At 46.3% G+C, this 72089-nt stretch overlaps 1 protein-coding gene and 1 pseudogene across 6 annotated transcripts; one reads left to right on the top strand and one right to left on the bottom strand.

Moving 5' to 3' along the window:
- Positions 1–20471: 20471 nt before the first annotated feature.
- On the bottom strand, positions 20472–34035 carry LOC136484123 (receptor like protein kinase S.2-like). Of its 6 annotated transcripts, none has more exons than XM_066481308.1 (13): positions 33888–34035; positions 32922–33127; positions 32559–32817; positions 31879–32116; positions 31665–31785; positions 30785–30985; positions 24217–24269; positions 23458–23614; positions 23102–23351; positions 22687–22894; positions 22189–22312; positions 20965–21151; positions 20472–20863 (listed from the first exon to the last, which is right to left on the bottom strand). In XM_066481308.1, exons 2-12 carry the CDS (start codon positions 33075–33077, stop codon positions 20969–20971), a joined length of 1950 nt encoding a protein of 649 aa, XP_066337405.1. In that variant the 5' UTR covers positions 33078–33127; positions 33888–34035; the 3' UTR covers positions 20472–20863; positions 20965–20968. The 6 variants fall into 6 exon arrangements, with proteins under 6 accessions (XP_066337405.1, XP_066337408.1, XP_066337409.1 ...); XM_066481311.1 differs by having other exon boundaries at positions 20965–21140; XM_066481312.1 differs by having other exon boundaries at positions 31879–31948.
- Positions 34036–40924: 6889 nt separating this feature from the next.
- LOC136480594 (UDP-glycosyltransferase 73C6-like) lies at positions 40925–53345 on the top strand (annotated as a pseudogene).
- Positions 53346–72089: the final 18744 nt, after the last annotated feature.

Genomic DNA, 72089 nt, shown 5'->3' with positions numbered 1-72089 from the left:
CTACACCACCAGAGTTGTGAGTCCCTATATCTTCCACAGTTGCTCTAGTTACTGGCACAACCGAGATGCTCCCATCATCTGTTGCATCATCAGGGCCAGCTCTTATAGTGATACCTGCTGAGTCACAGGCAGCGCCAGTCCTAGAGCAAACCCAGACCGCTTCAGCTTCACTTCCAGTGATAGAGGGTCAGACCGCTCAGAGCTCAGGGTCCGAGGATGATGCTACATAGTTTTAGATCGCTCACTGCACCTTAGCGCCCGCCTCATCTACTCCTGCCCCGCCAACCGACCCTTAGGTTTTGGTGCTTGATGCCAAAGGGGGAGAGTGATTGAGTATGTTAGATATTGGGGGAGCGTTATATCTAGGAGGAGCTTATGATTTATTACTTTTGGCTTTTTTTGTGTGATACATTACTATGCATTCATGGTTACTTTCATGCATTGAACTACATATGTGTGATTGTGATACCTATGTGATATGTGACATGTGTGCTCTCTACTTTGATCTTCCGCGTTTCACTCCGATTCAAATGAGTTTTGTTTCTTGTACTCATGCTTATTTCATATCTATTGAGTAAACCATGTTGGCTTGGGTCATATAAGCTTGTCTAACTCCTTTGCTCTTATTGTCAAAAGCTTATATGAACCAAGCATGTTGAAAACCTCACTTATCTCTCTTACATACTTGAGGTTGTATTATCATCAATCACCAAAAAGGGGGAGATTGAAAGCATCTAGGCCGCTAGTTAGGTTTTGGTGATTAATGACAATACAGGATTACTATGACTAACATGTGTTTTGCAGAGGCAATTTAAGTTAGGTCATGCTAATGGCAATTGATTGGGCAATCATGGTTGTCATGGCCCTATCATGGAAATCATTTCAGTTTTCAAAGGATGGACAACAAGGTTAAGGATGGACTAGTTCTAAGTGTCGTTTGGTGTTGAAGAGACACTTAGAGTAGTTTAGGACTTTGTTTTTCCTTTGGCCATACTATTAAGGGGGGTATGGACTAGTAGCATGACCTAGGTGAGTCTACTGGGTTAGGTGTGGTGCACACTTGTCAAATCTTGCACTAGATAGCTCTGAAGTAGCCCTAAGATCAATTAGAGCAAACTTAATTCACATATGATTTCGAGTTGGAAGTGAATGGAGGGTCAAATGTTGATCGGACGCTGATTTGGTTGTGACCGGATGCTAGCGGCAGAGTCCGGTCAGTTCATTTGATCAAGCTAAAGTTGACTGGTTGCGATCGGGCGCTGAGTGAAAAGTGACTGGACGCTGGGTGCCCGAGTCTAGTCAACTCTAGAGAGGTTCCAGAGAGGGAGATTCCTGATCGGACGTGTCCGGTCAGTGATGACCGGACACTGGTCAGGATCCGATTACTGACTGGACGCTAAACAGTGAAGTGACCGGATGCTAGGTGCCAGAGTTTGGTCAACATCAGTAAGGATCCAGAGAGTAGTTTTCATGACCGAACATGTCTAGTCAATGCTGACCGGACGCAGGTCAGAGTCCGGTCACAACTTAATGGCTCTATGGTGGGGACAACTGACCAGAGCGTCCGGTCACCTTGACCGGAGCATCCGGTCACCCCGCAGAGTGCTGACTCAACCACATAACGGTTCGTTTTGAATGAGGGGATATAAATACTTCCTCTATTCATCTAAGGGAGTTCTCTTGCCCATTTCAATAGCTAAGAAACACCCTTGAGAGTGCAAAGGAGAGCAAGAGCCTAGTGAGGTGATTGAGATTTGAGAATCCAAGATTAAGGCCTCATTACTGCAAGGAGAGTAGCAAGTGTTCATCCACCCTTCTCATTAGGCTTGTTGTGGTCAAGTAAGAGTTCGTGCTTGTTACTCTTGGTGATTGCCATCACCTAGATGGCTTGGTGGTGATTGGGAGTTTGGTGATCATCTGGCGGAGCTTGTGGATGACCCAACTCAAGTTGTGAGCAGTTGTGGGTGATTCACCGTAACGAAGTGTCGAAGAATCAGCCCGTTGAGAGCACTTGATCCTTGCGTGGATCAAGGGGGAGCTACACCCTTGCGCAGGTGCTCCAACGAGGACTAGTGGGGAGTGGCGACTCTCCCTTACCTCGGCAAAACATTCTTGCATTCCTTTCCCTCACTTTACTTTAAGCATTTACATTTGAGCAATTCATTTCTTGTCTTTACATTCCAGAATTGCCATGCTAGAGTAGGATTGGAACTTAGGTTGCAAAACTTTTGTGAGGTAGAACAATAGTAACACATTCTAGGCACAAGGGGTGAAGTGGGCTAAGTGTAGGGTTTAATTATTGCAAAGAATTTTAGAATTAGCCTAATTCACCCCCCCTCTTAGGCATCTTGATCCTTTCAGGGTCAACCCGCGTACCCTTGGCTGGAGGTCTTGCGGCCCCCACCATCGGCCTCTCCTCCGCTGCTACTCGGGGACTCCTTCCCCTCCTTCCAATTGCACCTCCATGCCCATGCTGCGCGGTGGCGCCTGTGTGCTCGGAGGAGGAGCTACTGGAGCCCATCATCATGCGACCACTCGGACACCGCCACACTCTGCTTCCGAGTGGTCTGATCGCTGCCAAGTGAGATGTCGCCCGGCTTGTGCAGAGCTGCACCCACTGGTTTCCTCTTCTTGTGGGCCGACTCATCTCTTGCCACCCTCTTCTCCTGGACCTTCTCCAACACCCGGGGGAACTCTCCTTCTGACCAGCACCTATGCCTCTTGATTCGGATGAGGTGCTGACAGCGTTTTCCTCCGACTGAGTGCTAGGCTTGGCATCTACCACCTTTGGCCAGTCGCTCCTCGGCACACCCGAGAAGTACGCCGCCCGCTCCTACAAATGGATCTTTCAATCAGTGAATCAGTTTACTGCTCGGTGCCGACACAGGATAAAAAACACCAGGACCAATAGTCGGGATCTCTACCTAAGGAGGTGGGTTCGTGCAGTTGAAGGCTCTTGGCTGCCCTAGCATGCTGAACGGCGCATTTGGAGTGAATAGCTCTGCGGCCCGCTCTAGCGCAACCTCCCTCGTTAGCCTCTCCGTCCTCACCCGGGTGCCATCAGTGTCCCCCTTGAAGTCAAAGCCCACGTGGGCCCTCTCCTTACAGGGCTGGGTGTGGCACGTTATGAAGCTCACCACCACTACCATGCCATTCATCTTCAAGCCCTTTATTAACTCTAGGAGCTCCTTCACCTGATCCATGTCAGCGCTGGTCAGTTTCTCCGACCAGCTCCTCTGGTTCTCCGGAACCTGGTCGACGTCGCATCTGATGGCTGGGTGACTCTGCTTCATGTAGAACTACCTGGCGTTCCACCCCTTCAGCGAGGTGTTCAGCGGTACAGTAATATACTCGCCCGCCATCCTGTCGTGGAGCTACAGATACACGTCGCTGACCACCATGGGACCGCCCCTGCCCTTCTTCTTTAGCCAAAACAGGTGTTAGAAGAGGTTGAAGTGGGGAAGAATGCTGAGATACGCCTTGCAAAAATGGATAAAAATAGAGTTGTACAAGATGGTGTTGGGATGCAGATTGCATAGGCTCACTCCCCAGTACTCCAGCAGATCATGCAAGAAAGGATGAACAGGAATTTCTAATCCACGCCAGAAATAATCTTCAAATACTATGACTTCGTTAGTATGCGGCATTGGATAGGGCTCACCGTCGGCAAGACGCCATTCAGCGGTGACTCGCACAGGGAGAACGCCTGCCGCCACCATCTCATTGAGCTCCATCTCCCCCATCAGGGATGGTACCCACTGCTTGTCATGGATCGTCCCGACAGCCGCCTTCTTTGGATTACCGCCTCCCCTCTTCGGTGCCATCTCTCAGATCTGGATTGGTATTGGCGGCGGAAGTGTGTGTGAATACGGATGGGAGCGCAAAGGTTGAGGAGGAAGATGAAGTGGCAAAGTGGCAAAGGTGGGAGCGCAGAGTGCAGCGGCATAGTTATAAAGAAATCATACCCACTTTTTGCATTCAAGGGTTTTTGAGAAACCGCACCACAATCTGCGCCTTTCCGAATTCCCCAAAGCGGTGTGGTGGGCCGCTATTTGGGCTTCCATGCGACTGCAGCCCATGTCGCTCATTTTTCTCCGCAACTTGGAACTACACACCGAATACTGGCCGACTTCTCGCAATACCATTAAGGCTTAGTAATTACTATTGTACAACCATTACTCTGGTTTTTTCTCCATGACTTGATTTCTCCGATATTTCCACTTGTGGCTTGGGGACTACGTCATCACTATGACTTGGTTCCTCACCACACTGGGGACTTTCTTCTGGTTACTATTGTTTCTGACCCTGGCACCATATGACACGTCACCTACTATTAGGCTCGAGGACTAAGTGGGCACACTTCACCTTGCGGTAAGTGTGTTTGCTTTGATCTGGAAGACTCTACGCCTCCTAAAGTTGAAGAAGACTATCTCCCTTTCTTGTGGTCGGACTCTAAGTGGGCACACTTGGTCCACTGTGAGGAAATTTTTTATTTCAAACCTGAGCTCCTTACATCCTTCTGGCAAGCCTTACTTGGGAAAGCTCATGCTCGGTCGGATAGTTAAGCTAGTCGGCTACAGTCCACAACTGCTTGGCGACTTATTATGGTGATTGGACCATGAGTCTGACTGCTCAGCTTTGTTCACACCTACTCGAACAAGCTCAAGATGGCATTGCATGGTGGATACAAGGCGCTCGGGGACTAGCTATGGGGGGTAGGAGCCTAGATACCCACGACAGACTACATGGGTCACGCTCCTAGGGGCGATCCAGCCCACGAGACAAAGACCTACGGTGCATGGCACTGCTCAGCGTGCATCCCAAGACATCAAGGGCGATATCCTGAAGATACTACGAGATCTGTTAGGATACGTTCGATCCCATGGTTCCTATAATCTGTTATTACTTTCCGGCTATCTCCTAGATCTAACCGACTTATAACTCTATCCCCCAGACTATATAAGGCGGGCAGGGCCCCCCTCAAAACACATGAAACATCATATGAAGCCAATACAATCCAACAGACCATAGGAGTAGGGTATTACATCCAGCTGATGGCCCAAACCTATCTAACTCTTGTGTCTCTATTGCCTTCTTGTTCTTGATTACGCGCACCTCAGCCAACAAATCTACCTTTGTGGGATACTCCTCGGAGGACTGCCAATGATATTCTATCGACAAGTACTCACTGGTTTTGCATTATGCATATTGAAACGACGAATAACCTTTTCAATATAACCTCGCTGACTGAGGTATAATTTGCTAGATTTTCTATCTCTAACAATTTCCATACCAAGAATTTTCTTAGCTGCACCTAGGTCCTTCATCCCAAATTTTTTACTCAATTGTGCCTTTCATTTAGCTATTTCTATTTTTTCTTTAGCAGCAATCAACATATCATGAGCCTTTCATTTAGCCATCTGTTATCCATCTGGGATTTTTATCCAGATAATGAAAATATACAAGCGTAAGTACATGTCATACTCAACAAGTGTAACATGGGGTTCATGAGGCTCAAAAGGCTTGACACAGGTTTAACAACATTCAGCTTTTAATGGCCACAATTTTAGCATAAGAGTAGCAGCAAGTTGTTTCAACCCCAAAGTAAAACACATGATAAATGTAAACATGAATATTGAATTGCATAAACAGATAATTCTTAGTGATCATCTATTCCATAAGGGTTCCAAGGCCACTCGTGACCGTGAGCACGGCTGATATACTAGTTTTACACTCTGCAGAGGTTGTACACTTTCACTATGAGTCATGATACCCATATGCCCGGGTTTATAACTCCCAAAACACTTCCAAGGTGAGTAGGCAGGGTTCACTATGAAGCCTTTCAAAGGTTCGTCTAACAAGTTAGGGCCGCTAGGTTTCTATGCCCTACAAATGTAGGGCTCCCCTTCCGATAGGCACATTGACGCGCAGCCTATACACTGACGGACAGAGGCCACACTATATCCAACCCAAAACACACCCGTCTTGCGCCATAAAGGTAACCGCTAACAAGCTAGAAAAGGTCCTGATACTGAGCTAAAGCTAGAGCCATGTAGCCCTCACAGCTGTACTGTAAGTCTCGGATGATCACTTACAGATAAGTCCATAGGGAGAGGAATCTGAAGCATTTAGAAAGTAGCTAAACACTCCAGTCCCCTATTTCCAAGTTGCTAAAAAGTCATATTTTAATGTTTATTGCATATACCATTAGTCAAGTTACAAGATCATGGTTTAATTGAGAACTAGCAAAGCTACCCAATGCATAGCCCATAGGTGACAAGGTATAAGTTCAATTCTAGGGAATCCCTATCAAGGTGACACATGAAACATGAATTAAATGTATTAAAGTTGATAGGAAACAAGGATAATCCCATGCTATACTTGCCTTGAACAAAATGCTCCTACTGATCCTACTCATCAAAGTAATACTCCTGGTCACCCACGAATTGCTCACCGTCTATACTCGATAATCACAGCAACATACAAGCATCCAGAAGCAATCATGCATAGCAAACAAAAGCTATAGATTATAATAGTACACCAACAGCATAAAATCAAGATGAAAAGTTTGTAAAACAAATCTACGTCTCACTACGAACACATAGACGCGAAGATCACAAAAAGTTATGAATTAAACAAGATTTCCTTTACTAAAATAATAGATTAAATCTAACCTAAAATTTTAAAAGTTGAAACAATAGTTAACAGTAGTATGAACATGTAGATTATGGAATTACGAACCTAATGCAAGTTGAACGGATCAAATCGGAGTTAAAACAAAGATTTTATGGCCTACAGAAGATAGTGGCAGTCTTGTAAATAGATGAAACTTGATTTTAGGATTTAAAATAACTAAAATCTGATTTTAAACCGAAATAAGGACTGCGGCCACAATTTTAAGAAAAGACAGGGTCTCTTTAACAAAAGTTCAGCGACGGCGGGTTAAGATTCGATTAATTGTAAGGGCCTTTTTGCAAATTTCACAGCAAAGGGGTATCTTCTAATCTGGCCCTTGATCTCAAATTGAACGGCTCAAAATAGATCTGGAAGAGATGTGAGACACCGGTGAGGTCGGCGGCGAGCTCCACGGCGGTGCCATGGCTGGAGATAGGCAGCGCTCTGTGATTACAGTATATAGACCAAGAAATAGCAAACCAAGAACACCAGAAGCTAGAGGAGAGCAAGGCGAACTCATCTAGGTAGCTTACCAAGGCACGGAGCGGACGAGAGCAGCGCGGTGCTCGACAAGGTGGCGGAGATGGTGGCGGTGCTAGGGTTAGTGAGGCTCGGTGCGATGCGAGGGCAGTTGTGCCTCCGAAGCTCGAGATAGGCGCGGCATGATGCGAGCATCCAATTTTTATAGTCAGAAGCGGTTTGGAGCACAACACAAGGAGTGGTGAGAGCGGCACGGATTCCCGGCGGTGGTAGTGTCCGACCCGGTCACGCACGAGGAGGAAGACAGCGCTGCTGACATGTAGGGCTAGGTCGTCAGTGAGAGGAGAGAGGGAACGGCGCAGGCGCGACACGGCGGGGAACTGGGCCGCAGCTAGGCCTCGAGGGATGGGAGAGCAGGCCGCACGAAAAGAGATGAGGAGCAGGGCGGCTGACCAACAGGCCGAGGAGAGCAGGCCGACCTGGCTACGGCAGGCCGAAATCAAGGCAGGGAAAATGAAATCCTTTTCTATTTTCCAAACTAATTTCCAAACAACTTTTGAATGCAAATTCAAATCAATTTGAAATCTGATTTCAAACCACACAATACAAAAATAATATGCAGCAGCATGAATGCATAAACATGTAGGTAAACCTTATATTTGATTTTAATTTGATAAAATTTATTATTTTTCTATGCTATATGCGCACACTAATGCATAAATAAATCCAATTCACATATTTTCAAAATGTTGCAAATTTTAGGGTGTTACAATTACCTTCAATCTCTTCTGCAACACTCATAGCATAAGCGACATTGCATTCTTTAATCAACCTTTTAACTGGTTTGGGCTGCCTTCTAGCCCTATCAACAGCAATAGAACGTTGTGGAGACAGCACAACTGGAGAAGAATGCTCAACAACAGATGAATTATCAACAATTGGAGAAATTTCAGCAATAGGTGCATCTTGGACAGTAGCATTATCAACATTTGGTGCATCAATTAAGTGCTCCACCTGCACACTTATTTTCTTTCCCTCAACAGGAGCATCAATAGATAGGTTGTCATAAAACATAGTAGATTCATTAAAGATAACATTTCTACTAAGTACAACCTTCCAAGTCTGGGGTTTCCACAATTTATAACCTTTAACACTAGGTTGATAACCAAGAAATATGCATTTAACAGCTCTAGGCTCCAATTTACCATTATCAACATGAGCATAGGTAGTACAACCAAAAACTCTCAATTGTGAATAATCAGCTGGAGAACTAGACCATACCTCAATTGGAGTTTTCTTACCAAGAGTAATGCAGGGTGAACAATTAATAAGATAGCAAGCAATGGAGCAGCTTCAGCCCAAACACGCCTATCCAAACCCGAATTAGACAACATGCAACGGGCCCTAGAGATGATAGTTCTGTTCCAACGCTCAGCTACACCATTCTGTTGAGGCGTATAAGGAATAGTGTAGTGCCTAACAATGCCTTGAGACTTGCAATATGCTTTAAATTCATTAGAACAGAATTCCATCCCATTATCAGTGCGAAGCTTTTTAACCTTCCACTCTTGAAATGCTAAAAATGCTTCTGATTTATCTTTCAAGAAATAAGGCCATACCTTACGAGAATAATCATCAATGATTGTCAACATATAACGAGAACCACCAATAGAAGGCTTGTGAGATGGTCCCCATAAATCAGAATGCACATAATCAAGAATACCTTTACTTTTATGAGTAGAGGTATTAAACGAAAGCCTCTTGTGTTTGCCAAACACACAATGCTCACAAAACTTCAACTTACTGATGCTATGTTCATCAAGAAGCCCTCTCTTGCACAATTCATGCAATGCTTGTTCACTCATATGTCCAAGACACATGTGCCAAAGATTAGTAGCATCAGAATTAGATAATGAATTGGAAATTACAACAGCATCACATGTAATTGTAGTACCACGAAGACGGTACAAGTTTGGAGATTTCAATTCACTTTTCATAACAACAAGAGAACCATTTGACACCTTTAAGACTCCATCTCCACCGGAGTACTTGTACCCTTTACTATGAAGAGTACGAAATAAGATTCTTGCTCATATCTAGAATATGCCTCACGTCAATCAAAGTTCTAACAATGCCATCATGCATCTTAATTTGAACGGATCCAATGCCAACAATATCACGTGGACTGTCATCACCCAATCTAACAGAACCTCCACCTTGGAGATAATCATAGGTGACAAACCAATGTCTATTAATGCATATATGAAAAGAAGCAGCGGAATCAAGAATCCATTCATCATCACTATTTGCACATCCAGCAAAAGCAACAAGCTTATCACCAGTAGAATTATCTGCCTTAGAAGCAGCAACAGAAGCATTACCTTCATCATTGGATTTATCTTTCTCTCTATATGTGTCAGTTCTCTTCTCTTTATTCTTTAACTTATAACACTCGGTTATAAAGTGATTATGTTTCTTGCAATACTTGCATAATTTATCTCCCTTGCTTTGAGATTTTGATCGGCCTTTATAACCATTAGAACTTTTGCCTCTATTGCCATTGTTTGATTTATTTTCTGTCCTCCCACGAACAGACAATGCTTCTCCATTAGAAGCAGATACTTCACAAGACACCATCTCTTTCATCTTTTCCTTGGCGTGCAAAGCCTCATAAACTTCATCAAGCGTTAGAGTATCATGACTATATAACAATGTATCTCTGAAGTTTGCAAAAGAACTAGGCAAAGAGCACAAAAGAATGAGACCCAAATCCTCATCATCATAATCTACCTCCATAGCTTGTAGATCAGAAACGATCTCCTCGAAGACTGTAAGATGGTTAAGCACAGAACCACCCTCTTGCAACTTGTGCGTATATAACTTCATCTTCAAATGCATCTTGCTTGTCAAATCCTTAGACATGCAAATTGACTCTAACTTGAGCCCTAGCGCAGCTGCAGTTTTCCCATGCAAACAATCTTGCAAAATATTATTTGAAAGATGAAGTTGAATTTGAGTCAAGGCCTTACGATCTTTTCTCTTCTCCTCGTCGGTCCAAGATTTGGAATCCTTGTTACCGAATTTATCAAGAGCATCATCGACTTCAGCCTGCGTAAGAATAGCCCGCATCTTGACTTGCCATAGAGCGAACCTTGTGTCGTGATCCAGTTAAGGAATATCATACTTCTTCGATATGGTGAAGAAAATAACAGCAATAACCAGAAGAAAAATAATCTGCAGAAATTTAGGTGTAACCCTAGCAAAAAACCTGCAGCCTGGTACAATATCTGTGTGCGTTCAGCAATAAACTGAAGAAAGAGATCTCCTTGTAGCTTTCACCGTGTGCACTTAGCAAAATTCCACCAAAACCCACAGCACCCAACGGCAATAGGACTGCTTGTCTCCTGCCTCAGTCCCCGTGCGCAGCAAATTCACCCCTCTCGCGGAAGATAGGCCACACGATGTGATGATCTCCACGACCCGCATGCGGAGCAACACGCCAGGAATGGGACGGCAGCACCAGATTGAACTTATCAGCTATGGTACAGTATTTTTCTCTCACAACAAATCAGCTATCCAAATCAGCACAAGCGGCTTATATACCAGCCGAACAAACCCTGATTTTCTTCGGCTGCAAACGCCATAGACGGTGCTGCAGTTTTTTATACGGAGTAGATCAGATGAACAGGCCGACTCCAAAACGAACTCAGCCATGGCAAAATCGATTCTGACTCTGCACGGGCGGCGGCGCGATGAATTCGTCGAATAGCAGGGAAGCACGCCGGCTTGCAGATGGATCCGATGACCGTGGCGACAGCGTGGTGAACAGCAAATAAAACCCTAATTTTTTTCTCAATCTCGTGTCTGGCTCCGATACCACTTGTTAGCAAATAATGCAAATCAAGATCGAACAAGAGACATAGTGTGGGGGGTACGACCCCGGATACCCACGACAGACTATATGGGCTACGCCGCCAAGGGTGGTCCAACCCACAAGACGAAGGCTTACGGTACACGGTACTGCTCGGCATGTACCGCAAGACATCAACGGCGATATCCTAAAGATGCTACGAGATCTGTTAGGATATGCTCGATCCCGTAATTCCTGTAACATGTTATTACTTACCGGTTATCTCCTAGATCTAACCGACTTGTAACCCTACCTCCGGCTATATAAGGCGGGTAGGGGACCCCTCAAAACACACACAAAATCATATGATAGCCAATACAAACCAACAGACCATAGGAGTAGGGTATTATGTCGTGTAGATGGCCCGAACCTGTCTAACTCTTGTGTCTCTATTGCCTTCTTATTTTTAATTACGTGCGCCTCTGCCGATCAATCTACCTTTGTGGGATACCCCTCAGAGGACTGTCGACAATATTCTATCAACAGTTGGCACGCTAGGTAGAGGTGTGCGTGCTATTTCCATGACGAACAAGATGGTACACTTTTCAAGCTCTTCGTCCTCTCTAGAGCCTGGCCAGATCTTTACAGTCGGATCGATCTCATGGGTCATCAATGCTGACAGAGACGGAGAGATCTTCAAGCCGGTGCAGATCGATTCTACGCCGACCACACCAACGCCTGCAACAGCAGATCCGATCTCAGAACCGCCTCCGAGGTCGTCTTCACCAACAACTCGCCACCTACTACCCCGCTACTCGAGGAAGTAGGTCGGCAACGACGATCTGATCACATCCATCGATCGGGTCGGCCAGAAGCTCGTTGACTGCCTCTCCTTCACGGAATTGGCTTTGACCACTCCGGTTTAGCGCCGACCACCTTCTGGTGCTGATCTATTGGAAGCCGATCAGGAAACTCCAGGGGATACGGCCACCATCCGTCAGGATGCCCTAAGGGACAAATTCGGCGACCAGTAATATAAGGACGACATCGCCCGGACTACTCGCTCCGATCGCTTGCTGCATCGCAATGATGATCGTCGCGAACAACGGCACTATGATGACCGCGACCGCCGCCATGATGACAGGCCGAAAAGCTCGAGGGCTGGGCAATTTCATCGACGCCGACTAGATAACGTCATACGCCGCCAACCAGCCGTTCTGACAAAAGATAAGTACCCTTCCCATATACGTATTTAATACAATTTTCTCCTCGGTGCTTCTCCAATTATTATTTTTGGTCATTCTCCATGTTTACTATCTTTAAGATACTCCATTTAATTTCTATGTATACCATCTTAAAGATGACATGCAAACTACTTCTAAGGTAAATCTTCGAACAGTCATGTTGACGTTCGGATGTTTTTAGAGATGGCCATGTCTCCAACTTCTCCCTACACGTGCACGAGCATCTGCCCTCTACGTTATGGGTGGCCGATAGTGGCTCCTTGGCAACACTTTGTTCTTCCTACACGCACACGGGCTCCGCGCTCCGCGTTATGGTTAACAGGCTAGCTAGGGGTGGAGACTCAGCTATGCACTAACTGGTCGGACGGTTTATATTAAATATAAACACATATTCAGAATAACACTAAGTGTTCACACTAACTGATCGCCTAGCTACATACGCTATTTCATCACCGTTGCTGATTCTTCTTCGGAGTTCATATATTTTATTTTTACATCATGCACTACCCATTCTACACATTTGTTTCGCAGGGGCGTGGTTTGGTCAATGAGCTTATGCTCAGGGACTAGACAAGATGATCATCGTCCGGATGGTCAGACCACCTATCGGATAGACTTCATCGCCAACCAACTGGTCGGACTGCTTGGCACTCACACCTGCTTGGCATTCACTTCATCGCCGACCAGTTGGTTCGACTACTCATCGCATGGGCTTCATCGTCAACAACGCTTGGGGCTCGTCAGCTACGCTGGGGACTCCTCGGTGTTTGGATTCTTCTTGCAAGCGTCGCCAGCTAAGCTGGGGACTCCCTTAGTGGTCGGATCTTGCTACGTCTCATCGGTGTGCTATTAAGTTGCTCCATATTGTTCGGATCAGGATGCAGATCTTGGGCAGCACGTCCGGGGTCTTGTGAAGTACAAGGTGGATGACGTTGGTAAGCTTTTATTACAAATTCTTTGACCCTGCTACGAGATCATCTTTAAAATCTTCTAACTGGCTCGGGGACTAAGTGGACACACTTCACCTCACAGTGAATGTGCGTTTTTCATTTCAGGGCTCAGCCCGTGGACTGGTTGCCTATTCGGTTGGTCTTCTGTCTTTCTTTTACTTTCTGGACTCTGGCACCACATGACCACATCACCTACTGTTAGGCTTGGGGACTAAGTGGGCACACTTCACCTTGCGATGAGTGTTTTTTCTTTAATCTGTTCATTGGAAGACTCTGTGCCTCCCGAAGTTGAAGAAGATTATCTCCCTTTCTCGTGGTCGCACTCTAAGTGGGCACACTTGGTTTACAGTGAGGAAATTTTCGATTTTGAACTTGAGGTCCTTACATCCTTCTGGCAAGCCTTACTTGGATAAGCCCCGGCTCGGCCGGACAGTTAAGCTGGTCGGTTACAGTCCACAACTGCTCCGCGACTCATTAGGGTGGTCGGACTATGAGTCCGACTACTTGGCTTTGTTTACACCTGCTCGGATAAGCTCAAGACGGCATTGCACATCAGATACAAGGTGCTCGGGGACTAGCTGTGGGGGGTACGACCTCGGATACCCACGACATACTACATGGGCTGCGCCACCAGGGCTGGTCCAGCCCACAAGACGAAGACTTACGGTGCACGGTACTACTCGGCGTATACCGCAAGACATAAAGGACGATATCCTGAAGATGCTACGAGATCTGTTAGGATATGCTCGATCCCGTGATTCCTGTAACCTGTTATTACTTACCGGTTATTTTCTACATCTAACCGACTTGTAACCCTACCCCCTAGCTATATAAGGCGGGTAGGGGACCCCTCAAAACACACGCAATATCATACGATAGCCAATACAAACCAACAGACTACAGGAGTAGGGTATTACGTCATGCAGACGACCCGAACATGTCTAACTCTTGTGTCTCTGTTGCCTTCTTGTTCTTCATTACGCGCACATTTGCCGATCAATCTACCTTTGTGGGATACCCCTCGGAGGACTGCCGACGATATTCTGTCGACACATAGATTTTTACGTGGAAAACCCTTGCGGGAAAAAACCACGGGCGCCAACCGGCGATCTTCGCTATATGAGGAGTTTACAAAACGCAGGGAATACAATGAGTGGTCAACTCTTCCCGTGCGGCTTACAAGATATATTTATAGGACGGACTGACTGCAGTCAAATACGGAAACAAATCCGCTAAATATATGACCCAAACCACGGGCCCTCCGGGCATCCCCGCAAGACTCGCGTGAAAATTCGGATCATATTCCAACATTGGTGCTGGATTATTCCCATGCCTTGTATTCTTCCTGTTCGGGGGATCTATAGGGCCTAAGCAAGGAGCTATGCCGAGGCTGGAAATCCTTAACTTTGAGTTCTATGTACAGGCGGCTAGACAAATCACCCGCAATGGTGATGGTCCTGAGTTGGGCCTGGGGAACCTGTCATCACTCCAGGATGTCAAAATTTATTTGCGTTCTAGAGGCGCTAGCAAGGAAGAGGTAAAGGAATTGGAGGCTGCGCTGAGGGATGCAGTTGAAATCCATCCCAATCTTCCGAAGCATCAGATATGCGGATGAAAAATCCAGGTCTGCTATATCTCTGGCTGTTTGTTATTTCTTGCTTCTCTGCCATTCCCCTTTCATCTGACCTTAATTTCGCCTTCTTCTTAATTTCAGATGAATGCGGACTGGACTAGAATACAGATGTCTATATTTGCCGATCGCCAAATATGACCAAAATCTTGTTTTTCAAAAAAAAAATACATCTGAAATTCATGCAAACTGGTCAACTTTTTATATGTCTGCAAGAAAAGATGAAGATATGCTGGGTACAACTTTTGCATCTTGCTTCTCTGCTTTCGTTGAACTCTCTCCTATGTTTCTGCAATCATCAACATTGACTGGAGAATAGATATTTGGTTATATCCAATCATCACCATTGCAGGATGACTCCGAAGTGACCCTATGAGTAGATGAATCCTGCTTAGCGTCAAGGTCGATGGACCTTTTCGGCTCCATGGATGGCCTTTTGTTTTTTTTTCTATTAACTTTTACTGTTAAGCTTTAGTTCATGGAGTTGGTAAGCATTTGTATAATGATTTGGACTTATGCCTCTTCTTTGAAATGGCCTGAAGTCAGATTTTATCCGTTATCAAAAAAATGAGTACATGAATTATGTGTATAAAATCATTCTACCTTTTCATTTTCTCAGTGCAGATGTTATTTACTGATGTGCCCATGTAAATTTTCTCAAGAACAACGGGTCAAGAAAACTGTACGGCTTTGTGATTTTGACTCTGGGTTAGGGTCTACCTTTAATTTTCAGAATATAGCCTTCAAAAAATTGGTGAAATCTCACACGTGGCACCTGCGGCTGGTACACTATTACAAAATCAATAATCACCGTCGGTTACCAACCTGACATCACTGCCGGTTTTGCCAACAGGCAGTAGGCAATCCGTATCAATAGTCTCACTTATCCCTAGCGGTTGAGTAACCGGCCGTATTATCCTTTCCCAGAAAAAAAGAAAAGAAAAGAAAGCATCGGCCACCAGCTACGCCGCCATCATGCTGCCCACATCTGCCGCCAAGCCCGGTGTCCGTGGTGTGTTGGATCACTAAATAAAATTTTGGGTCCGTGCACCATGTATTTTAACCTGTAGTCTCTACTTTTCTACGTGGCCGTTGAGTCTTGCATGTTCTCCTAAATACTACATCTCAAAGCCACTTTATTGAATTTTAAAATAAATATTTGGAACCCTAAGCAAAATCAAATAAAAAGGTCTACAAATGGGACTGTAGCCTAGTGGTTATAAGAGCATCAATAGCACCTCAGGTCCTAGGTTCGACTCCCCATAGGCGCGAATATTCCAGGAGGCGTCTGTGGTGACTTCGTCAATCTCGAGGATTTGTCAGCTCAATCTGCTCATAGGAGTAGGGTCGTTAATCTCGAGGATTTGCCGGCCCAGTCTTCGAAAAAGCTCAAAGGGGTAGAGTTTGCGTACGTGCGTTCACAATGGTGAGTGTGCGTGCGTTGTGAGCGTCTGCGTTGTACTGTGCAATTCTCAAAAAAAATAAAAAAGGTCTTAACTGAAAAGCTGTAGATATTGTTGATACAAGTTTGATTTTGGTCATTTCTCCATCCAAGATCGTTTGAAAATTTTGAACTTTAAAGTGAGAAATTCAAACATAATTTTCCTTGAATAACTTTAAATAAAAATATTGTCAACTACAAAGTTATATAGACCATTGAGATCTATAACTTTGGTTATGGTCATTTCTCAATCCGAGGTCGTTTGAAAATTTTGAAAATTTTTGAATTCCGAAATGTGAGAACCTCAAACAAAATTTGCGAGATTTAAATGATTTCAAATGAAAATATTGTCCACTATAAAGTTGTAGATCTCTTCGAGATATACAACTTTTATATAAAGTTTGTCTTCATCTAACTTTGTTTGAAAAGTTTGAATTTTTCTATGTTACACCTATTTTTAGAGAAGGCTCTAAATCCAGTTGCCTCTAGATATTGATTTTTAGCTCTCGACCCAACCACTTCCAAAAATTAATTTTTAGAGGAGGCTCCAAATCTAGTCGCCTCTAAAGATAGGAGCATTTTTTAGAGGCGGTTGTAAATCCAAGTTACGTCCAAAAGTCGTTTTCTAGAGGCAGGACAACAAGGGAACCATTTTAGAGACAGATTTTGATTGAGCCGCCTCTACTAAAAAATGTCTTTGTTGCTAAAAATCATTTGTATAGTAGTGATAGCATCACTCTCGATTTTCAAAATTACCCAGCAGTGATAATCCACTGTCACTATCGGTTTATAAATAATAGACGATGATATAAGTTGCTGGTGATGTACCCGGCAGTGGTAACCCGTTTCTATAGCAGTGGTTAGCTAAGTGCTCTTCTTTGAGACTTTCTTTTTCTATAGATGGTTGCCACTTATTTTGATATCTTCATCAGAGTCTAGATTTAGCACTAGTAAGATATTGATTTTTAGAGACCGACAAACTGCAATGATAGAGGCAGCAGAGACGGGCTACAATGCCTACCTCTGGACATCAGGAAAAAAAAATGTAGCCTAGGGCTCATCATGGGGCCAGCTGGCAAGCCCGACACCAAGTCCACTTCGAGCCCACCATAGGGTCCACTCCTAGGTCTTCCACTCTTCGCTTGTCGTTGCCCACACAGGATGAAGGAGGCTCCCAATGCCTCAAGCTCTCTTCTGCATTGTCGTTAACTAGATCCATCATGGAGCCGTTGTTGATCCCATCGCCACCGTCGAGCCCATCCTCCACCCTCACTCTTCCTTGCAGTATACACACTGTCACCATCATGCGCAAATCTGTGCAAATAGAGATCTAGGATAGGAGATCCTTGAGATCCAGGTTACATCGTAGATCCAGGTTTTTTCCTCATAGATCTAGCCGGTGTCCTCACAGATCTAGATGACATTGGCCATGAGCATTGAGCAGGGCTTCATCTGTGCCATGCTCACGCTACCATTGGCCTACCTCGTCTACTCCACCCTCAGCCACTACGCGGCCGCTCCACCTTGTCCATCGTATGAAAGGTCCTAATGGCTAGAGGGGGGGTGAATAGCCTATTAAAATTTCTACAACACTTAGCAAACCGGTTAGACAAATATGAGCCGAAGCGAGTGTTGCGCTAGCCTACTAAAAATGCAAGCCACCTATCACAATTCTAGTTTCTACAGTTGCAATTCACACAATGGCTATATCACTATACTAAGTTTGTGCACTCTCAAAGGCTAACTAAAGAGCCACACTAACCAAACTAAAAAGCCCTCACAACTAGCTACACTAAAGAGCTTGACAACTAGTTTGCGGTAATGTAAAGAGAGAGAGCAAGATGGTTATACCGTCGAGTCGAGGAATGAACCAATCAATCACAAGAGTGAATACCAATGAATACCAATCACCTCGGAATCAAATGTTGACACAATGATTTTTTACCAAGGTTCACTTGCTTGCCGGCAAGCTAGTCCTCGTTGTGGCGATTCACTCACTTGGAGGTTCACGCGCTAATTGGCATCACATGCCAAATCCTCAATTGGGTGCCACACAACCAACACAAGATGAGGATCACACAAGCCACGAGCAATTTACTAGAGTACCTTTTGGCTCTCCGCCGGAGAAAGGTCAAGAACCCCTCACAATCACCACGATTGGAGCCAGAGACAATCACCAACCTCCGCTCGACGATCCTCGCTGCTCCAAGTCATCTAGGTGGCGGCAACCACCAAGAGTAACAAGCGAATCCCACAGTGAAACACGAACACCAAGTGCCTCTAGATGCAAACACTTAAGCAATGTACTTGGATTCACTCCCAATCTTACAAAGATGATGAATCAATGATGGAGATAAGTGGGAGGGCTTTGGCTAAGCTCACTAGGTTGCTATGTCAATGCAAATGGTCAAGAAAGTGAGCTTGAGCCGGCCATGGGGCTTAAATAGAAGCCCCCCACGAAATAGAGTTGTTGGCTCCTCAGTCCACTGAAAATCAAGGCGACCGGACGCACCGGTCAGATCGACCGGACGCAGGACCCCAACGTCTGGTCGCGCGATGCACGCCACGTGGCCCCTGCTTCAAATGTTGATCGCACGATCTCAACGGTCATCAGTACATTTAATTTGTGCCCCGATGCTCTACAGTGTAGGACCGGACACAGGACCCCAGCGTTAGGTCACTTCCAGTAAGGTTCCACTCGTGACCGGACGCATCAGTTTGATCACGACCGGACGCAGGAGGGGCAGCGTCCGGCCGAGTCCAGAGAGCTCCCCGAGCTGCTCAACTGCGACCGGACGCGTCCGGTCAGTCACGATCGGACGCAGCAACAGCGTCCTATCCTTTCTCCTCTTCTCTGTGCTGCCACATCAGCGAGACCGGACGCTGAACAGTGTTCAGCCAGAGTCCGGTCACTTTTCTTCTTAGAGTCCGGTCACTGCGTGACCAGCGTCCGGTGCACTCTGTGAAACCGTGTCTTTTCTGTACAGGGCACCGGTGGCATCGTCGGTCTGTCCACACTCTTCGGGCGGACACTCCACCGATGAAGTTTCGAACCCTTACTCCCAAGTGCTAAACACAATGTGTATCACCTTTGTGCATGTGTGTTAGCATATTTTTCACAAACATTTTCAAAGGTGTTAGCACTCCACTAGATCCTAAATGCATATGCAATGAGTTAGAGCATCTAGTGGCACTTTGATAACCGTATTTCGATACGAGTTTCACCCCTCTTAATAGTACGGCTATCGAACCTAAATGTAATCACACTCGCTAAGTGTCTTGATCACGGAAATGAAATGGCTCCTACCACTTATACCTTTGCCTTGAGCCTTTTGTTTTTTCTTTTTCTTCTTTTCAAGTTCAAGCACTTGATCATTACCATGGCATCACCATCATCATGTCATGATCTTCATTTGCTTCACCACTTGGAATGTGCTACCTATCTCATGATCACTTTGATAAACTAGGTGAGCACTTAGGGTTTCATCAATTCACCAAAACAAAACTAGAGCTTTCATCGTATCCACCATCGGAGAGAGAGATGGGGAGAGAAGGCCACGTGTGCCTCCCAGAAGGGGCCAGGAGGTGAGCCCATGTGAGCTATCAGGGGCGGCCTCCGCATGATCGCACCACCTCCACCTTCCTAGCCACCATTGGAGGGAGGAGATAGGAAGAGAGAGGGATGGCAAGCCCGCATGCGTCACCGAGAAGGGGCCGGGAGGGGAGCCCGCCCACGCTACCAAGGCTGGCATCTAAGCCACCGCACCACCTCCTTCGCCCTAGCCACCATCGGAATAGAGGAGATATCGGGGGGGGGGGGGGGGGGGGGGGGGGGGGGGGACGAGATTGGGGGCAGTGGCTGGTGTTACCGTTGGAGTCCAATACTTCGGTGGATCAATCGGTGCGCAGCCAAATAAATCTATGGGTTGTATACAAGGGACTGGGTCTATGCTGCAACACACAACTCCGATGCTCTCTAGTTTCTCCACTGCGCCTCCAACACTGCCTCTAGAGTGAACTCCGGCAACTATACCAGAAGTATGCTTACAGGCATCTTCTCTCCACTGCGTTACCGAGAAGGTTTACATACTTTTTTTTTATTCAAATTTTCCATGTTGGCAACGTTCAGATTACATACATCTTTCTTGTGTTCCAAAAAAAGAGATTTTCCATATTTGTCCTATGTTTTAAAAAATGAACATTTAGAAATAAATATATTTATTATATCCATTTATGACCTCTCTAACTCTAAGGATCCTATGAGTAAATCACATTTTTTTCAGTCATATCCTCCATTAATATCTAACAAAGTGGGCAGTCCACAGTAATTTAATTGTCGAAGAGCAAATGCCATTCACCGAACTTAGGGACCATTGGGATCACTTTAGATTATTGTACTCTAAATTGTGAATTGGCATGGTAATCTGAATTATGGATTCCAGTATGTTCCACGAGAATGAGCTCGATGTTGTGTTTCCAAAGAAGCGTTCTTCGGTGCCACATTTCTGCTCAACTAAGCATCCAGTCCAGTCTCCAATTCGTCTCAAAGCTCACGTGACCCAGTTCCAAATATGTCCTCCAAGCAAGGTTTACCTGAGAGTCGAGAGATAAATTACGAGGTGATATACTCGCTGCCTATCAAGAGACGACTTTTACGGAGGTTGTCGGTTTTATGCGAGCATGTATGAACTTACCGGGTCAAATATATAAATCTTCTTTATCCAGTTTGTTGAGCTCACGTATTATATCCCATACAAAAGGTCTTCTGTTCGGGGCTTTGTGCAAGCAGCTTTGAGCCAATTCGAGGCATTTTGTCACTTGATGAACCGATGGCATACGTTCTCCTGATTTGTTCCACCTTTGTTCCCATCTACAAAGTACCTGCCATTTTATCTGAGTTGACTAAGAATAGTACCTGAATATTTAGTACAAATTACCATGAAGCCACACCGTTTGGAGTTCATCAAACTATCTGGGTAACACCAGAATTATCGTTTGATGCCAAACTCAAGCATCCTAAAATTATGGGACCAAAATATTTCTGAACTATATATTACAGTGATAATTTCTTGTAAAATCTACAGTGCCAGGAAAAAATAATCAAAACGACCCTTGATGGATACTAGAAGAAAAAAAATTCAAAGTATAAATTTTTGTCATACTCATATTATGAAATTGTCATTTTACCTAATAACATGAACAATTTTTTTTTTTCAGAGCTAGCAAAAGTGCAGCTCTTTGTCGTGCACAATAAAACTCTTATAATTTCATAACAAACTAAAAGTGCAGTTTTCTTTCTTCAGCTGTCCCTTTGTCGAATGTGCATTTGATATGGGAGAGTTAGTAGACACAATGTGTGTTTTGTGGGTGGAGACTTAAATTTTCTTGGTTGGTTGGTGTTGCCGAGCATTTCAATAGGACAGAGAAAGGAATTTGAAGGTCTAACTCTTACAGTTCGAAACCCAAGGGGGTGGGTGGTAATTGAGCAACAATATTGAGCATCAAGTGGCTAGTGCGGTGGCTCCATCGTCAATAATCATTGACAAAATCAGCCAAAGTATTGATTAACACGAAGCCCTGCTGTGTTATAACCCTTGCAATATATAGTTGGCCCACATTTTCCTAGTTAGATTAAACATGACTAAAACATTATAGTCTCCTGGCCCAGCCAAATTAAAGATTTGAATAGCACCAGCCAAAATTTTGGTTGAAGACTTTGTTACCCTTCACAAAAGATTGCCAGTTTTTGTGCAAAGAAGTTTTTTTAGTATAAATAAGACTTCCTTTGCCTTCGCCAATGCAATAGACGATTAATGTAGTCTGAATGTATAGTTAAAAGTGCATAAATATGTAGAAAAAATAATGTTGGCATGGTTTATGAAAAAGGGTTTAAATGAAACGAGACAAATCACACGTACATTAGTAATACTAGGCTTCGTCTTACTTCCAGTCACCAACTCTGTGATTATGACGCCCAGACTATAAATGTCTGCCTTACGTGATGTCACGCCATCAGACATCCTCTCTGGAGCTAAGTATCCACTGCATGATAAAAATGAAAGTTCATGACATAAAGAAAAGGGAATGTATGAAAATATAGAGAAAGAAGAAATGCACCATTCCAAACATGGAAATCAATCATATGCCTCAAAGTGGAATGAGTTTTTCAACAAACTCCATGGTAAGCTTGCATGATATTATATAGAATAACAAAGAACGTTTAGAAAGTCAGAAGAGACAATTAACATGAATCATACAAAGCATTTGTTGTCCACTCACACTAGCACCATGCAGTGGGAAAAAAAGAAAAACAATTATTACCTATGCATCTTAGCAATATCCAGTTTCTGACCGGCAAACTAGAGTGATAATTCTATGGAACCTTATGAATTAGCCTACTCTAGTGTGTAACTTACAGCTGCCGCAGACGTTCATCACTCGTACATATGAGTTTTGATATACCAAAATCTGCAATCTTTGGAACCATGTCATCATCTAGTAGGATACTTGCAGGTTTGAGATCCATGTGAATGATATCCTTTTCCTTGTGAAGATAACACAAACCCTCACAGATTCCCTTAATTATCTGATAACGTGTATGCCATTCAAGTCCACTTAGTTCATCTGCGAAATAAAATAACAATATGAATGTACTGTATGCATCTACCAAATGGGCATTTTGTGTTTTCTGTGTTTGACGTGTAACAAATCAATAGTGAAATAAAAATGAAGAACCGGCAAAAATGAAGGTTATAAAATAAAAGAAGTAAAATGATTATATTAAATGTATTATATAATTATGTAAATGCAGCTACATTTATATTATCATACCAGAAAGATGATTGCTAAGATTTCCTTTGCTTAAATACTCGAAACAGAGCAATCTTTCGCGTTTCTCAGCAATGACAACGTCACCACCTATTTCTACCTTCTTTTCTACTGCATAAGAACAGTATCCTAGAAACTGCACTACATTTTGGTGCCGAGCCATCATTATATTTCCAATCTGCTGATGAAACACCCCATCGTTAATATTGAGGCTCCCTGAAAGCCTTGTCACAACAACAATCTGCACGATACCCTGTTTAATAACATTATATGTGTTAGCGTGGCCATGATCATATGAAGTCCAGCTATGGTGTATCGAAACTTGTTGGAATAGTCCAACAAAAAGATTAGTTTTTTACCTTGAAACATTCTCCGAGTTCATTATGACCAATCTTTCGCTTATCAGAGAAGTTTTCAGTGATGAATTGTAAAAGTGGATACGACAGATTACTTGGATTCTCGCTTCCTTCAACTATATGCTCCAACACATTTAGATCCTCATATATATCAGCAAATCTATGTAAACCACGTGTTCAAAGTTAGGCACAATGAAAAATCAGCTTGCTTCCTAAATAGAGCAAACTAGCCGGTACAGCTTCACATATTCCTTAAAATGCCCAAAATCTATTTTTTTCAGTTTGGTCCCATATATAACTCAATATCATTCACTGGCACCGTGTAAGTAGTAGATTATTCAAAACCATTCAACTTAAGTCAGACTAGTGTTTTAGTTATTCGGCCTGGTTAGATGGCAATGGGAAACATAAATAAATTAATGCAAGTACTCTATTCATTGCACATTATTACCCCACAAGCAACAGAAATTCAATATGGGTCGATTCAGCTAGCTACTAACCATCATTTGTATGTGAGAATATGACTGGCAAAATCAGATCATTATAAGGTGCCATACTAGTTAATGCAATTGAATCTCATCAGTTGGATAAGCACTAGCATGACCTTATTATTACCTGGTTCTTCTGAGAAAACAGAAGAAAAAGGAAACCAGGCTTGTGCAAATTAAGAAAATATAAGAGTACACAATAATATATGGTGAACCTACAGGTTCCTATGTCAAAGTGGCATAACAACTTAGTAAAGACATAGCATGTGTATACCTAGAATATTCATGAAGAGTTTGTACAGACAGTGCCTTGAATCTTTTAACAACCTGTAGTTCAAAGAAAAAAAGATAAGCATGTTTATTTTGTCATCTTAAATTTAAGTAGAGAAAAACAAAAATCCAAATAAAGCATAACATCCTAGAATGTGTAGTTAAACATCTCCAACTTCGACGATTAGTTAAATAAAATCTATTTTGATTGGTCACAATAAAATAGTATAAATGATTTCCTATGAAAACTATTTTTAGACTGATACGGCGTGGCGGAGGGTTGAGTGCAAGAACAGCCAGGATTGGGAACTGGAGCGGAGCAGGTAGCGAGGAAGGGCGGCGGTGGACTCTTCTCCAGTGACAGCGGCTGAATTGCCTGACGCCACCGTCGAAGGGAAAACCCCACCCCAACACAGGGAGGTTTATTTCCTTCTTCGACAACTGATTACAATCCTAAAGTGCGCCCTTATAGATTAGGAGCACTTGCCAACAATAATCAAACTGATCTCCTAAAAATCCTCCCTCTAATTCCTCCTTTCCTAAGAACTCAGCCTTAGCCATGGCTTGGGCTGGTGGGACGCTTGGGATGGCGCCGGTACTGCCGGCCCACAAACGAGTCCACAACACTTCCCTCCTCCCCGACAAATAGCTCATCCACGAGTTGAAATGAAGGGTAGTGTTCCTTGAAGTCTTCCACTGCTTCCCATGTTCTGTTGGCCCAAGATCTCTCGCACGGGTGAGCAATCCACTCACCGGTGCTCTCGCACACACACTAGGCTAGAGGTTGAAGAGGGAGTAAGAACAGAGCACACACACGCAACACAGGCACCAGCGTTGGCCGGGAACTCTGCACGGGAGATGGCAAACTGAAACTGCTTTACTGAGTTGCCTAAGGGCGGTATATACAACTCTAGCCATCTAATCCTAGTACACAGACATGTCCTATCGCCATGCTGCTACAGTGACTGGATGTGACAGCAGGCCTGACTTTCAGCGACTGCTCCTACTATGGCTACAGTGAGAGCAGGGGTGACTTTCGGCACCAACCCCTGCTACGGGTACACTGGGAGAGCAGCAGATTACTTTACAATTCTTCCCCTAATCCTGCTGCTAACCCGAGGTAGACACCTCCACCATGCCAATCATCTTCTTCAGCTCCGAGAACCGAAGACGGCCGAGTGGCTTGGTGAGGACGTCAGCGAGTTGTCGGCCAGTTTCGACGAAATCGATGACGATCTGCCCTCCATCGATGCAGTCCCTGAGGAAGTGGAACTTGATGTCGATGTGCTTGCTCCGGTCGTGGAGGACTGGATTTTTCGCGAGGGCGATGGCGGGCTGGTTCTCCACCATCAGCGCTGGTAGGTGAGCTTCCCGGCCGGTCAGCTCGCCCAGCAGTCGGCGCAGCCACACAGCTTGGCACGCCGCTGTGGCCGCTGCCACGTACTCCGCCTCACACGTAGACAGCGCCACTACCTTCGGTTTCAATGACAGCCATGAGATTGGAGCCGACCTGAGGAAGACGACCACGCCGGAGGTGCTCCACCGTCCGTCGATGTCCCCCGCCATGTCTGCATCACTGAAGACCGTGAGCCGCAGCCCACTTCCACTGGTCCTGAGGAAGACGATCACCTGATCCATCATCCCCTTGACGTAGCGCAACAGCCGCTTCACCGCGGCCCAATCATCCTCTCGGGGATCCTCCATGAAGCGACTGACGTAGCCCACGGCGAACGCTATGTCCGGCCTCGTGTGGACTAGGTAGCGCAGCCCGCCGACGATGCTCCGATAAAGTGTTGCATCTACCTTCGCCGCAGTGCTGGCCTTCGTCAGCTTCAGCCGCCATTCCATCGGAGTCGCGCATGGCTTGCAGTCAGCCATGCCGCTCCGCTCCAACAGCTTCGACGTGTACGCGCTCTGACCGAGCGTGAGCGCCTCCTTCCCCTGCTTCACCTCGATCCCGAGGTAGTAGGAGAGCACGCCGAGATCGCTCATTCGAAAACGAACCGCCATCTCACGTTTGAAGCTATCGATGTCCTCCGCACGCGCGCCGGTGACGATCATGTCGTCCACATACACGCCGACGACGAATTCCTTCTTCCCCCGTCGCCGCGTGTAGAGCGCGTGCTCGGTTGCGCACCGTGTGAACCCAAGCTCACCCAGCGTGGCGTCAAGCTTGGCGTTCCACGCCCGCGGGTCCTGCCGTAGCTCGTAGAGTGCCTTGCGCAGTCGGAGCACCTAGTGCTCCTCTCCCTTGATGGCGAAGCCCGGAGCTTGCTTGACGAAGACCGTCTCCGCCAGGTCGCCGTTGAGGAAGGCCGATTTTACGTCCAGGTGATGGATGCGCCAGTCCTTCGCTGCTGCCAGAGCCAGCAGTAATCGGACGGACTCCATGCGCGCTACCGGCGCAAAGACTTCCTCGAAGTCGATGCCCTCGCGCTGGACAAAGCCGGCGAGGCGCGCCTTGTGCTTGACGATGGCGCCGCGCTCGTCCCGCTTGACCTTGTATACCCACTTCAGGCCGATCGAACGGCATCCGGGAGGCGGATCGACGAGCTCCGAAGTCTCGTTTTCCTCGATCACCTTCATCTCCTCCAACATCGCCCGTCGCCAGTTGGCGTCACGCTCAGCCAGCGCGAACGTGGGTGGCTCCTCCCCACTGACGAGAAGCAGCTCTGGATCGTCGAGCAGCTAACTCGCTAGGCCTGAGGACCCTATGTTGCCGACGATGTTGTCCAGCCTGCGGAACCGCACCTCATCGCCGTCGTGGTAGGCATCCACGAACTCGCTGATGTCGCTCGGAGGGGAGGTGAACTCGATTGGTGTCGTCGAAGGAGTCCCTTGTTCCGCCTGAGTGCTCGGCACCACTGCTGGACCGCTCGACGCCCTTCCTGGATTGGCCGGCACCACTTCAGGACCGCTCGGCACCCCTCCCGGAATGCTCGGCATCACTCTCGGAGTGCTCGGCACCACTCCCGGACCACTCGGCACCACTCCTGGAGTGGTCGGAGCCTCTGCCGGAGTGCTCGGCTCTGCCGCTAGAGTGGTCGGCACCACTTCTCCAGCGTCTCCACCACCGTGGATGACCAAGTGCTCGACGATGAAGGTGCTGCTGAAGCCTCCAGCTTCCCCCGTGCCCGGACTATCCCAGTCCTAGGCCGCCTTCTCGTCGAACACGACGTCGCGCGAGACAACCACCTTGCCTCCACGCGGGTCGTAGAGCCGATATGCCTTGGTGCCCTCCTCATAGCCCAGAAGCATGATCGGCGTGCTCCTGTCTTCCAGCTTGTTGAGAACCGGCTTCGTCTTCTTGACGTGGCCGATGCAACCGAACGTCCTGAGGAAGGACATGCTCGGCTTGCACCCATACCAAGCTTCTAATGGCGTTACGCCCTTCAGGGCCTTCGTGGGCGCGCGGTTGAGGATGAACACCGTCGTGGTCACCGCCTCACCCCAGAACTTTGCCGGCATGCTCTTGGCCTTCATCATGGATCGAGCCATGCCGACCACCGTCTGGTTCAGCCGCTCCACTACGCCATTCTGCTGCGGCGAGTATGGCGCGGTGTGGTGTCGCACCACACCATGATCCACGCAGTACGCAGTGAACTCCACCGAAGTGAATTCGTCGCCGCGATCTGTCCTCAGCACGCGTAGCTTCTTCCCGGATTCTGCCTCCACCCGCGCTTGGAACCTCTTGATCACGTCCACCGCCTCGTCCTTACTCGTCAGGAGTTGCAGCCACATGTAGGGACTGCAATCATCCACGAGCAGAAGGAAGTACCGTCGACCACTGTTTGTGGCCGGCGTGATTGGCCCGCAGAGGTCGCCATGGACGAGCTCGAGAGCACCCGCCGCGCGATACTTGGCTGCCTTGGGAAAAGGCAGCCTCCTCTGCTTCCCAGCCAGGCAGCTGTCACACAGCTCGCCTGCATGCTTGATGTGAGGCAGCCCACGGACCATCTTCTCCAGCAGACCGAGTGTGTCGAAGCTGAGATTCTCACAAAAATTAGAAAGACCAACTGGGAGGACTATAAGAGTATTGATAATAATAATCATTGGATATATAATGTTTTTAATAATTATCTACCTCTATCATTATGAAAACAACATAAGTAACCCACTAAATATGAATCCATGTATGCCCTTGTGAAACATAACCTAAAGTAACACCTATATTTGCATCTAAGTATTCACCTAACATTATGATACCTAATCTAAGTAACCATTTGATTTGCATCTAAATTATCACTTGTCATTAGTAAAAAGAATAAAAATATCTACTCAAATATATATCTAATTACCATCCTATGCTATTACCAAAAAATGTTTTAATAACTAGAAATTATACATATATGTCTCTAAACAATCCAATTTAATTAATAATAATATATTTAAAACTGACTAAAGTATACATACATGTTTTGCCACATCATGCGGATCAAATATACATGCATGTCTAAGCGATAAATATCTATGTTCTGTTTTGGCAATCACGAAAAATATTCCTTTAACAACTCATATACTAATGGTACTCACAAGTTGTTTAAAATTATATTAAAATCCATGACACAATTTATGTAAATGGTTAGTTTAGGTAAATGTATACGTTTTAACTAACACATTTCACATATCTATATAGTTAGCACAATTGTAAGTACTAATTTGTTTATAACAAAGCAATACTACTACACATTAAAGTTTTTTACATCTTACAAAGTCGAGGAGGTTCGTGTAAAACAAAGGTGTCTTTGGCAACAAAGGTGTCTTTGGCCTTCCCAATCTTTCAGATATCGGTGTAGTAAACCGTAATTATATACGGCTTAAATATTAATATCCTCTTTAAGATTTCTTTGTAGTAAACCCTAATTATAAGGCTTAAATATTAATATCCTCTTGTGCATAGCACTACGACACAGATTTCAATTCAGGTTCTACCATTGATTTGAGTGAGGTAGTGCATGTTTAAATGACCATTTATGTCATCGTAAGTCGTAACACTTAAGAGTGTATTCTAAAACCCAAAATCTTTAGTTTTAATAAAATACAAAGTGGGGGTTAATAAAAGATACAATAAACAATGATAAAAATTTGTAGCAACTAAGAAGTTTAAAATTTGAAAATTAAAATCAATATTGATGGCATGATAAGACATACATGTGTTGCAATAGGAGACACTTCAACTAATGTTTCAACCAAATGCATAATGAAGATACACTCAGGTGCCATGCAGTGAGGAAAAAACCTAAGTATATGGATAAGAGAGGCAGAGGAAGACCGAAGTTGACTTGGGTAGAGGCAATAAAAGGAGACTTGAAATGATGGAATATACCCAAAGACTTAGCCTTAAATAGGAGTGCTTGGAAAACAACTATTCACGTGCCTGAACCTTGATTGCTTCTGCTGGGTTTCAACTCTAGCCTACCCCAACTTGTTTGAGACTTAGGCTTTGTTGTTGTTGTATGGATAAAAACATATATATCAATAATTGAAAAGATTTTTACAACTGAATAAAGATTATGAAGTATGTGTATGCATATTGTGTTAGAAAGAATAAAGTCAAAAAGGGCAAACAAATATAAGTATTTTTTTATTAGTTGTAGGTATTAAACAACAACAACAACAACAACAACAAAGCCTTTAAGTCCCAAACAAGTTGGGGTAGGCTGTGTTGTAGGTATTAAACATGAATATATAATGATTATGCCTCATGAGGTTTATCCATGTGGGAGCACAGGTTGATAAACTAGTTTCATAAATGCAAAATAATGGTGAGTTCCCTGCTGTAGACTAGATCAATGACTAAAACACCATAACTTTTTGAAAGGTTGGAGTGTATATAACTTCCAAAAAGAGCCAACATTGGTATGGTTGCATATCCAGTAATTGTGTGTGTGAACTTTAGTACTCCGTTGCAAAATATAACGAATCTGGGAACTAAGCACCACGGTTATCATTATGCCCTTCTTTAAATAGCCAGGGCCACTCCTAATAAGCTTAGTTGTTGGACGACTCACGACTGTTGGGTAAATCCTGGTTGAGATCAATTGTGACTGGCTTAATGACAGCCAGGACCACCCCTGGATGGGAGAAATTAATTAACTTATGGGGTTGGTCCTTAGAAGTCCTGATATTTTAGTTCCAAATTTAAGTGCCAGAAGTCCATTTTGGAACCGAGGTAGTACCTGAGCACTAGAATCGTTTTTCAGTATAACAAATTGTTACGCTATAAAAGGTGCATAATGCCAAATTTATCGGAATTTTAAAGGTTTTTTTTTCCTAGGCCTTCTTTGTAATCGCCTACTCTAATCATCCTACTCCCTATGTTCCAAATTATAAGTCGTTTTTTGTTTTTTTAGGTACATAACTTTTGCTTTGCACCTAGATACCTAGAAAAGTCAAAATGACCTATAATTTGGAACAGGGGGAGTAGCATGATCTTATTGTGTGTTTACTTCAACTACGAACTCCAAATATATTGCCTAAGAAAAAAGGGTGGAATATGGACTGGACAAATTAAGATGTATATCCAGCATGAAAAGAAGAGAATCATTGACTGTTGCCTTGAACCATCGTACCTGATGTAATGAAGAGCTTGGGTCATTTCTCGGCTCATTAACAACTTGTGGAACCTTTTGAATTGTGGTTTCTATCTCATTAAGCTTATGGACTATGTCAGCAATGGTGGGTCTCTTATAAGGTTCAGATTCGACACAATTTTTTGCTACTTCAATGCATCTCTTCATTTGTTGGCAGTCTGTATTTAATGTTTCATGCCACTGCAAAATTCAAACATATAGTAAGGGTAACTATGATAGAATGTATAATAGTAAAACACAAAGTAACACAAAATACACGTCTTAAGATGCTAATGGGCCTCTCAAGATTAAAATACACATTTAGTAAACAACTTTTTTTTATGAAACATACCTTCCAATATAAACACCTCGAAGAAACTATGCTGACAAATCCACAAGCGCATCACTATTGAAATGCAAGTTCACCTACAACTGAATGCGAGCATCTATGCCAAGTGTAGGACTGAACCTCATTGGAAATTCCGCCACAAAGAACCTAAACAACTGATGGGTGCCTTCGAGACTTGAGACGTAACTTTGGGATTCGACACGTACCTTCGAGACCTAGCATGTACCTTCGGGACCTGACAAGTGGTTCTTGTAGTCAAAATAACATATCATACCTCCTAGATGTCCATCTCCATGTAACCTTCGGGGCTAGGAGATGGAGTTACCGAAGATTCGGAGCCTAACAGAATCTGTACTAACTTCCTAGGGTTTAGGGTTTAGAATCTGTACAGAAAACTGGCTGTAACTTTCCATGTGGTAATATTCAGGCCTTCAAAGCTTGACTTGCACTTATTTTTTATATAACAAAAGTAACAATCTGAATATTCTATTTCGAAAATGTAACTAGAAAGGTTAGATAAATTATTCTTACGTTTTCAGTAATACTCCCGTTACTCCCTGTCAATAATCTGGCCATGATAATGCCAAAACTGAATATGTCTGACTTGAATGATATTGTATTTTTATCAATTAATTCTGGTGCAATATATCCCCTGCAGCAAATAATATGGTTTGAACGAAGCATCACGGCATAATTCACAGTTTCAGTTCAATAAAAGAAATGAGGTCCAAGAGGATGAGCTTACGGTGTTCCATATAGATTGACTGTACATATCGTAGATTGATTTTCATCAATGCACCTTGACACACCAAAATCTGTAATTTTTGGCTCCATGTGAGTACCCAGCAGCACATTTCCAGGTTTGAGATCCAAATGATAAATACGTGCTTGATGAAGATAATGCAAACCCGCACAAATTCCCTTAATTATTTGATAGCGAATATTCCATTCAAATCCATAAGTTTTCTCTGTAGAAGTGAAGCCTGGGGCACAAAATGGTTAATGTTTTCAGTGTTCATTGTGAAATCTGAATATAGAATCTCACTGTTACTGAAGCTCCACATTCATTATTTTTGGATGACAAATACTCCAGATAAATAATTCAGTTAGTTTCAACTTTATGTAGTATTCGGTGACATTTCTAAGATAATCCACACTGTACACATGCTATGCACATCGCATCATGAAAGTTATATTCCACATTCATATCATCCCCTGTATATTAAATGATTTCCGCAAATGCTTAAATATACAGAAACTATTCAAAGGGCTCAAACTAATTCATTGGAGTAGCTGGACATATTTTAATGATTATAAACTTTGAAAGTTAGCCATGTCTAACATGGACAGGTGAAGGAATAGCTGATTTCGTGGGGTTCATTAGGGCAAATGAGGAGGAACAATGCAGTGCAGCAACCTTTATACCTTGAAGATAATCGTGAAGGCTTCCATTCGGTACATACTCAAAGCAGAGTAACCTTTGTTGTACCTCAGCAATCACATGTTTTCCATCTATTTCTATCACTTCCCCATGCGATTCTACACAATACCCCAGAAATCTTACAATATTTTGGTGCTTTACCCTCTTTAGACATTTAACCTCGGCCAAAAATTGTGTGTCAGAAAGATCATTCGTAGACTGGGAAAGCTTCTTCACAGCAACCATCCCATTTTTAAGAGCTCCCTGTTTAACACAGAGCATGTAACTTGTAAGCACTGATCTGAACATTTTACTCTGCACAGTATGACAGATTACAACTAGCAAGGCAATCAAGACCAATAGCATACCAGGTAAACAACACCGAATGCACCATTACCAATCACTTGAGCGAAATTTTTTGTGATGGACTTAATTACTCCATATGATATCTGGATGGGGTCCTTGCTCGCATCAGCAAATATGCGCTCCAGGTCTTCAACTTCACTTGCTTGTTGGTCACTCATTTATATAAGTTGCAAAATATTGCTGAAGAGGACGACTGCAATTTTTCTTCCTGGCAAACAATAAATTGAACTCTCTGCTGAAGAATATAGGACTTCAAAGATCAAAAAGAAGCCCCTAATAAGCAACTTTTACCATGAACTGTAACATGTTAACCAAATGCCTCTTCCATTTCACCAGAAACAAATGCAATGTACATATTCGTGGGCGAAACTAAGAAATTTAACCAATCAAATAAGAAAACATCAAACAATAATTCCAAACACAGAGAGAGCAGTGGTTGTCGAAAGGCTGCCCCCATTACTGGAGCTTAGAGTGAACAGTTTTGTTGCAAATAAGAGGATCTTGACGCATTTGACAGTCAGAGGGTAAAACTGAACTGCAATGTCACCAATTTCTATAACAAGTGTATTCCAGAAAATAAATTCGATTTTAGTTAAGTTTAGGAAAAAAAAAATAACCTTGCCTAGTCTCCTTTACGGGCAGCGATTCCCTTGGAAACATAGAACTATTTCCAGACTTCCAATAAATTAAACTCATACCCGCTTTTTCGGATACTAGTAGTAATGCAGCCGCACACGATTAATAGAAGATTTAAATCTGCAATCTCGAAACAGGCTGCTTGTTTGCGTTTCCACTTGACACAAAATCTCTATTTCATCTATGCTGTAGATCTAATGCGTTAGCAGTGGATAATCGCAGAAATCAGTGCTAACTAGGGATTCAGAAGGACGTGCGCAAAGTGTAAAAACAGGAGTATTAAGCATTCCGAAATGGTTCAAAAAAGATGTGGATCTTCCAGAAGCACTAACCTGCTGGAAGGGAAACCAGGAGCTGCTCGCAGCGCAACACACAAGACCGGAGGAAGAGGAAAGCGTAGAAACAAAAGGCCTGAAGGGAGGGGACTTGCTCCGTGCACTTGGTCAGCGGACAATGACTAGTGGTCGGTTAGTGAAGGCATCGAGTGATTAGTTGGCACTCCTATGTGCCATCCAGCTCTCTTCCCGTACGAGCACTTCCCGTCTTAAAATAAACACATATCTCACACACTTTGAGTAGTGAATTAGTCTTAAATTTAACTAAATTTTAAAAAATAGAATCAAGGCATTTGTATCTTTAAATATATTTACTTTAAAAATATATGTTATAATTAATCTAATGATATATATTTATTACATATTAGTACACTTTTATATATATTTCGCTAAACTTAAAATTAATTAACTCTTCAAAAGTATAAAATGTGCATTTATTTTAGGTTTCAGGGAATAGTTAGTAAATTCTTAAGGCTACAGTTATTTCTCTAATAAAATACTCACTTTATCTTTGAATAAGTTAATTTTTAGAGTTGTTTTAAATCAAACTTCTTAAAGTTTTTTCAAATCCATAGAAAACATTTTTCAAGATTTATGACACGAAATTTGCACCATTTAATACACCATAAAATTATTTTCATAATGTATTTATTTGTTGTCACAAATATTTATATTTTTTTATAAATTCGTCAAATATAAAAATGACCTAAAACAACTTTGTGAATAGAGCGAGTAAAATACTCCTTCAGGTTATCCAGGCATTAGAAAGAGGCATCCGAGGTACGTGTAGGGCCTAGTCAACCATATTACTTCTGCTTCGATTCACAAGAATTTATTCGAACTCTCCTATGAGAACGTATATAAAAGAGAATTTTAGCCGTATGAATAGATTAGTAAAATATGTCCGTATATTTAAAAACTCCTTGTATGTTCTATCCTATCCTAATAAAAGTAGAATAAAACTTAAATGATAACTTAATTTATGACTATCATTTACGCAAGGGGCTGAACAGGTTTTTGTGGTGGTGAGAATCATTGCATCCAAGTGTTTGTTATTTAGCTGCATCCACCACTGTCCTAGTTTGTTTGGCTGCACTCGTATCTAAATTAAGATAAAAAAATAGTTAACTTTCTATCCCATCAATCTGAACTCATATGGATTGGAGTGGTTTCAAGTGCATTAAACAAGCCTCAAAGGTAGGATGCCGTTTGGCTTAGTTTTATGGTCTGTTCGGAGGGCTCTAACTTAAAAAAATAGATCTAGATCACCAGATCCACTATAGAGCAGCTCTATCGTGGATCTAGATTTCATTCCATGTGTTTGGTACACCTCCAGTTCTGAGTTATCTTCCTCTATCTCACTATCACCCGGGCCACGCGTCAGCTCTTCATCCTCTTTTTCCTCCCCTTCCTATTTCAGAGCATAGCACATTGGAGCTCACGGCCAATGGCGGGACGATGACTGGAGCTCACGGCGCGGGCGCGTGCGGCCGGTGGCGGGGCGGCAAGCCATGGCGGGTGTGACCGGAGCTCATGGTGGATCCTGTCGAGCGCCACTGGCCACAGTGGTAACGGGGGAGCTGGCACTAGTGGAGATGGCCACGGTTAGCAGGAGTGGCGACAAGGTGAAGCCAGGAGCGACGGCGCACGCACAACGAATGTGGTTGAGATAGGAAAACAGGAGGAGAAGGAAAGAATATACCTTTTCGTAATCAGTGCCATGGTGGGTAATCTTCCCCAATTCCATGAATTTGGTGGTTTTAGAGCACCCCTTGAGGTACTCCATCAAATCCATGGATCTGGGGTAGATTTATGGAATTTTTGTGGAGCCGCTAAATGATGGATCTACGTGGATTTAGAAGTGTTTGGCTTGAAAAAGTAGACTCGGAGATGTTTTTCGTGAATTTAGAGTTACTGGAGTTATGACAAACAAGCCCTTAGGGCATGTTTGTTTCGGCTACAGCTCTGGCTTTTGGATTTTGGCTTGTTGCTATTGGATTTTGTAATAAATTTTTAGCTTCTCAGCACAAAAAAAAACCAGTAAAGCTACTTCTAACCTACTTGCAGCTTTTAATTCGTTTCACAATAAGCCGGTTTTTTAGTTTTTTAAAAGCCAACTCAAAAGTGGAGTTGTTTTGTTTCGACTTTTGGGTTCTAAGTTGGCAGCAAGAAAAAGCTAAAACAAGCCCTTTGTCTATTTTGTCCATAAGCAAATCTGTGGCTGGCGTCGCTCCGCACACTGTGGCTGACGATGCTAATTTCCTAGCTACGCCGAGAATTCGTGGAGCGCTGCAACGACAGTTGTCGGTGCCCGGTTAGTAAAATACGCATTTTGTGACACTGTGCGGGAGTCCCATCGCGAGCATTGGTGGACCATGAAGCGATGCCCAGTCTGGATGCGCACTGCAACTGACGAAGAGTGGTCCCGTTTTTTCGTGGTGGGACCCGATTTTTATTAGGCTTCACTTGAGGCCGTGGAAGGCCTTATACTATCTCCAATGACCAATATCCAAATCAACGATCCATTTCTAGATTTGGGTTGTACATAGTAAATAGGTCACTGACCCATCCCTTCACTTCTTCAACAGCCCACCTCCCCCCCCCCCCGTGACCGATCCAGTGGAGCGTGCCACGGAGGAGACCGGGCCTCCTCTCTCCGATGCTTCCTCTCTCTCTCCCTCCCCGACGTCCTCCCGGCGAGCTCACCGCGCGCCCACCACGCCCCACCGCGCTCCACCGCGTCCTCCGTGCACCCCACCGCGCTCACCGCGCCATGGACGGCGGCGGGAGGCCCTCGGCGCGGTGGCCCGGCACAGCGACCCCAGGCGCGGCGGCGTTGGCACGGATGGGCCCTAGTGCGGCAACCCCGCGCGCGGATCCAGTGGCGCGGCGGCCCCGACGATGTAGGCCCTCCTCCTCCTGGATCTAGGGTTCCGGCGAGCTGCGTCGCGGGGAGGACGTCGCGGCTGCGTGGCCCGGCGTGGCTGCGTCGGCCGGGCTCCCTCCCCTGCACGGCCTCCCTCCCTCCCTGCGAGATCCGGTGAGCGCCGCCCGCCTCCCTCCCCGCCGAGCTCCGCCCGCCTCCCTCCCCGCCTCGCCGTTGTCATCGTCGTCGTCAGGCCCGCCTCGCCGGCGTGCTCCCTCCTCTGCACGGCCTCCCTCCCTCCCAGCGAGATCCGGTGAGCGCCATCCGCCTCCCTCCCCGCCGGGCTTCGCCCGCCTCGCTGGCGAAGATTTTGCGTCTTGGAGAAAGACGACGCAAATAAGCGTCACGGGTGGCCTCGTCCCCAAAATGCACGATGTGTTTGCGTCCTCCGTTGGAACCGGTTTCAACAGCTAAAAACACTGTGCGTGACTCATTTTAGGTTTGCGTCGCCGTTTGCATAAGGCATTGGAGACAGTCTTAGGCCTCTACAGTGTTGTGCTTGAGTGGTGCTTGTGCCTGGAGAGGAGAGAGAGTGTTTGTACATCCCTTTCCACGCTTGTGGCATGCGGTGCCAATTCGCAGTGACGCCAACAGAAATGGGAGTGGCGCAACTACTCACTTCGGTGCCCGATTCGTAGGGACTGTTTGGTTTCTACACGTGCTCCTAAAATTTCTGTCACATCGAATGCTTAGATATATGCATGGAGTATTAAATATAGATTAATTACGAAACTAATTATACAACTTGCGACTAATTTGCGAAACGAATCTTTTAAGCCTAATTAGTCCATAATTTGACAACGTATTACTACAGTAAAATATGTGCTAATGACAGATTAATTAGGCTTAAAAATCGTCTCGTAAATTACCTCCATCTATGTAATTGGTTTTATAATTAATCTATATTTAATACTCTTTATTAGTATCTAAACATTCGATGTGACTTAAATTTTAGGGAAATTTTGCCGTGGGACACTAGAGAAACACATATTTGGCCAGTGAACACAGCCAACGTCAAAATTTGCTGGCAGACATTACAAATTCGTGGTTCTTGGTCAGAACACACCGCACCAATTATTTTATTTATTTTTTAGTTTAGAGGAGAGAGAAGGTAGGGGAAATGTCTAAATTGCCCTGTCTTCTTCAACCTCTGGTTGTTGGTCAATTTGGTCATTCACTGGCCGGCCGGCGAGATCCAGACGTCGTCCTTCTCCGACCAAGCAAGCCAGCAGGGGACTGGTTGCTGGTGGCGACCTGGGCAGCGCCCAGTGCCAGCAGGGGCGGCTGAGTGGGTTATGGGCGGAGCGGTTACGGCGGCTCGGCCACTAGCTGGAAAGCACGGCAGCGGCGTCGGCAAACCTTCCATGGAAGCGTGCAGCAACGACCTTCCCAGTAGGCACCACTCGCCCCCGACGAGGCCGCGACCCCGTCCCAGCAAGGCCGCGAGCCCCCGACGAGGCCGCGCCCACCCCCGGTTGTGGCTGCCGTCCACCATGGCCGTACCCCGGCAAGGTCGTGCCCGCCCCTGTCCAGGCCGTGCTCATCCCACGCCATGGCCGTCGAGCTACCGTCCGATGTGGCCGCGTGCAGGAACGGATGGAGTAGGCTATGGGCGGCGCTGTAGAAATGGAGGGAGCGGCTGCGCGTGGCGGCTTGCAGCTCCACGGGCCAATGAGCGCCTGGCGCTATCGTGTTGCCGGCTTAGCCCGACCGGAGCTGCCCCCAACCCCCCACGCGCATAACCCTCAGCCATGGCTAGCGGACAGAGGTAGAAGATGACTCGCAGGGGCAATTTAGTCTATTCACCGTCCTTTCTCTCTCGAACCATGAAAATGAATATTTTAATGGACGTGGTGTCCAGCGGCAAAGAATTATGATTTCATAATGGTACTGGACATATTTTGAAGTTGGCGGTGTCCATTAGCATATTAGGTGTTTTTACAGTGTGCCTGAGCAAATTTTGCCTAAATTTTACGAGCAACTAAAGAAGCAACACCCCCCTTAAAATGCTATTTTGTTGCTCCTTCGGCCCTCACCTCGGCGACAGCTCGCCATCCGCGTCGGCCGTAGTCGGTACTAGGAGGTATGCCGCGATGTTCATCGGCGACGAAGAGAGGCCGCTGGAGGAGAGCACCTGCTGGTCGAGGTGGAGTAGGGCCACGCCACCTGCTGGTCGAGGAGCAGGACTCGCCGCCGCTGCCGGACTCGTCGCTGAGGACCCGACGCCGCAGCCGTTGGAACTCGTCGCCGAAGACTGCAGGACCCGTCGCTCGAGAGTCAGGGGACGTGGCCGTCGCCAACCGCCGCGGCTGGGATCTGGGAAGTCGGAGGAGAGAAATCGATTGGAGATTTACATCGGAGGAGAGAGATCGATTACCCATTTTTTCCGTCTGGGAAGGGAGAAAAGGAGAAGATTTTTTTTTGGCGTCGGAGGTCGGACGGTGAATGCTAAATATTTTATTTGCCCGTGGATTCCGCGGCCCGTTTGGCTGAAACTGGCAGCGAAAAAAAAAAGTTTTGGCTAAAAAAAAAAATCGAATAAGCCGATTTCTGGTAAAACCAAACGGTAACGTCGGTTGCTGCAGTACATGACACTGCAGCTATCTTGGCTTCTACGCCTGTTCTTTGATGTGGAGGCTAATTTTTTTTGAGCATCACTCCACACTGTGGAGGACCTTAGGTCTTCTGCAATTTGTGGCCTCAGTGATGCTTAGAAAGGAGAGATTTTTTTAAAAACCGTTCTCGCCACTGCAGCCTGTGGTGCTAACTTGCAGCGATGCTGGAGAAATAAAGAGCGAGGCAATAACTTGCATCGCTCCCAAACCGCTCTCTTACAATAGAAAACAATTTCAACGGTACTGCTCTAGGCCATGTTTAGATTGCAAAAAATTTCAAACCGATGAATAGTAGCATTTTCGTCTTATTTGATAAATATTGTCCAATCGTGGACCAACTAAGCTCAAAAGATTCATCTCGTGATTTCGAACTAAACTGTGCAATTAGTTATTTTTTTTATCTACATTTAATGCTCCATGCAAGCGGCTAAAAATTGATGTGATGGAAAAAGAGTAAAAAAACTTGAAATTTGGAGGTGATCTAAACAAGACCCTAGTCTGTTTGCTGTCTGTTGCATAGGAAAAGCTGAGAGAAAACGCTGTGTGTGGGCCATAGAGTGATGGCTGCTACTCCTGCACATTGCAGCACTTGAGCGATTCCCGTTTTAGCTGTGGTACCCGATATTTTTCGTAGCACTACTCCCACGTCGGAGAAGTTCTTGTAAAATGTACTATCTCTATTCTAAATTATAAGTCATTTCAAAAATTTTAAAGAGTCAAAGTATCTCAAATTTAATCAAAATTATATAGAGAAACACAAAGATTTATAACATTAAATAGATATACTATGAAATTATAACTAATGAAGAATCTAATGATACTTAGTTGGTTTCATAAATATTATTATCTTATTATATAAATTTGGTCAAACTTGAAAAACTTTGACTCTCCAACATTCTTGAAATGACTCATAATTTAGGACGGATGGAGTATCAAATACAATCTAAGTGTTCACATACCTAGCCTTTTGATCAACCCAAACCCAACAAGTTGAAGTCATTTTTTTCCGAAATTGTTACTACTGGCAACTGCCGCTTGCTGATTTCAATGTCAATGATGCGGAGCCAGTGCAATCTGGGATCTTCCCCTGGGTCTGGTAGCCTGGTAGGCCAATGCAATCTGGGATCTTCAGTTGCCGCCAAAAGTCCACCGCTGGAGTAGTCAACGAAAGAAGCTAGCTTTGGACTTTTCCATGTGCTAACTCTTGTTCCAGGCACACGCACAGCAACACACATCCTGCCAAAAGTCCACCGCAGCAGAGAATTAGCCGCAATGGAATGGAATAGGCCACCACAAACTCCTACATGCACCTGTTAACATGTCGACACCACTCCACCACCACCAGGTAGGAGTAGCTGCCAAGCATACGCAGTTTAATTTCCATGGTTACATGGCTTTGCAGGAGTATATATATAACAAACACTGACAGCCCGACCGCTTTGCACAGGAAACAAGAAAGCTAGACCATTTGCAAAGAGGTAGTGAGATCCAAAATGGAGAGTGCAGCAGCGGAGCCACCCTTCGTGCTGGTTCCATGGCAAGGAGGCATCAGCCACATCATCCCGATGACCGACATCGGCCGCCTCCTGGCCTCCTACGGCGCAGCAGTCACCGTCATCACGACGCCGTCCAACGCCGCACTCGTGCGGTCCCCCGCGTAGAAGACCTCGCGACGCCGCCACTACCTCCGGGCGCGGCGGGGACGATCACGGTCACCGCGATCCCGTTCCCAGCGGCGGAGGCCGGCCTGCCCGAGGGCTGCGAGAGGCTGGACCTCCTCCGGTCTCCCGCTGACGTGCCCCGCTTCTTCGCTGCCAACAAACAGTTCGGTGAGGCGATGCTGCGCCGACGACCAAGCTGCGTCGTCGCCGGGATGTGCCACTCGTGGACGCTCGGCTTGGCTCGCGAACTCGGCGTGCCGTGCTATATATTTGAAGGACCGGAAACGGTGACCAGAGGGGGGTGAATGGGAGCCTCAAATTTCTTTCGAAATCTTCGACCACTGTCCCAACATCAATCCCCAAAATGCATACACGAAAGACTTGATGACCACGACCCTAGAGAAGGGTGGATGCTCCCTCAGAACACAGCGGGTCACCACAGAGCAAACGGAACACAGATCAAAGCCCAAACGAGCAAACTCCCAAAAGAAAAACAGCACTGCTCCTGCAAATATCGGACACGTCCGGTATTATATCGGACACGTCCGGTATTTTCCGGACACGTCCGGTATGATATCGGACACGTCCGGGATTTTCAGCAGCAAGCTGACCAAAAGAGAAAAATCCAAAACCCCATCAAACGGTGTCCAAAAATCATGAAATTTTAACCATAGCTCTTTAGACACCAAGGGAAGGTCTCCACAAAATTTCAGCTCAAAACTCCAAAGTGAGAAATATCGGACACGTCCGGTATGATATCGGACACGTCCGGTATGAACGAGCAGTTTCTCGGGAAAAATTAAATCAAGCCATAACTTGATCAAATCAACTCCAAATGACTTGAAATTTTGCACAAGAGTTCACAAGCGAGTAGAAAGGCAACCTCTAAAAGATCATAGCCCGAGACAAACTCTAACTCCGTGAATCGAAGGAATTGAAGAAAACCCCTAAGAAATAGGTCAAGAACTAAAATTGCCCGGATCTGCGATCTCGTGAGGAATTAGTGGATTTTCTTCGGTGGAAAGCTTCTACTCATGTCATTGATCGATCCAAGGCAACAAGAACGAACCAAAACCGTCCCAAATCGAAGAAACGAGAGGGGAAACAAGAAGGGACAAAAGGAGCTCGTGAAGAACACCAAAATCACATCAAGAACACAACTAAATCATGAATCTCGGAGGACATACGGTGGTTACGGCCACCGATTCCTTCAAAACCAAGTCACAATTTGAGTTGTGGACCTCTCTCATACATGGAAGCAAACTAGAGGAAGAAACCCTAAAGGAGAAAATGAAAACTGGAGGAGGTGAGGGAGATGGGGGCTCCCTCATCCTATTTAACAGGGCTATTACACATTCCCAGTTTTGCCCCGGATACAAATGAGTTGAACCGCTAAGCCCAAGGGCGTTATTGTCCAACCCGGTGTAATCTTGATCCGACGGCCACCGCGCCTTCTCACCGGTAGCTTCGCCTCGACGCGAACTCCCCGATGCCGCCACGTGCCGTCCGTCCCTCCTCGGAACCTCCGCCCGGGTTTTGAGGCCCAAACCCGTAAACCGTCCATCCGATGGTTTTGAGGCCCAAACCATCAAACCGTCCGCGAGTAGCGTACTCCATACGCGTCCCCCGCCATCCGACGCGTGTCACCGCCGTCCTCGACCGGCCGGCCCGCCAAGTCCTCCTGAGCCTCGCTCGACTCACGCGTCCGCCGTCTTGACCCGGTCAACACCGTCACTCCATATCTTCTTGCACTTGTCGATGTCCCAAGTGTCAGCCACCATGGCTAGTCACCCGGCCTCTGGGTCCCTCGGTCCAAGCCTCACGTCCGTCCTTCACCGCTCCCGGTCTGTCGGCACGGCACGTCCTCCTTGACCTTCACCTCGCCGTCGACCACCACATCCGAGCTCCACACCTGCACAACATAAGCCAAAAGACATGTCGCACACATAGTTTTCGCCATGGTAGGGTTAGTCACCACTCAACCTACTTCGTGGATCACATTGACAATCACTCATCACAAAACGAACACACAAGGGTACTTGTCAACCTTGTGTTCGCAATCTCCCCCTTGATGAGTGCATTGTCAACACCAATACACGAACAGCTTGAGCAAAAGAAAAAGAAGAAGAAGAGAAAAGAAAGAACTCATCCAAATGACCAAAAGCCAAAGAAAAGCCAAAAACTGGGTCATTTGAAGGTGAGCAAAAACTTGGTCCCCAAAGACATGGGCAACGGCTCGACGCAACCAAGTAAAACAAAACTAGCCCTCAAGAAGAGGCAACGGGCTCAACACCACTAGCAAAGCTCGAAAAACCGAAAAACTGCTAGACCCTCCAGAAGAGGCAAAGGCTCAACACATCTAGCAAAACACCTCAAATGCAACTCCCCCTGAACAAGTGCAATCTCTCTCAAATGAATGCATATCGCTCAACTTTAGGTGACATTGTGAGTGTGGAAACTTCTCCCCCTTGTTGACACATGCACTTATCAAGCTAGAGCCCAAAGATTGCATCTTCCCCTCAAATTATGCTATGAATGCAGAAATGCACGAATGCAGAAGCTTCAAGATTATAGTAAGTAGATTGAAAAGAGGCTCTAGTTGATGCTGTCATGTATATATAGCAACACATACAAGTGCTAGCAAATGCTCAAAGTGACCAAATAAGACGAAATATGGCATTTAAGCAATTTTGATCAAGTTTGAGCAATTTTAAAAGAGGGTTCACCACCAAAGGAGCACATAGCAAAAATAGACAGGAGATCGACCTTGTGCTACACATGTATGCAAAGTGAACTACCCCAAACAAAGTTCACACATCATGTCATGAGACAAACTTGTGGTTTGATCAAATTTTAGACACCAATTGAAATTTATCAGAGTTATGCAGCTTATTACCAAAGTTTGTCAGACAAGTGTGTGCGGGAGGTTATCTGTGCCACCAAAACCTGACTTAGCGACCATGTCAAGCCTATGCCAAAAGCAATCAGAAGCTTAAGACAATGATCTCGGTATCCATTACAGAGCTCAAGTTCACCAATAAGTGTAATTTGGAGCTGTCTCGATACTCTGACATAGGATAGTACAGACCCATCCCGATCTTTTCAATTCACTTAGTTTGATTTTCAAGTTTTAGCACAAATTCAAGTTTCTCAAGCAAGTGTGTAACTCAAAGTATGAGCCGTAGCAACTAAGCATATACATGAAGCAAGAAAAAAGATCTCAACACATTCTACACATGCTAGTGCCACAAGTAGTGGTGAACACATTTCATGTTTCAACAAGTTTTAATCAAGTTCACAGTTTGGAAAATAAGCTTAGCTCATAACATGCATCAATTGATCAAGAGGAGCCTAAGCCAAAAGCACATCATGTATATCCATAACATCCCCAACAAGAGCATAGTGTCAATCTAGCTACTATAAGGATGAAGCTCAGGATGCAATATGATACATGATGATATGATATGCAAGTATGATATAAAAACAAAAACAAAGACTAAACTACAAAGAAAAGCAAAACTAGAATACAACAACCAAAGTTCCCCTCCTCTAAAAAGGGAAACAAACTCCAAGCTCCCCTCGCAAGCGAGCAAAGTGGGCTTGGTCAAGTGGTTTGGTGAAGATATCTGCGAGCTGGTTTTGGGTATTAATGTGGTGCAGATCAATATCACCTTTCTCATAGTGGTCACGCAAGAAGTGAAAACGAACTTCTATGTACTTTGTCTTTGAGTGAAGGACTGGGTTTTTGGCTACACTTATGGCGCTGGTGCTGTCACAATACAAAGGCACTCGCCTAAACTCTAACCCAAAGTCTCTCAGAGTAGCTATCATCCAAAGCAACTGGGAACAACAAGCAGCAGCAGCAACATACTCAGCTTCTGTGGTGGATTGGGCAACGCTAGACTGCTTGCGAGAAGACCAAGACACAAGAGAAGATCCAAGAAACTGACAAGTCCCCAAAGTGGACTTCCTCTCAACACGACAACCAGCATAATCCGCATCAGAATACCCACAAAGAGAAAGGGAGGAGGAAGCTGAAAACCAAAGACCAAACTCGGGTGTGAAACGAAGGTACCTGAGGATCCGCTTGATGGCTTGACGATGAGACGTGCGCGGAGAAGACTGAAAACGCGCGCACAAGCAGACTGCGAATTGGATGTCCGGTCTCGTCGCCGTTAGGTACAGCAGGGACCCGATCATGCTTCGGTATTCCTTCTGGTCCACTGCTTCTCCCTCCTTGTCCTCATCCAGGGCCGTCGTGGTTGACATGGGCGTCGAAAGAGGCTTGGCCTCACCCATATCAAATTTCTTGAGCACGTCCTTGGTGTACTTGCCTTGGTGCACGAACGTCCCCTCACGAGTTTGCTTGATTTGCAGCCCAAGGAAGAAAGTCAATTCGCCCATCATGCTCATCTCAAATTCCCTGCTCATAGTATCTAAAAACTTGGCAACAAGAGCATGAGAAGAGCCACCAAAGATTATATCATCCACGTATATCTGAACCAAAAGGATGTCTGTGCCTTGCTTGAGGAGGAACAGAGTCTTATCTACGGAACCCATCCTAAAACCCTTATCAAGCAAGAAAGCTTTCAAACGCTCATACCAGGCTCTCGGGGCTTGTTTCAAACCATACAAGGCTTTGTGGAGTTTAAAAACATAGTTGGGGTACTTTGGATTTTCAAAGCCAGGGGGTTGCCTCACATAAACCTCTTCCTCTATGTACCCATTCAAGAAGGCACTCTTTACATCCATCTGATACAGCTTGAACCCTTTCGAAGCTGCAAATGCTAAAAGAATCCTAATGGCTTCTAGACGGGCAACAGGAGCAAAGGTTTCTTCATAGTCTATTCCCTCTTTTTGGCAAAAACCCTGAGCCACTAATCTCGCCTTGTTTCTCACCACCACCCCATCCTCACTCTGCTTGTTCTTGTAAACCCACTTTGTACCTATGGGGTGGCACTCTGGTGGAGGTGGAACTAAAACCCACACTTGGTTCCGCTCAAAGTTCTCTAACTCCTCGTGCATAGCATTAACCCAACCGGCATTAGATAGTGCGTGTCCAATATCTCGAGGCTCAAAAGAAGCTACGAAAGCAGAATGAGCGAAATGGGAAATATGATAAGACTTGGAACGCGTTACCCTTTCGTCGATGTCGCCGATCATGGTCTGAGGAGGATGGCGTCGATGGATATGTCGAGGTGCACCCAAAGATGAAGTCGCCTCCCCCTCATCCACAGCTGGGGCCTCCTCAGTCGATTGAGGAAGCGGCTCGCACGGACCCCATGAAGTAGAGGTGGAGGGCTCGGGGCCGTGAGCCGAAGTGGTCGAAGCTGGCTCGATCGGGGCAGCCGGTTGAGATGGCTTGGGATCATCCCAATCGACGTCATCGTCATCCTCAACAAAAATGCTATCACCCATCTCTTCATCACCTGCACGTTCAAAGACCGAAATAGAAGAGGGCATGGTTTCGTCGAAGGTGACTTCACAAGTCTCCACAACACGGTTAGTCTCAAGATTAAGCACACGGTATGCATGTGAATGAGAAGCGTAACCGAGAAATATACCGTCCGAAGATCTAGATTCAAACTTGTCAAGATTACCTTGCTTAAGAATGAAGCACCTACAACCGAAGACTCGAAGATGACTCACCTTGGGTGGACGCCCAAACCGCAATTCGTAGGATGTCTTCTTTAAGAAAGCACGAAGAAAAATGCGGTTTGAAACATGGCAGGCGGTGTTGATGGCTTCGGCCCAGTAACGCCTAGGAGTCCTATGCTCATCGAGCATCGTCCTAGCCATTTCAACCAAAGTCCGATTTTTGCGCTCAACAACACCATTCTGCTGAGGGACATAGGGCGAAGAAAACTGATGTTCAAGACCCAAGGAAGCACAAAAGGTGTCAAACTGAGAGTTTTTGAACTCAGTGCCATTGTCACTGCGGATAGCTCGTATGGCATTCTTTGGTAACTCAGTTTGCAACCTCAAGATCAAGTCACGAGCATGAGAAAACGCTTTGTCCTTGCCCTCCATGAAAAACACCCAAGAATAACGAGAAAAATCATCCACGATCACTAGAACGTACCACTTCCCTCCCTCTGACCGAACCCGAGCCGGACCAATAGTGTCCATATGGAGTAGCTCACCGGGTCTCGTGGTCATGACCTGAGTCACTGGAGGATGGGAAGCAGCCACCATCTTTCCATGGCGACAGGGATGGCATACCAGATCCTTCTCAAACTTAAGTTTGGGCAATCCTCGAATCATGTCAAGAGAACTCAACCTCACTAGGAGATCGAAGCTCAAGTGACCAAGTCTCCTATGCCACTTCCACAAATCAGAAGAAGATCCGGCAACCAAACAGCGAGAAGAACCGAAAGACTGAGAGAAATCAGCTCTGAAAACTCGGCCAAAAGGAACGATCTGACACACTAGATGTCCCTGAGAATCGAGCACACGAGAAAGTCCAGTCTTAAAGCGCACCTCAAACCCATCTTGAAGGAGTTGCGAAACAGAGAGCAAATTAAAATGCAGGCTTGAAACCAAAGCAACGTCCTTCAAGATAAAAGACTCATTGACCCGAATGGTCCCACGAGACAGCACCTTACCTTTGCTATTGTCCCCAAATGTGATGTACTCCTTGTATTGCATGAGGTCGAGGCTGGAGAACCATTTGGAACTTCCGGTCATGTGGCGCGAACAGCCGGAATCAACAAGCCATGTGTTCTCTAGGCCTCCGCTCTGCATCAATAGAAAGACAGGGGGTGAGCAAATGGCACAACACTGGGGTTAGTGAAATGAGGAGAATACCAGTGTTGAGTCATTTGCCCTGGAAAAGTGTTAGGAAAAACACCATACATGCCATGTCCCATTAGAGAGAAGCGATCACCACGTGGGGGAAAACGTGGTCCGCTAGGAGTGTGGGACTGAAAGCCACGGTCGCGAGGTCCAGAGTCATATAGATCATGACTTGGGCCACGCCGGGCACGACCACCACGTGGTCTTGCCACCTGAGGCCTAGCACCTTGAGGCATTGCACCTCTAGGCCTAACATTGTGCCTCTGAACAGGCGGTACATGTACGCCATGGGGAGGACGGTACATATTTCGGTTGTTCAACTCGTACTCGCGCCGCTCATCTCTCTTCCTCCTAAAGCAAAACTCAGCCAAATGACCATCTCTATGGCAATAGTCGCAGTGGTACCTCACCTCTCTCTTGGATGGTGGTTGACTCACTCTCTTGTGGATGTGGTTCACTCTCTGAGGCTTTTTGGCTTTAGGAAGAGGTGCACTAGAGATGTTGGGTAGAGTATCGAGTGAGTTCCGAAAGTGGTTCGGTTTGGGAACCCAAACTTGCTTGGATGGTGGAGCTTTTGGTGGTTCTTCAAACACACCATCTTTGATCATAGGCTTGGTAGACTCTGGTGGAGGGATCCTGATCAATTTGGGAGTGTTGGTGGGTTTCTCACTTGGGTTCAAACCACTATGTTCACCAACCTTGCCATAGACATGCTCACCCTTCCCACCTATAGCAAAGCCTACTCCCGATGAGTCAGTTCCCCGCCTGAACTGGCTCACCATCATGCCCAACTGGGGCTCACTGCACGACACCCAGCTCAAGATGGATCGAAGTTGTGTGTTTTCTTCCTCGGTTCCCATCTTGTCGTGCCTGCAGGACTCAAGCTCCAACACCAAAGCTTCACATCGAACACATGTAGTGGTGATGCTATCTAAGTTGGCCTTCTCAAACTCAGCAAGTTTGGCAACCTTCTCTACCAACTCAGATTGCAAGCCTGAGCAGGACTTGCACGCACCGAGCAACCCAGAACGAGACTTCAACTCATCACATTCATCAAGCAAAACAGCATACTTGGATTGCAAGTCAGAGAGGTTAGACATGTGTATAGCGCACTCATCGCACTCCTCCTCCTCTGACACCACTACACCACTCTTGGCAAGCTCCAACTCCTTCAAAGCAACCTCTAGCTGGTCCTTAAACTCTTTTCTCTCGCGGACAGCACGCTTAAGCAACTTATCTTGACTCATCAATGTATCATTCATAGTATCAAGCTCAAGCATAAGTGAGTCAAGTGTGGGCGGTACCTCATTTTCGTCGTCGTTGACGTCGACGTCCTTTTTGAGCTTTGCTCCACCGTCAACCGCCATAGTGCAAAACCCACCACGGTTTGCACCGGCGACAAAGCAGAGACCGTTGAGCTTGTCCTCGCGCTTCTTCTCGGACTCATCGTCGGTCGAGGGACAAGAAGAGTGATCATCGTCGGAGTCGTCGTCGAGGTCGCTGAGGGAGGCGAGGAAGGCGCGTTCTTGAGCTTTGGCCTTCCTGCGGTACGCCTTCTTGATCGCCTCCTCGTCGAAACCGCCCTTGGCCTTGTGCTTGCCAGAGGTGTAGTCGCGCTTATCCTTGCGCTTGCCGGAGTCGTACTTGTTGATGAAGGGCTTCTTCTTGGGGCAGTGCGCGACGAAGTGGTCCGGATCTCCACATCCATAGCATCCCTCCTTCGGGCCACCACTGCGTCGGCGATTCAAACGGTTGTTGTGAAACCGAGAGAACCGACTGATGACGAGTGCCAACTCATCATCCCCAAGAGACTCCAGCTGCTCCTCTGTGACTGACATCAAGCACGACAAAGAGAAAGAAGCTTGTGAAGGGTTAGTCAATGAACTTGAACCACTACCTGAGACCAAAGCCATGGTTGGTGCAGAGGGATTCTTGAGCTTGGCTTGGGTTTGGTAGTCGATCTCTGTGGACTTGAGCTTGCTGAAAAGCTCGTCAACAGTGAGGGTGTCGTAGTTGGCGGACTCGATGATCGCCGACACCTTCACATCCCATACCTTTCGATCAAGGGCATAGAGAAGCTTGAGCGCCCTCTCATGATCACTATAAGGTAGGTTGGCCTTGTTCGCTTTCATTTTGTTGACGATAGTCTGAAAGCGGGAAAACATGGCATCGATGGACTCGCCATCAAGCTGAGAGAAGTTCTCGTACTCGCGCTTGTACGTCTCGTAGAGTCTGGTCTTGACCTGTGCGGTCCCCTCGTGATAGCTCTGAAGCCTCACCCAGATCTCTCGAGCTGTAGTACAATCGGAGACACGCTCGAACTCAGAAAGCGAAAGACTCGAGAAAAGCACACTGCGAGCTTTGCTATTTGCGTTGTGCCGATCCTTGTGATCCTGGGTGGTACGGGCCGCGGTAGGGAGCACAACGTAAGTAGCATCCTCGCAAATTTCCCAGACGAGCCAATCAATCCCCTGGAGATGCGCAGACATGCGGATCTTCCAATAAGGATAGTTTGACCCATCGAAGTGCGGTGGTTTGCCAGAACCACGCTCCATGTCGCCTTCGTGGATCATGGACTGGACCGATTAAGGTGGAATGATCCTTAACCGGCTCTGATACCAATTGAAGGACCGGAAACGGCGACCAGAGGGGGGGGGGGTGAATGGGAGCCTCAAATTTCTTTCGAAATCTTCGACCACTGTCCCAACATCAATCCCCAAAAAGCATACACGAAAGACTTGATGACCACGACCCTAGAGAAGGGTGGATGCTCCCTCAGAACACAGCGGGTCACCACAGAGCAAACGGAACACAGATCAAAGCCCAAACGAGCAAACTCCCAAAAGAAAAACAGCACTGCTCCTGCAAATATCGGACACGTCCGGTATTATATCGGACACGTCCGGTATTTTCCGGACACGTCCGGTATGATATCGGACACGTCCGGGATTTTCAGCGGCAAGCTGACCAAAAGAGAAAAATCCAAAACCCCATCAAACGGTGTCCAAAAATCATGAAATTTTAACCATAGCTCTTTAGACACCAAGGGAAGGTCTCCACAAAATTTCAGCTCAAAACTCCAAAGTGAGAAATATCGGACACGTCCGGTATGATATCGGACACGTCCGGTATGAACGAGCAGTTTCTCGGGAAAAATTAAATTAAGCCATAACTTGATCAAATCAACTCCAAATGACTTGAAATTTTGCACAAGAGTTCACAAGCGAGTAGAAAGGCAACCTCTAAAAGATCATAGCCCGAGACAAACTCTAACTCCGTGAATCGAAGGAATTGAAGAAAACCCCCAAGAAATAGGTCAAGAACTAAAATTGCCCGGATCTGCGATCTCGTGAGGAATTAGTGGATTTCCTTCGGTGGAAAGCTTCTACTCATGTCACTGATCGATCCAAGGCAACAAGAACGAACCAAAACCGTCCCAAATCGAAGAAACGAGAGGGGAAACAAGAAGGGACAAAAGGAGCTCGTGAAGAACACCAAAATCACATCAAGAACACAACTAAATCATGAATCCCGGAGGACATACGGTGGTTACGGCCTCCGATTCCTTCAAAACCAAGTCACAATTTGAGTTGTGGACCTCTCTCATACATGGAAGCAAACTAGAGGAAGAAACCCTAAAGGAGAAAATGAAAACTGGAGGAGGTGAGGGAGATGGGGGCTCCCTCATCCTATTTAACAGGGCTATTACACATTCCCAGTTTTGCCCCTGGATACAAATGAGTTGAACCGCTAAGCCCAAGGGCGTTGTTGTCCAACCCGGTGTAATCTTGATCCGACGGCCACCGCGCCTTCTCACCGGTAGCTTCGCCTCGACGCGAACTCCCCGGTGCCGCCACGTGCCGTCCGTCCCTCCTCGAAACCTCCGCCCGGGTTTTGAGGCCCAAACCCGTAAACCGTCCATCCGATGGTTTTGAGGCCCAAACCATCAAACCGTCCGCGAGTAGCGTACTCCATACGCGTCCCCCGCCATCCGACGCGTGTCACCGCCGTCCTCGACCGGCCGGCCCGCCAAGTCCTCCTGAGCCTCGCTCGACTCACGCGTCCGCCGTCTTGACCCGGTCAACACCGTCACTTCATGTCTTCTTGCACTTGTCGATGTCCCAAGTGTCAGCCACCATGGCTAGTCACCCGGCCTCTGGGTCCCTCGGCCCAAGCCTCACGTCCGTCCTTCACCGCTCCCGGTCTGTTGGCACGGCACGTCCTCCTTGACCTTCACCTCGCCGTCGACCACCACATCCGAGCTCCACACCTGCACAACACAAGCCAAAAGACATGTCGCACACATAGCTTTCGCCATGGTAGGGTTAGTCACCACTCAACCTACTTCGTGGATCACATTGACAATCACTCATCACAAAACGAACACACAAGGGTACTTGTCAACCTTGTGTTCGCAATCTTCCACGGTTTCGGCGCGTTCGCCCTGCTCTGCATCGAGTACCTCTACAAGCACAGGCCACACGAGGCGGTTTCATCAGCAGATGAGCTCATCAACATCCCAGTCCTCCCGGCGTTCGAGTGTAGGGTATCACGTTTGCAGCTACCACCGCATTTCGCGCCAGCGACGGCCATGGGTGGTGGGACGATGCAAGAGATACGGGAGTTCGACATGGCCGTGGACGGCGTGGTCGTGAACAGCTTCGACGAGCTGAGCACGGCTCCTGCGAGCTTCTCGCGACGGCGACCGGCAAAACTGTTGTTGCCGTTGGCCCCGTCTCGCTGTGTCGCTCGCCTAGTATTGATGCACAATCCATGACAGATGATGCCAGGCGGGTCCTGGAGTGGCTGGACACCAAGGAGTCCAAGTCCGTGGTGTACGTCAGCTTTGGCAGTACGGCCGGGTGCATGCCACCGGCACAGCTGATGCAGTTAGGCAAGGCTCTAGTGTCGTGCCCTTGGCCTGTCGTATGGGTCGTCAAGGGCGCCGACTCAATGCCCGACGACGTCAAGAAGTGGTTACGTGCGAGCTTCGACAGCAACAAGAGTGCTTGGTAGCGCGAGGCTGGGCTCCCCAGGTCGCCATCCTAGCTCACCGCGCCGTCGCCGGCTTCCTCACGCACTGTGGGTGGGGCTCGACTCTGGAGGCCATTGCCGCCGGCATGCCCATGGCCACCTGGCCGCTTTTCGCCGAGCAGTTTATCAATGAGAGGCTCATCGTGGACGTGCTTGGTGTTGGGGTATCTGTAGGCGTGACAAAGCCAACCGAAAATGTCCTCAGTGCTGGTAAGCTCAACGGAAGCAGAGCGGATGTGGAGGCCGAGGGGTGGGTATGGAACAAGTGGCGAAGGCCTTGCAGAGGCTGATGGATCAGGGTGACGAAGGGGAGCAGAGGAGGAGGAAGGCTCAGGAGCTGAAGGCGAATGCAAATGGAGCATTAGAGAAGGGTGGGTCGTCCTACATGAATTTGGAGAAGCTCATCCAATCTTTGGTTTCATGATTGATTAATTAACATGTGACATTTAATTAGGTTTTGCTGAATAAAATAGCTGGTGTTCAGCCTTGTGATGAGTGATTTACAACTCATCAAATTTGTTTCATGTCTTTAAGATTATATAAGCAGGTTTATATCATTTATTGTGTTTGAGACTTAACTGAAGGTAGTGGAGGACTTGAGATGTGATGCAGTGATGGAGTCGAACCACTATATAACCTACCGTGTGATCCATTGAATATCAAAGAACAACAGATTTGTTTCGCCACAATAATAAACTTCACTATTGGAATAATTACGGTTGCCGTACAAAAGCAATTTGAAGTTACGGCAAAGTTACTCCAAGAATGCAGGGGCTTTTGGTTTCGACCTAAGAGCATCTCTATCAGACCTAAGAGCATCTCTATCAGATCTCTTATATTGCATCTCATATAAGTTGTTTTATTAGGAGAACATTTTAAAATGCATCTCATGATTGAAAAATTAATACGTGACATTAACATGCTTTTCTGAATGAAATAGCCGGTGTTCAACCTTGCGATAGTGATTTACAAATCATCAAATTTGTTTGATGTCTTTGAGATTACATGAGCAAGTTTAGATCGTTTATTATGTATGTTTATGTTTGAGACTTTACTGATGGTACGTAGTGAAGGAATTGAGATGTGCTGCAGTGATGGAGTCGAAACACTCTAACCTACCTTGTGACCCATCGAATATCGAACAACAACTTATTTTTGTTACCACAACAATAAAATTCACTATTGGAATAATTACCGATGCCATACAAAGCAATTTGAAGTAACGACTAAGTTACTCAAGAATATAGGGGCCTGTTTGGCTTCGATCTAACATTTCCATGCATAAATCTAGTCATACCATTAATTGTTTCTTAGGCTAGAACGAAGTGCGACTTAACACCTCGCTTGTTAACATGATGCTACATACGACAACTGATGTGGTGCTATATCAGATAAAATCACCATCCAAAACTACTCAAGGTGAAAAAAATTGATTTAAAGCTACTCGAAATTAAAAAAAGGTATTTGCCTGAAATATAGGCTCTTTTCAGGCGACGGGTACAAATAGATCTTCATCCAACGCTGAGGATCTGTCCCTGTTGTATATGTAGGCTTGCATTCATAGCGGGTCCGAAAATACCCGATACAGACTGCTATCCCTTAACACGCCTGCCAAAATAAACCCGTTAACCATGGCAATCTGCACGCATTGGTTTCTGTTCACAAGGAGACAAAACGGGTCCACAACCAAACCCAGAACATATATCTACTCCTTAACGGGTTTGAAAAAACCCGTTAAGCTTGCTAGAGGTGTACCGGATGAATAAACATGGGCCTATTTCTTCACGTTGAATTGGGCTTTACACAGTGAGCCAAAAACGCAGAAATCTGTCCCACCTAAACCCCCGCTACAACAAAAAATTAGATCCAGTGGAATTAGATCGAGAAAGCACAAACTCGCAGGGGATCAAGCATGATAGCCGAGAGCGTGGGCATGGCAGCGGCCGCCGCCTCCATGCTCAGTTGCTCTTGGCCTTGGTCTCCTGCTGCCCCACGAACAGCGTTAGCATTGGCATCGCTGCAGTCAGTGGCGGATGCACGATGCAGGATAAGGGGGGCTAAAACAATGGAGATGTTGATTTGCATGAAGATTTAATGGTGAAATCAAGCTTTTTGCTACAGTAATTAGGCTTGAAATCAAGAAATTAGGGGGGGCTGGAGCCCCCCAGCCCCCCCTTTGGATCCGCCGCTGGTTGCAGTAGAGGCAGGAGTGCTGCTGGAACCCTGCTCGCTGAACACCTCCCTGGCGTGGCGCACCATTTCCCAGTTGCTCTTCGGCGCCCGGTGCGCTGCCAGCACAGCCTGCAGCGCGGCGCTGAATGCCCCACACGCCCTGCCGCCGTCCCCTGCCACGTTCGCCGAAGTCTCGTCCATCTAGCACCCGCTCAGCAGGATCCCGGCGTCGGCGTCGGTGTCAGCAGGATGCCTGGTGCTGCAAATTCACTATAGTGGGATTATCATTTCATGATTTGTTGAGGACACACTCAAGTTTAGATAGAAGATTGGCCCCGTTCGGCTTACCCCATGTTCGGCTTGTTTTTTCAGCCGTAACAGTGTTTTTCTCTCACAACAATTCAGCCAGAACGGTGTTTTTTCAGGCAGTTTCAGCCAAGTTTCAGACCAGCGAACGGATCCATTATGAACTGCATAAAAATAAAGGCCTAATTATTTGTACCGAGTAAACAATGAACCATATATATGATGTTGAAAAATTCAGACCATACACAAGAAAAATGCACATTTGTGTTAATGCAACTATTACTTTTTGACAATGCAATTGTACTTTACATGTATGCAAATAGAAAAGCCTCAACTAGAAAAGCCCACCGGTGCATAATCAAACACCATCTATATGTTCTGTGGTGCCATTGAGGCCTATATCTCAAGGCGTACCATAGCACAAAAGATGAGAAAAAACATATCAGTTTTTTTCCTGTTGTGCCCTAAAAATCCAGAAACGCTTCCTAAATTTTCTGATATATAGTAAGGCAAAATTGCATTCTATACTCAAATTAGCTTCATCTAGAACTACACCAAAGGCCCCAAACTACATAAAAGATTGAGCATGGGATGGAGTTGTTCTATACCGGAACCTTGGCCATCTTGCGGAATCCCTTGCGCATGACAAACTTGTCATAGAGGCTAGCAGCCTTGTTCCACTTCTTTGTTTTGGTTGTTTTGAGGACCACCACAATCTCCCTGCCACTGGCTCCACTGTCACGGTCTTCCTGTTTGCAAGGCCTGAAAAGCAACCTATCAGTGCTGCTGATGGCATTAAAAAGTCAAATGAATAGGTTGGTGAACAAACACTAACTGGAGTGCTTGTAGCAGTGAACATTGCAGAGATTATTGGGCTCCTTGTTGAACTAAACCTTGCCATTGCCGTTGCCAAACCTTCCTCACGATCTCCCTGACCAGGGAATCCGGCTCGTGCATGTGAAGCCTGCTACAAGTAGAGTTAACGTGTGCCTGATCTGTATTTACACAGAGACAAACAGAAACACAAAAAAAATAGAGTTAACTCGTGCCTGATCTGTATTTACACAGAGACAAACATAATCTGTTGGGAAAAGGGGCAAGGTGGCACAGGCAACAGAGTTGCAACAACCCTGCCCAATGCCCGATTCACATATTAAATTATTCTGAGCAAACAAAGGCATAATGAATATGATTTTGAAAATTTCAGAACATAAATATGAAAATTGCATATTTTAAATAGTGCAACTAGTACTTGTTGATAATGCAACTATACTGTTTATGTATATAATTAGAAAATCCAGCTCATGCATGTGAAGCATGCTGTGAGTACAGTTAACTTGTGCTGGTGAAAAGCGGCACACAGATAAGCACAATTAACGAAACTCTGAACTGTGTTAGCACAAAGACAAATCTGTTTTGTCTGTGTTGAGCGAGACCATGCACTACCGGACTCCTTGAGTTTGCCGAGTGCCCGAAACACTCGGCAAAAGACATAAAACACTCGGCAAATGGTTCGCCGAGTGTAACACTCGGCGAACAGCACTCGCCAAAAACAGTGACGGCAAAGCCAACTTTGCCGAGTGTCCGACACTCGGCAAAGTTAAAACCGAAAAAAACCCGAAAAAATGAGAATTTTTACCCAAAAAAAATGGATTTTTTTTATCGATGGAGGCCCCCACCGGCCAGCGCCCACCCATCTATGACATTTTTCGCGTGAATTTCATGGCTACGCGGCCGACGCGATTCGAACCCGAGACCTCCCGCTGTGCACGTACCTCCTCTAGCACTACACCACACTCTCACTTGTGTCTGGATTCCGTTTTAGTTCCCAATATATTATACTAAACCGAGTGTAAATTGCATGTTTGAGGCCCTAAACGAATTCAAATAAAAAAGTTGTAAACTACAAAGTTTCATAACTTTTCGAGATCTACACTTTTAGTTTAGGAAGTTTTTCCATCCGAGGTCGTTTACAAAATTTGAATTTTAAAATTTTGAAATTCAAACACAGTTTTGCATGACAAGATGTTTTCAAATCAAAAAGTTGTAAACTACAAAGTTTCATAACTTTTCGAGATCTACACTTTTAGTTTAGGAAGTTTTTTCCATCCGAGGTCGTTTACAAAATTTGAATTTTAAAATTTTGAAATTCAAACACAGTTTTGCATGACAAGATGTTTTCAAATAAAAAAGTTGTCAACTACAATGTTTCGTAACTTTTCGAGATCTACAGAGTTTATTTTGGTTGTTTTTTTTCATCCGAGGTCGTTTGAAAAGTTCGAATTTTAAAATTTTAAAATTCAAACGCAGTTTTGCATGACAAGATGTTTTCAAATAAAAAAGTTGCCAATTACAAAGTTTCATAACTTTTCGAGATCTACAAAGTTTATTTTGGTTGTTTGGTCATCTGTTCATCCGACATGGCCGTTCTAACATTGTTCACAAATCTTATATATCTCTCTTGTAGTTTCATAAACTACAAGAGAGATATGTTAGATTTGTGAATAAATTTATTTTCACTTTGTCGTATGAAGAAAAGACCAAAACAAACATTGTACATCTTGATGAGTTATACAACTTTGTAGTTGAAAACTTTTTCATTTGAATTAATTTACTACTTCAAAATGTGCTTTGAAATTTTCTTTGCCGAGTGTCAAAAAAATAACACTCGGCAAAGAAGATCTTTGTCGAGTGTCAAAAAAAACACTCGGCAAAGAAGCTCTTTGCCGAGTGTAAAAAAAACACTCAGCAAAGAGACTCTTTGCCGAGTGTTAAAAAAACACTCGGCAAAGAGCCTCTTTGCTGAGTGTAAAAAAAACACTCGGCAAAGGCGTCAACACTCGGCAAAGAGCCTCTTTGCCGAGTGTCAAAAAAAAACACTCGGCAAAGGCGTCTTTGCCGAGTGCCCGAAAAACAACACTCGGCAAACCACCTGGCACTCGGCAAAGAGCCGGTCTTCGGTAGTGATGGTGCCTTTTTTTGGGCAGGACTCTGTCTATGGCTAGTGGCATGCAATTATCGCCAACCCCAAGGATGTTCAAATGCAGCTGCTTTTTGAGTCTGAATTTAGTTGGCACAAAAAATTCAGAAACAACAACTCTAAAACTACATGCACCGAATTTGTCCACATTAGCGAGGATTCCCTAAGTACTAATGGAACATTAGTAGAGACAGTGATAGGCTACAAATAGTTGAAAGCCCTAGTTTGGTTTTGGCTATGTCGGTGCGAAAAGTGACCAACAAGTAAATATTTGTAGTTTTACCGTGCGTTGTGATCGGATGTGGCCTATCACTCAATGACACAGGGTTTATACTGGTTCAGGCAACGTGCCCTACGTCCAGTTTCAGTCGGTTAGTGACTTTATTCCTGAGCAGGTGCTCGAAGTTTGCTGTGGGGTTACAAACAAGTGGGACTAAGAAGGGGAGTGTTAAAGGTCCGGTTAGGCTCTGGACTGAAAGGCCAAGAGTGATGGGAGCTCCAACGTGCGCTAAGTATTGGAACGTATGCTCTGTGTAGCTTTAGAGTTCTAGAGCCGTAGAGCTGTTCGTATGCTCAGAATGTCTAAAGCTTAGCTGAGAGAGAGAGTCGGAATGACTGTCCCCTATTGGGAGAGAGCGCATCCCCTTTTATAGGTGAAGGGGATGGCCTTACAAGTGTGTGAGAGAGAGTGTGCTCATGTTTTACTAAGTCTTGTTGCCCACGCTGTCGGGTATAAGACGGTCGTCGGCGCCCACAATACTGTTTATGTCAGACGTGTGTGGCAGGCTTTACCGTGTTCGTCTGGTATGGCAAATGACGATGCACACAACACTGTAAGACAAATGTCGACGCCCACAATATTGTTCAGGTTCTGACATGCCTGGAAGGTTATAAAGCACCCTTCTAGCATGGCCTGGCGGTATTGTCCTGCAGGTGTGCAGGGTACGATCCTTGGTATTGTGGTTGACTTGAGCGCCTTGCCTTATCTGCTTCGCCTGATTCTTGGGTCCTCATCGAGTGGGCGTCCCCGGTCGGTCGAGAAGAGCTATAAGCAGAGGTTCAGCGTATTCCTAGTCGGAAAAGTGGGTTAGAGTCGGAAGCGAGCGTCGTCCCCTCCTTGACCAGGCCTTTCGGTCGGAAAAGTGGGTCGGAGTCAGAAGCGTGCGTCATCCCCTCCTTGGCCAAGCCTTCCAGTCGAAGACTGGATCGCTCTTTCGGCATGTCGTTAGGTATCTAGGCCGGCCCAGGAGTCGCGCGTCGTTGTAATGCCGTCTGCTGGGCTGAGTTTTTGCTAGGAAGCGGGCCCATCGGGGACCCTGGGTTTATGAACCCGACAGGCTAATTGATGAAACCTATTTGGACTAACCTAATTGCTAAGTGCGTGTAGCTAAGAGAGGTTAGGTCCAAAGCCAAGTGGAGTGGTCGGCTATGATGATCAAGTGCTCCAACTTGGAAAGAAGAAAGAGAAAAACAAAATGGGCTCAAAGCAAAGGTATACTTGATAGGGCCATTTTGTTTTTGGCACTCAAGACACCATAGAGGGTGTGAGTGTATTTAGGATTGATAGCCGTACTATGAAGAGGGGAGAAATTCATTTGTGAAATGCGGTTATCAAAGTGCCACTAGATGTTCTAACTCATTGTATATGCATTTAGATTCTAGCGAGTGCTAACACCCTTGAAAATGCTTTGAAAATATGCTAACACACATGCACAAAGGTGATACACATTGTGTTTACCACTTGGGAGCAAGTGTACGAAACTTCACTGGCGGACTGTCCGCAGGTGCCACCGGCGCCCTGGATAGAAATCCCGATCGGAGAAAAGACAGGGTTTCACAGAAACGACCGGACGCATCCAGTGCTTAACCCTGGTTGCGCGAACTCTGGGCAAGTTCGGTCATGTGTGACCGGACACATCCGGTGGCATGAGGAGCTCTCTAGATGCTCTCTGAGTTGCACCGGACGCTGACAGCAAACTCTGACCGGACATGACTCTAGCGAGTCCGGTGCTAATGATGTGGCGCTCAGGAAATCTAACAGAGAGAGGACCGGACGCTGGCCGAGTCTGGTCAGGACGACCGGACGCGTCTGGTCACAGAAAATGCGTTTTGAAACCTCTCTGAGTACGACCGGACGCTGAGCGTAGTGAGTCCGGTCAGTGCACCGGACATGTCTAGTGCGAGCGCAGTGAGCACGCGTGAGTTAGCCGTTGGGCGCCAACGGATAGTTTCAAACGGCTAGGACACGTGTCAACGGGCGATACACCGAACGCCGCGCGCCAATGTATGTTTTGAGGGAGAGCTCTATAAATAGAAGTTGGCCGGCTTTGGGCCAATGCTCTTGACATTTTGACATTCTATACATCCCATTGAGCTAAGCATACTCCCTCCCACTCATCTCTTTGCTTGATAGTGTAAATCAAAGTGAGATTGAGTGATCCAAGTGCATTGATTGAGTGATTGCATCTAGAGGCACTTGGTGATTGTGTTTCGCTGCGGATTTCTCTCGTTACTCTTGGTGTTTGCCACACCTAGACGGCTTGGTGCAGCGAGGATCGTTGAGCAGAGGGTGGTGTTTGTCTCCATCTCCGATCATGGTAATTGTGAGGGGTTCTTGAGCCTTCCCTGTGGGAGTTCTCGAAAGGCATCTCTAGTGGATTGCTCGTAGCTTGTGGATCCCCATCTTGTGTTGGTTGTGCGGCGCCCGATTGCGGGTTTGGCGTGTGATGCCAATTAGTGCGTGAACCTCCAAGTGGGTGAATCGCTACAACAAGGACGTAGCTTGCCGGCAAGCAAGTGAACCTTGGATAAAAATCTTGTGTCATCTTTACTCCAAGGATTTCATTGTGTTCATTGATTCTTCACTTGCCACGGCGGTATAACCATCTCTATCCCTCCTTTGTATTTACATTGATATACATCTTGTGTAGTGATAGTTTATCTTACTTAATTAGCTTTCTTGCTAGTTCCCTAGTAGTAGTTGTTAGTCTTAGTTGTTGATTGGTTAGATAAGTTTAACTCACTAGACTTGTGGATAGGTGGCTTGCATCTTTTTGTAGTGCTAGCGCAAAACTCGCTCTACGCCTTTTAGTTATCTAACCATCTTGCCTTAGTGTTGTTGTAGAATTTTTTATTAGGCTATTCACCCCCTCTAGCCATTTAGGACCTTTCAATAGTAACAATAAACTGGTTCTGCCACTTTTCAAAGATAAAATCATGAGACTGCACACAAAGGCCAGTCACAAGTGCAAGACCCAGGGACAGACCCTCAGTTTTGACAGTAATTATGACTTCTTGTTCTTTTCTCTAAAACTTTTGGAGAACAAACAGACATGATGTTCAACATATAGGAAAATATAACTGATCGACAAGGTAAGACGCTGGTTTGGGACCTATAGGTACAGGTGGTACAAGTGGTCCTTCATCCATGACATTAGCTAAGTTGTTGGCTTTTTGATCTTCCTTACCAAGCGGATGAGAATGTAGGTGAGAATTCCTTCTGTTCACCAAAATAATGCAGCCATTCAAGGCACACAACCAGAACTTCTATTGTAGAACACACAGGCAAATTGTAAGATAGCTGACAAAATTGTATGTGTTGGCACAAATCACAATAAACAGATTATAATTTTTTCCTATAGAAAAACAAGGACAAAAATGTGGTCCGTATTGGCAAAAATCACAAAAAAATCTATAAAAGGACAAAAATGTTGCCTGTGCCGGCACAAAACACAATAAACAAAAGACAATGACAATAGAAACACGAGAAATTCAGTACGTTGTTGTAAACAACTACCCTGCATGTGTGTCGTAAAATTACTAAACATGCCGAGGATTTATCTCAAAATCAGCCAGGAAATTCAGTTTTTAGTCAAACATTGTGTTTCTTGATAAACTGTCAGAAACTATCTTTAAATGACATTAGCAAGATTAAGTACTGAAGACGAAATTACCAAATCATGACGTAGGCTGTAGAGGTATGAAACTTCATAGAGATCAATATTTATTGACATGTCAACTAGGATCTTGAGTGCTTGAGCATGCTTACCAGCAAGATGATCCTAAGGCCAGGCTGCATTGTGTTGCTCCTGCATGTGCTGGGACATCTCATAGCTCTCTAGCTACAGTGTTATCTGGTTCAGGAAGCTCTCGCTCGCCTTCAGGTCTGCCTCAAGCATCACCTCTGGGTCACTGTCCCTCATCTCATGATTGGCTGCATTAAAAGGGCTTGTTCAGTTTCTTATCAGATGTTGTACTGCATCAACAAAGGAGTTAGCGCTCAATGAATGGAGTCCTACTTTCGTTGTTCTTAGGAAATTTTACAGAAATGACAAAAAAAATGACAACACCCGAAAACAAGCACATAACCACTATAGTGCTATGTTTTTGCCGGATGAAACCACATTTATTCAGTTTTTATCACACAGTGTTCTTTCTATATGAGGATAGTCAGAAAATGCGTTGAAATCATTGAAGCTTATACACTCTTATTACTCCTATATGCAAGTTCATTGGTATATCTTCTGTTTTTGGTTCTCAAAGAAAATTGCACGAGATTTACTTAAGCCACTTTTGCGTCCAGATTCATCAACGTATCCCACTTGCAGTCCTAAACAACAACTACATATTCCATCTAGATTCACCATGCTAATTTCTTGCAGGCTAAACAAACACGCGAGAAATTCTTTCCAGAATCACTGAAAACGAACTGCAAGTAATCTGTTAGCTAGGAGTACTACTGAAATTTTATTTGTGTTTGGTTCGTTCGAAAACAAACAGATACACAACTTGTCGGTGCAAAATGTGGCCGTAAATATTTGTAGTTTTGCCATGCATTGAGATCAGATGTGGCCTAGCACTCAATGACACGGGATTTATACTGGTTCAGGCAACGTGCCCTACGTCCAGTTTGAGTCGGTCAGTGACTTTATTCCTGAGCCAGGTGCTCAAAATTTACAGTGGGGGTACAAATGAGTGAGGAATGAAGTGGGGTGCTTAAGGGCCCGGTCGGACTCTGATCCGAGTGGAAGAGAGTGACGGGTGCTCAAATATGCGTTAAGTGTTGAGAGCGTGTAGACTCTTCGAGAGTTGAGGGTCGTAGTCCGCTGAGACTGTGTAGTTGTTGTGACTTGTTTGACCGACGTCTTAAGGAGAGAGCGTATCCCCTTTTATAGTTTGAAGGGGATGGCCTTACAAGAGAGAGAGAGAGAGTACTGGTGCTGCCTAGTCTTATTGTCCACGCCTTCGGGTACGGGATGGCCGTCGCCCGCCTTACTGTTTATGCCGCCATAGCCCACCATAATGTTCAGGCTCTGCCGTTTCTAGCAGGCTGCACAGTGTTGGCCTGGTACAGCAGATGACGGTGCCCACAATACTGTTCGAGTCGGTACCATTGAGCAAGTAGCATAGTGTCCGCCTGATATGAAAGATCGGCACCGCCCAGTACGTGCACATGACGTGGCAGGGTATGGACTTCGGTATTGCGGTTGACTTGGTGCGTTCCCTTATCTGCTCTGCATGTTCCCCAGGCCCATACCAACCGGGCATCCCCAGTCGGTCGTTCCCAGTCGGCACTGACCGTTTCGGTCGGGAAGGAGTGGCGTGAGTAGATCTGGTGTCTTCCTAGTCCGGGAACTCGGTTGGATTCGGTCAGCGGTCCGGTCAGCCTCTCTGGTCGGAGTGCCAACCAGGCCTTCTGACCGAGGGCATTGGTTTAGCAGCGGGATCATGGTCTTGGCTTGTTGTCGTGTATCTGGGCCAGCTCAGACGCGTGCCGCCGCTATGCCGTCTGCTGGGCCAAGTTTGCAGAGAAGCAGGGCCATTGGGGACCTCGGGTTTATGAATCCGACACAACTGCAGATGAAATTCCTTTGTGTAAGTCATTACAATATTCAAAATAAACAGAGTACAATTTTTTTCTATTGTAAGACAAAGACAACAACAACAACAACCAACAACAACCAAGCCTTTCAGTCCCTGAAATGTGTTGGCACAAATCACAAATAATAATTTTTCTATGGAAGGGCAAGGACAAAAAAAATATTGTCTGTGCTGGCATAAATCACAAATCACAATAAACAGAAATGAAATATGTTGGCATAAATCACAAATAACAATTTTTTTCTATGGAAGGGCAAGGACAAAAAATGTTGTCCGCGCTGGCACAAATCACAAATCACAATAAACGGAAATGAAATGTGTTGGCATAAATCAGAAATAACAATTTTTTTCTATGGAAAGATAAGGACAAAAAATGTTGTCCGTGCTGGCACAAATCATAGATCACAATAAACAGAAATGAAATGTGTTGGCGCAAATCACAACTAATTGTTGTCTGTTGTTGTTTGTCAGTTCCTTTGTGTAAGTGTACAAGTTTTCCTGGCATATTGCATTTCAGATTTTAGTTTGTACCTTTTAAGTGGCATGGTGCTTGGCTGTTAAGTGATAGCATAGCAGGTTTGTGTCTTCTGAGTACTATTACCATACATGGGTGTTGTTACATGTATTGTGAGAGGAGTTTCAGTATCACGTGATAATCTAAATGATAGTACACTTGGACTATTAAAATAAAGAGTTTTTCTAGTGCAAGCTTTTTGAATATATGTTTTTCCTGCTTAATCAAATGTAAAAAGGAAAACAAAATAGTGGGAAAGTTATATATAAATACTGGATATTGCACATGGTAAACACCATAATTGCAGAAATTTAAGTGTGCAATTTACTACTTATAAATGTGCAATCAAGAAATGGATACTAAACACAGCTTTCTTGTACAGTATATGCAATACACAGTTACAAGATGTGAACTCCTACTATTCTACGACAGCCAAGAAGAGGAACCAAGAAGAGGATACTACAGACTACAACTATACGAAATTTAGCTAGTTTACAAACCTCAGCATGGCTGACGAAACAATCTCTCCATCCTTCTCCAGAACCATGGTGTACAACCCTTCGTAGCTTAGCCGTTTAAATTTAGACCTGTTCGTTCTAGCATGAAACATCTTCTATATAAGCGACACAATCAAGACCTAATATATAACTGAATGACATCTCAAGGTCAGTACAAAAATGTGCATGTCTCACTCTGACTCAAAAAGACTTACCCAAGGCTATACACAGCTTGGTGGAGCATGTCAGTCTTGGTCCGCCGATCCTTCACCGCATTGAAACACTCGTTGAGGACGCCGAACGCCACCGCAAGTTTCACATTGCATTCCCTGAGAGCTGCCTGATTCCTCTTTCTGAATCCTTTGGAGCGCCCATGAGAAACCATCCTCGGTAGGGTTCATTACGCCTGTCACTTCTGATAGCTAAGCAGAGAACTGAAACATGCATCCAGAAAAAGGCACCGTGTGTTTAGTTTGAATAACACAAGAATAAAAACTAAATGCAATGGTGAAATTGTTGCGTATCAACACCAGCATATTGCATATGCTCAGAACTACAACTGCGGTGCCCAATAATTGCAATTTACATTATTTGTGATTGGAATTATGTACCTGGATTTTTTATTTGTTTGGTTTTCATCAACAGCTAATATTAATAGGAACAGAGCACTTCAAAATTCAGTAGTATACTATGGATGCATCTTATTTCTATAGTACTGTACCAACACAACTTGAAAGTAGCTGGAGCATAGTTTCCAAGCTGTGAGGTTTTGTGAACTCAAATTTGAGTATTATGTATGTGAGAAAATTCTCTATCACATAGAAACCAGCCATCACTGTTCCAGCTGCTGTCAGGACTCCAACTACACTCCCACCAATAACCCTATGGTCAGGACCAAACAAAGCAATGCAAAGCCCTCCACTTCGGGTCTGTGTGCCACCACCATCTAGCACCAAGTATGACCCAAAAAGGCAATAAATCTAAAATCGACCCTGCCAAATCAACAATAAAACACAAGGGTGCAAAACTAAATGAGAACAAAATAATCATAGTGTACATGAACAATTCCATGAAAAAAGAAAGTATCTTGTATAGTATGGCCTACAAGGATGCAACCCTAGGTTTATGAACCCGATAGGAGCTCCCGAGCCCTTTTGGGACTTCTGTGATGTCATGAAGGGGCTGTTTATACTCGTTGTATGAGAGCAACGGATGGGTGTAAGATCAAGAGTCGCCGTTGGGCGCGACGGAGCATGCTGATCAATGGTCGTACAGGGTGTAGGCAGCATAGTGACCATGCGTCCGTCACTGTGGGTCGATGTGAGTCCCCTAGAATGTCATGTCGCAGAGATGGGTCGTGCTGAGATGCGACCGCTCCCTGTATGATGTCAGAAGTTTGACCTGGGGTTGTACTTTCTGGCCCATAGTGGTTGGCGGCGGCACAGGCTTCCGTTAGGGACCGTGTCTGAGGGATCGGGCGAAGCGGGGCCAGCCCTCAAACGTCGGGCGAGGCAGAGCCAGCCCCCAAATGTCGGTCGAGGCGGAGCCTACCCTCGGGGGTCAGCCAAAGCGGAGCCAGCCCTCGGGGGTTGGATGAGGTGGAGCCCAGCAAGGGGCGTGGCCCTGGTGGTCCTATAAATTGCCTGAGGGATTTTTTGACTTGGCAGCGGGTGTGCGCGAGCGCACTCGGTGGGTGTAGCCCCCAAGCCCCCGAGCGATTCAGGTAGCATTGCCTAGAGGATTTTTTGACTTGCCAACGTTCTGAGCCATTGTTTCCGGGGGCGTGGACCCAGGCATCGGGCGCCAACCCAAACATCGGGCGCGGTCAAGGGGTCGGGCGCGATGGAGCACGGATGGAAGTGCTGGGCATGGCCAAGGGGTTGGTCTAGTTTCATGCGTTACCCCATCCACGGTTTCCACAATTGGAGGGGCCGAGCTAACGTCGCTTGTCTCGATGGCTCGAGTGACGCGCTCGGTGAGCTCTCTAACAGGTATGTCCGAGTGGAATTCGGGTCCATCGTTCGTAACGGGGTCAGCATAGCCCTCATGTGGCATTCCACTGCTCCTTAACCCGCCTCTCGACAGATGCCTAAGCCATTCCGAAGACCGACTTGGGTGGCCTGCTGGCCACCCGTCGATGGAGATTCTATGGGCATGGCTCGAGGTTAGGAACGAACAAGAAGGTCGAGATGACCCTATCTGCTTCTGAGCAGATCGGACGAGGGCCGCTGGGCTCATATGTGTTTTCTCCCCTGGCTCTATTTGACATGAGGCAGCCTCGAGCCCTTCGCGGGCTGGCCTTCAAACCCCGGTCAGTCGTCACTCATGTCGAATGAGGAGACTATCACTTCGTGACGCAACACGAAGCATTGTGACGCATCAATTGCATATGCAATGCTTTGGATGTATGGGATGAATGAATGATTGCATGGATGAATGTGTGAATGTATGTATGTGGAAGGATGAATGAATGATTATGCATTAGAAAATAAAATAAAGTATGAAGGTTTGGTAAAGATACCTTGATGACTCGAGTGGTGGGTTTGAGGAGCTGTTATCGGATATGTCTGAATGGGATCCATGTCCATCATTCATGACAGAGTCGGCATAGCCCACATGGGGCATCCCACTACTCCTTACCTATCTCTCGGCAGTCGCTTGAGCCATCAGATCGACTCAGGTAGCTCGTTGGTCTTTCCTCAATGAAGATCCTATTGGTGGGCCCTTCCAAACCCTGCCTGGGAAGGCGGTGGGTCATTTGCATGCGGTTGCACCTTGTTTCATGTGCCTAGGTTGGGGTAGTGGTGGGCCCAACCTAGGCCACGTCCTGTTTTAACCGAGCGACATTTTATTGGGCAGGGCGCGTCCCATCAGTCAGGACGCATCCCATCGCATGGCTATTCGCATTAAATAGGGGAAGGGAGAGGGTTTTTGTCCTATTCCTTTGCCTTTCTCCACCTGCCGCCTCTCCTCCTTCTTCCTTCTCGCCAAGCCCGTTCATGCACCATGGTGGTTTCTAGGAGAGAGAGGGTAAAGCGAGGGAGAGGAGAACTCACAGATTCATTCATGAATCTGGAGTGCGATGTCAAACTGGAGGCCATCCAATGTAGACGAGGCGATGCTTGCCGCCTTTGTCGAGAAGGGGCTGCTCCCACCGAAGGAGGTGGCACATTGGAGGGCTCCTACGCTAGGGAAGGTTGTCTCCTTCCTCGCCTTCCATGAGCGTGGGCTTGGATATCCCGTGCACTAGTTCTTACGCAGGCTCCTCAATGATTGGGGCCTGGAGCTGCAGCACCTCAATCCGACTGGGGTGCTGCACATTGCCGGTTTCATCACCGTCTATGAGGCCTTCCTCGGGATGGAGCCGCACGTGGACCTCTTCTATCGAATCTTCATTGGGTGAGCCTTATCGGAGGGGAAGCCACCCAGAACCGCGCCGGTTAGGGGCTTTGCCTTGCAAAAGAAGCCGAGGCCGTCCAGCTTCTACCCCGCGTACTCCCCCTATGACTCCAATTGGGGGCGGCATGGCAAGTGGCTCTACATTAGGAACCCAACGGAGGCACCATTCTTGTCGTTCACCAGAAGAAGGCCGAAGAGGTGGGAGAGCTAGTTGTGGGGTCATCGAGGTGGAGCTTTAGAAGCTGGTGCAGCATGGCCTCAATGGGCTACGGGTCTTCCACACCTTCTTCCAACGTTGAATCATCCCACTGGCGGAGAGGAGGCGACTGATGTGGGCATACTCTATCCCAATGGATCCTGATCATGCGTCGCCGGAGGAGTTTCTGAAGGATGAAGTCTAGAGTTGACTTGACCGGGTGCTGCAACTGAGGGATAAAGAGTCCCTTGAAGGAAAGCCTAGACCTCTTCACGCTGTGAAGCTATCCAATCTGGTATGCTCCCCTCTTCTTATTTCGTGTCCTTTCCCTCTTGCTCTCCTGTATTTTGATTTTGAGTTGTCCGTTTCGTAGGGACTCGCGGGTCATAGATCCCAGCTGCATCTTCCGAGCGGGTCAGAGGGCATAGCTCGACAAGCTACTCTGAAGGAGGCAGCACTTGCCAAAAAGAAGAAGAGAGCTGAGAAGGCCCAGAGAAGGTTCGAGAAGGAGAAGGAGATTGGCCGGTGGGTCCATGCGGGCAAAAGTAGGAGCAACATGGAAGCGGAGCTCGAGTTGGAGGAGCCCACAAAGATGGGTGGCGACGTGAGTACCTCCGGGGATGAAGGAGACAGGGGCATCATCGTGACCTCGGTGGAGCATTGTGAGCCTATGGTCGTGTCCGTCGGCGGTGGGCGGGATACGGAGAAGCGTGGTGATGTTCCTGAGTCGAGGAAGCGCACCATGAGCGAAGACGCCGCTGTCGAGCGAGAGATGAAGCGGGCGTGGTCGCCGCGCCCTTCGGAGGCATCATTGGCTTCGCACCCCCCTGCTCTAAGCATGGCGGGGCATGCGGGCTGGTCGGAGGAGTGTTCTTATACCCCCGCATCTTTGGGGTCGGTGCATGTGCGCCATGAGCCGATGGTCGAGGCCATTCGTAGGCCGATTGGGAACTGGCCAGGTTGGCTCCTCCCTTGGTCAATATGAGGGGATGTGGGTCGTGACCCATGAGTGGTCCTCGTCCAGTGGTTTCGTCGCCAGTAGGTCAGGGCTTCAGGGCCCTGCCGCTTTCATCTATGTATGTATCTATGTTCCTTTTTGATCTCACAGTTGAGTTTTTTGAGCATGAATGACCTGTACTCATTTGATAGTGGCCAGGGACTAGCGGGACTAGGCATCACCCTACCTCCCATGTAGGAGGAGTGGAGACCCAGCCTACAGTGAGTCACGATGAGCGGCGGGGAAAGCCGATTGGTGGTTGTGTGACCTTCCCTTATGGGGGTTGTGTCCTCTCGACCAATCACGAGTACGGCGACAGCGGCAGCAGCGAAGATGGCAGCGATCCCCATGGTGATGGTAGAGGTTGGGTTAGAGGTGACCCTTGCGATCCCTCCCCCAACAGCTATGGTGGAAGAGAGGAGGGAGACCAAGCTCCCTGCCTCGCCCAGTGGAGGAACACATGGTTCGCCCTCCTGGTCGTTGCTGGAGGGGTCAGGAGGAGACATGGCCAGGCTAGAGGTGGAACATCCACCGGTGAGCCATGGAGTCCAGATAGTGGAGATCCCTTGCTCTAGCAAGGCAGGCACTAGGGTGGAGCTGCTAGCCATCCTGCCGTTGTAGGAGTTTGTGATGATCCGGTCGTCACATGATATTGCGATGGCTAGATCTTCCAGCGGGTCGAGGGTGACCCGCGAGCTAGTGTGGCCCTGCCCCGGTGACCCGAGGAAGGCTCGGTTCATCCTTCACGATGAGGAGGAGGTGGGGCTCTAGCACTTGCTTGAGGAGAGAGGACTATCGATGGAGTCTGATCTCGCCCAAACCAAGGTGAGGCTCAAGGAGGCCTTGGAGTGGGTTGAGCTCGTCCATCAGGTAGTCTCGGTCGACCTGCCATGCATTACAGAGGTAAGCTTTCTATGTTTTTAGCATTTGTCCTTGACTCCTTGGTCTTTCACTGGTTGTTTCAGCATGTTTGCTTCTCGCTTTACATGATCTAGAGGCGATGTCAATCCACAAGTCCTGTTTCCTTCGGGAGGAACATGGTTGAATGGGGAGGGAAGCCATGATGTCGCGGCGGGTTGACGAGCTTCAACGCCAGCTAGAATTCGCCCGCCATGAGTCCCAAGACCGAGCGACCAAGGCGACGGGAGCGTAGGAGACGAAACTGCTCATGGTAGAATGGGCGACTGCTACCAAGCAGGTCTGCCTGATGAAGACTGAGGCGACGCTCCAAAAGTCCTTGGAGGCTCTGGAGATGGAGCAGAGGGCCCGGTCGGAGGCTGATCAAGAAGTGCTCACACTTCGGGGGCAGGTGCTTGGGGCGGAGGAGTCGAATGCTCGACTGCTTGAGAAGGTGACCCAGCAAGAGGAAGGACTCTCCATCCTTGAAAGCACCTGCCTTGGTATGTATCTGTTCTACCTTTGGTTGATGCCTTGGTTTTTCCTTTCCTTTGCTTCTGATCTTGTAGTCCTTTTTCCAGAACTGGGTGGAAAAATTGGTTCTCTGGAGCAAGAGCTAGAGACGGCCAAGGCGGCGATCGGTCAGGGAGCGGAGGCACTAGCCAAGTCCCTTAAAGAGCGACATGCTCTTGAGGGGGAGCTCGACCAGATTTGCAATGTCACCTAGGTGGTCGTTTCCGAGGTGTTCGGGTGGGCGCCGAGCACTAGTACGCCCGCCGTCTAGCTGGCGGAGGTCCCGAATAATGTTCAGGCACTTATCTCCGATGGCATGTTCTACAGGACGTCGGGGGTGCTGACCTCAGTGGTGATGCACCACCTGGGTTTGGACTTTGCCGCCATCTGCAGAGGGTACGCCGACGGCTGGAGCGCGGATGCAATCCATGCGCTTAGGGAGAGCTTGGTGCCATACACACAAATGGTTGTCGAGCAAGTCTCCGCGCAGTGGGTGATGGAGGCTCAGCGTTCAAGCATGCTAAAGGCATGCACTAAGAAGATGTCATCCAGCCTGTGGACGGAGTGGAGTTCGAGTTAGAAGCGAGCGTGGTCCCGCCTCCGACCAAGCCGAACGTAGCGAGTAGCCCTTATCCTTGTCGACCGTGCTGTCAGCCGATGTTGCTGGGCGGCCACAATAGAATTTAGAGTAGAAAGAGTCAGTATGTGTAAAAGATAAGTTCGTGGGGGAGCCCTACTTCAATTTTGTTTTTGTGATGGAATCATTCATAAGGGGAAACTTGTCCCATCCGTTCTTGTTTTTACCCTAGCATAGCTT

Source organism: Miscanthus floridulus, chromosome 9 (genome assembly GCF_019320115.1).
Source record: "Miscanthus floridulus cultivar M001 chromosome 9, ASM1932011v1, whole genome shotgun sequence".
Lineage (NCBI taxonomy): Eukaryota > Viridiplantae > Streptophyta > Magnoliopsida > Poales > Poaceae > Miscanthus > Miscanthus floridulus.
Note: the sequence above shows the minus strand (reverse complement) of the source record. Positions and strands in the feature narration are given on the sequence as shown.

Excerpts from the sequence above, each read along its gene's own strand:
- LOC136484123 (XM_066481308.1), bottom strand. The coding sequence starts at position 33,077 with ATGAGTGACCAACAAGCAAGTGAAGTTGAAGACCTGGAGCGCATATTT. Across the intron at positions 23,352-23,457 it reads AACTCGGAGAATGTTTCAAG|GGTATCGTGCAGATTGTTGT; the intron begins GTAAAAAACTAA and ends GTTATTAAACAG. Across the intron at positions 22,313-22,686 it reads GATGAACGTCTGCGGCAGCT|TGGATACTTAGCTCCAGAGA; the intron begins GTAAGTTACACA and ends TTTATCATGCAG.